Source organism: Myxine glutinosa, chromosome 10 (assembly GCF_964187855.1).
Source record: "Myxine glutinosa chromosome 10, kmMyxGlut1.1, whole genome shotgun sequence".
NCBI lineage: Eukaryota > Metazoa > Chordata > Myxini > Myxiniformes > Myxinidae > Myxine > Myxine glutinosa.
The window spans coordinates 125965182-126037270 of record NC_136270.1 but is presented as its reverse complement, the minus strand read 5'-3'; positions in this window follow the sequence as shown (position 1 = coordinate 126037270).

Genomic DNA, 72089 nt, shown 5'->3' with positions numbered 1-72089 from the left:
CTTGGCAAAAAAAAATTTTTTCGGACAAGTATGTTGATCACTCCGGTTTGTGTGTGTGTGTGTTTCTTTGTCTGTCCGCTCACTTATACTTGCCTACAAGTCGCAATTTTAAACCAATATACACGAAACTTCACCGAAAGGTAGAGTTCGTGGTCCGACAAAATCCTATATATGTTTAGGTCAAAAGGTCAACATAGGCCAAAGGTCAACCACCATTTTCAATTTATAAAATCCTCAATTTTCATCCAATGACTTGGAATTTGAATAGGATTTGCATATCAGCGAAGTGAATTCAACCACCAACCATTTTTTTTAGATCGGCAAAGGCCAAAAGGTGAACATACGCCAAACGGTCAACAACCTTTTCAAATTTCTAAAATCCTCAATTTTCATCCGATTGACTTAAAATTTGAATAGGAATTACACATCTGCGAACTGATTTCAACCACCAACTATTTTGGAGTTCAACATAGACCAAAAGGTCAACATGGTCTAAGGTCAACCACTTTTCTCAGATTTCTAAAATCCTCAATTTTCTTCTGATTGACTTGAAATCTGAATAGGATTTGCATATCAGCTTACTCAAACCAACCACCAACTATTTCTGAGGTCAACATAGGCCAAAAGGTCAACATAGGCCAAAAGGTCAACATAGGCCAAATTTATAAAATTGTCAATTTTCATCCGATTAACTTAAAATTTAAAGACTCAGGTCACTGAATACTGCATAGCAGGTCACTGAATTCAACCACCAATTATTTTTGAGGTTAAAAGGATGCTCTACTAAGTGCCATTCTACTTTGTTCTCTTTTGCCAAGTGTCGGTCTGAGTGATTTTTCATCTGTCTGTTTGTTTGTTTGTCTATCTGTTTGTTTGTCTACACAGAATAAACATGATTTTCTCTGCAACCGTTGGTCTGATTGACAGGATATTTTCACCATAGGTGCAACTCCATAATTATGACGTCATACACTACATGCCTAAAAGTATGTGGACAACCGAAAATCACACATCTCATTCCAAAATCATGGGCATAAATATGGATTTGGTATTCCCTTTGCTGCTATAAGAGCCTCCACTCTTCCAGGAAGGCTTTCCACTCGATGTTGGAACATTGCTGCGGGAATTTGCTTCCATTCAGCCACAACAGCATTAGTGAGGTCGGGCACTGATGTTGGGCGATTAGGCCTGGCTCACAGTCAGCATTCCAATTCCTCCCAAAGGTATTCGATGGGATTGAGGTCAGGGCTCTGTGCAGGCCAGTCAAGTTCTTCCACACCGATCTCAACAAACCATTGCTGTATGGACCTCGCTTTGTGCACGGGGGCATTGTCATGGTGAAACAGGAAAGGACCTTCCCCAAACTGTTGCCACAAAGTTGGAAGCACACAATCGTCTAGAATGTCATTGTATGCTGTAGCGTTAAGATTTCCCTTCACTGGAAATAAGGGGCCTAGCCAGAACCATGAATAAGAGCCCCAGACCATTATTCCTCCTCCACCAAACTTTACAGTTGGCACTATGCATTTGGGCAGGTAGCATTCTCCTGGCATCCGCCAAACCCAGATTTGTCCGTTGGACTGCCAGATGGTGAAGCGTGATTCATCACTCCAGAGAACGTGTTTCCAATGCTCCAGAATCCAATGGCGGCGAGCTTTACACCACTCCAGCCGACGCTTGGCATTTCGCATGGTGATCTTAGGCTTGTGTGCGGCTGCTCGGCCATGGAATTGGAAACCCATTTCATGAAGCTCCCGACGAACAGTTGTTATGCTGATGTTGCTACCAGAGGCAGTTTGGATCTCGGTAGTGAGTGTTGCAACTGAGGACAGACGATTTTTATGTGCTACACGCTTCAGCACTCGGCTGTCCCTTTCTATGAGCTTGTGTGGCCTACCACTTTGCGGCTGAGCTGTTGTTGCTTTTAGACGTTTCCATTTCACAATAACAGCACTAACAGTTGACCAGGGCAGAAACTTGACAAACTGACTTGTTGGAAAGGTGACATCCCATGATGATGCCACGTTGAAAGTCACTGAGCTCTTCAGTACGGCCCATTCTACTGCTAATGTTTGTCTATGGAGATTGTATGGCTGTGTGCTTGATTATATGTACCTGTCAGCAATGGGTGTGGCCGAAATTGCCGAATCTACTAATTAGAAGGGATGTCCGCATCCTTTTTGTCATATAGTGTAGGTCACATGGTATGGGCGCATTTTGGAAAAACCGAACAACTTTGCACCTCTATATCTCCGAAAGTGCTGCATAGAAAAAAATTGTGACATGGCTCATTGTAAAGAACTCTCCATGGGGAATAAAATATGCTAATGATGTCATAGGTGCCTCCATTATGACGTCATAATTTGACAAGTACAAAACTTCATCCGATCAAGATAAAATTTCTTGAGCATCATCTAGGGATAAATCGGTGGAGAAAAAAATGATGATGCCGTCATCGGTCACGTGGTTCGGCCGCCATATTTGTTTTTGCACGACAGCCTTAAAAACCACTGAAAACACGTCCTGGCGAGGGTCTGCAATCTCTGATTGCTCTTTCTAGTTCCTTTTACGTTAGTCGTGAGTTGATGATCCCTTGGTGTGATTTATAGTTCTGACTTTGTTGTTGTTATTGTTTTTTTTATATTTTGAATTGCAAATCTAAATTAATGCTTTTTCTATCCAGGATATCGACTTTCTATTTTGCTCAAGCAAATACAGTGTACAATCCATCCTTTTAGTGCATCATTCTTCTTGACGCATAAGGTGTTGGTTGCTGAAGCAGTCTCACAACAAAGAATGTGGTGCGTGGTTTGCTCTTGCTGGGATTTCCAAGTTCAATAATCATATTACAATTTATAAGCTCTGCCTGTTGAACCGGTGCAGAACAAAATTGAAATAACAAACACAAATGTTTACAATCCAATGATAGTATGACTGTCATTTCTAAAGACAAGTTGGACTTCTTTTGGATGGAAAGATAAGTTGGACTTCTCTTTTCTTCTTTTGGATGGAGGTTATTTCCTTGCGCTGTATGCTTAAACGCATATGTATGTAAGCTATACGTGTACTGCGGCCTTTACACAAGTAAATGTTTTTTATTCCTACCGTGTTTTCTTGCGTGGAAACCAAGACCACCCTTTGATAACCCTTTTGCATGATGAACGCTCAGCCAGGCCATTTGCAATTCAGGCCATCTTTGTGGGAACAATGGCTCGGATCTTGGGATTTTGTTCCATTGAGAACAATATTTAACAAGCTGTGATCGGCTGTTCAGGTAGTGCAGTTATTTAAACGTTTTCATCATTTTGCTTTCATTTTGTTCTATCCATGAAAAATCCCGAAATTCTACAGGCGAAATTCTATTGTCGCAGGCATATAGAATGAAAGCTTTAGATTTCATTGGCATGGCAGACTTATTGTCCACTTTGTTGCTTTTTCTCTTCTCGAAGTTTTAACTCGCCACCTACGTGCTTCCACACTGACATATATTTCCAATGCCGGCTTCTTGTTAAAGATGGCCTATTTCTCTTCTTTATACTGATTTCCAAGCTGAACCACAGTTGTCAATTACACGCCTGCCAGTGTCCAAAGTCTGCTTTTGTGATCCTTCAGCGGCCTCCACGGGCATCAAATTTCCAACATGATTCGTGTTCGCTGCTACAGCCAGCAGCGACTGGGTGTGAAATTGTCCTTGGCTTTGACTGCCGATTGATTGTTCAATGCTGAGCTGCTGAGTTTCCCCAGATGCCCAGATCAGTTCACTGAGGTAAAACGACCTCTCTATCTGGAGCTGGAAATACTTTATTCTGCCCACCAGCGTGTCTGATCTTTTATTGGCCCAATTGTCTGTGTCTCTTGCACGAGGAGGCACATGTTTTGGCATGGACATCATGTACTTGAAAAATATGGTGTGAAGTGAACCAATCACAGATTCATTGCAAACACATCAGATATTCCATATAATATTGTGGAAATGATTCCTCGAGGTTAAATAATCCGAAGCATAATGTCAGTTATTTCTTAAGTATTTGTTTAGTTAAGTGTACCATACTCTGTGTGGATAGATATGCGTTGCATATGTAATAGATAGACAATCCTCCTTCCCTAGTATGCCTCTCATCCAGTATTCCTTCTCTGTTACATGTTCTTTTCCCCATATCTGTCTTTCAAATCCACCAAGAAAATGGAACTGTTACCAGCACCATCCGGACTTGCTTAGACCAGATCGAAAGCGAAGCATTTCAAAACCAGGGGAAATTAGTGGATTGCGAGGTATTCACGCCCCCTCAAAAGGCGTTCAATCGGCCAGAGGGCCATATACAGATTCAGGGATCAAGAAGCCCTGATGGTTTATTCACATGCCTCATGTGATCTGGGTCTGAGGGTCTATTGCGAATATTAGGACGGAGAGCTTTTTTTTTTCCTTTTTCTTTTTTTTGTATACAAGATCGAGGCTCGTGAAAGAGCTAACATTAATCACACAAAAAGTCAAACCGACGCATAAAACACAAAAATAAGGGGAGCGGTAGACAATTTGGGGAGAGGGGGGGAAGGACACAAACACAAAATTTGAGAACAGGGACATCGGGAGAAATGTGGGAGGGGGAGGGCTTGGGGGGAGGTGGGAGAGGTATAAAAGATATGAACACTGCAAGGACTTCCAGGAAAGAAGTTGGAATTTCAAAAAAGTGTATCTGAGGTGAATTAGCGGGGGTAGAAAAGATCAAGGTTTTGGATGGGGGAAGATAAGAGATGGTGGTGAACAGCTGTTTTAAAGACCTGGAGGGTGGAGTGGGATTGAAGGGAGTTGGGAAGTTTGTTCCAGAGGCGGGAGAAAAGAGGAATGAAAGAGGGAAGGTGAGCAGAGAGCCTAGATTTTGGCAGTTTAACCATAAGAGGGTTGCTGGCAGATCGTGTGCGACCTGAAGGAATATTGGGGGGACAGAGCACAGAGAGAGCTGGGGGAGAAAGGCCGGAGAGGAGTCGGTAGAAGACAGCTCATTGTTTGTGCTGCAGTTGGCGTGGAACTTCAGGCCTTGTTGCCAGTCATCCCGGTCTTCCCTCCTCGGTTCATGTTCATCGTGTCGGCTGACCGATAAGGAACGGTGTGGGCACGGCGGAGAGCAGCACTGCCGAATTGTCTCAAACGCACCAGGGATTGTTGGCATGAGCCTCATGGCCGTCTCGTGGTGGGTACCCGATTAACTGAGCATCCCAAGAAAGACATGAGCAGGCTTTCAGCACCCTCCACAGCAGTCATGTGGGGGAATGAAAACTCTTGGTACCACGGGGCCTCCAGCTTTGTGCAACCTCTTTTGAGGGATGCAGCTACTCTCTGCAGGGATCATCGCTAAGGTCAGCAAATCTGTCTTGTGCTTCTCCCATTTGTCTCCTACTGTCGAAAGAGTGAAGTGCCCAAGTTAGTTAATGCTAAGAAAACCTGTGCACTGATTATCTGTTTCCTGGGGGCGCATGTCGGAAGTGGGTAAATGGGGCTATAATCGTACAGTGGCCATTTATTGTGTGCATTACTTCTTGTAAATTCCTGAACCTTTTGCTTGTTCCAAATACAATTTACAAACTTGCCTTGGTGTGAAGGTGGATCCTGTTTGTTCTGACGGTTTTGTCTGGTGGCTCGGTAAACTCTGTTAAATGTAAATTGTTCCAGAAAAGTTCACGTCGCATGGTTCAAGGTTCATACGGCCCTGATAAAATCGACCATGTCGACCAGCACGCCACTCGAAGACCTCAAATATGCACGGTAACTTGGCTTTAGACTCTGGCAACTAACAGTATGATACTTCTTGGAGAGAGAGAGAGAGGGAATATCTCCAAAATTAACAAGGGATACACTTTGACATTACATGTCTTTTTATTAATGAAGTACAAAGCATTTACTGTGTAAAAATAGAACTGCACTCTGTAGAGTGCGTACTTTCCCCAAGCTGACCAGTTTGACCCTTGGAGCACAGTCGAAACAACCATTAAGAAGTGGAAGGTGCATGGTACCACCAAGACCCTGCCTCGATCATGCCGTTCCTCCAAACTGAATGACCAAGCAAGGAGACTGATAGAGGCCACCAAGAGGCCGATGGCAACTTTGAAAGAGCTACAGGCCTTTATGACTGGTCACTGTGTGCATGTGACAACAATATCCCAAGCACTCCACAAGTCCGGCCTGTACGGTAGGTTGGCAAGAAGGAAGCCATTACTAAAAAAAGCCCACCTTGAGTCCCGTTTGAGGCATGCAAAAAACCACTCTAGAGATTCTGAAGCCATCTGGCAAAAGGTTTTGTGGTCTGATGAAACAAAGATGGAACTTTTTGGCCTAAATGCAAAACGTTACGTTTGGCGCAAACCCAACAGAACACATCACCCAAAGAACACCATCCCTACTGTGAAGCACGAGGAAAACCTGCTGCCCTCTGCAAGAAAGCTGAAATTTAGATGGAAGTTCACCTTTCAGTATGACAACGACCTGAAGCACGCAGCCAAAGCCACACTGGAGTGGCTAAGGAACAAAAGGATAAATGTCCTTGAGTGGTCCAGTCAGAGCCACGACCTAAATCTAATTGAAAATCTGTCGCATGACTTGACGATTGCTGTCCATCTACGCTCCCCACACAACCTGACTGAGCTTGAACAGTTTTGTACAGAATAATGAGCAAATATTGCTAAATCAAGGTGTGCAAAGTCGGTGGAGACCAATCCAAACAGACTCGCAGCTGTAATTGCAGTCAAAAGTGCTTCCACCACCGAGTATTAACTCGGGGGGGGGGGGGGGGGGGGGGGGATAGACACTTATCCAACCAAGATATTCTAGTTTTGTATTTTTAATTAATTTTCTGAAATTTGTAGAATTTGTTTTTCACTTCGAGGTTGTGGATTACGGTATGTAAATAAAGGTGGAAAAATCTGATTTAATGCATTTTAATTCCAGGCGATAAGGAAACAACAGGTGAAATTTTGGAAAGGGGGTGTAGACTTTCTGTAGGCACACTGTGTATACATAGTGTGTTTGTATATGTATATATTTACATATATATATATATATATATATACACGCACACTTTTGTTTCAGGTGTCTCTTCAGTCTTCAGTGTGTTGATTAATCATGAAAAATGTGTGACTGAACATGTGGCGAATGTGGACTGAAATTGAATATCGGACGTTGTGAGCGTCGCTAAGCATGCACGTGTGGAAGTCTACTGACGTGTGAAGATAGATAATTATTTGAGTTAGGCTGTGAGATGGTGTAAACGGCATGCTTGTATTATTATTATTATTTTTGTATACAGTATCGAGGCTCGTGTAAGAGCTAACACATTGAACATGAAAACGTGCACAGACACATAAAACATACAATAAAGGAAGCGAGAGACAAGAGGGGGGAGGGGGGCAGAGAGAGAGGTGATCATCCAAGCCAAACAACAAGTTCAATTTTGGTTTCATCAGACCACAGAATCTTGTTTCTCACAGTCTGAGAGTCCTTTAGGTGCTTTTTTGCAAACTCCAAGTGGGTTTTCATGTGTCTTTCACTGAGGAGAGGCTTCCGTCTGGCCACTCTGCTACAAAGCCCAGATCGGTGGAGTGTTGCAGTGATGGTTGTCCTTCTAGAAGTTTCTCCCATCTCCACACAGGATCTCTGGAGCTCAGCCAGAGTGACCATCGGGTTCTTGGTCACCTCTTACCAAGGCCCTTCTCCCTCGATTGCTCAGTTTGGCCGGGCGGCCAGCTCTAGGCAGAGTCCTGGTTGTTCCAAACTTCTTCCATTTAAGAGTTATGGAGGCCACTGTGCTCTTGGGAACCTTCAATGCAACAAACATTTTTTTGTAGGCTTCCCCAGATCTGTGCCTCGACACAATCCTGTCTCTGAGCTCTGCAGGCAGTTCCTTCGACCCCATGGCTTGGTTTTTGCTCTGATATTCATTATCAGCTGTGAGACCTTGTATAGACAGGTGTGTGTCTTTCCAAATCATGTCCAATCAATTGAATTTACCACAGGTGGACTCCAATCAAGGTGTAGAAACATCTCAAAGATTATCAAGAGAAATGGGAGGCACCTGAGCTAAATTTCAAGTGTCATGGCAAAGGGTATGAATACTTATGTAAATGTGATATTTCAGTTTTTTGTCCCCCGTCGCACCGCGGAGCGAAAGGGGGACTATGGTCCGTTCGTGTGTCCGTCCGCCCGTCTGTCCGCCCGTCCGTGCGGACGTGCGTGCGGGCGTGCGTGCGTGCGTAAGCGAAGGACCGCATTCGAATTTGTTGTGCGGGTGCAACCCACGTCAAAATCCAAGATGGCCGCCGCCATGTATGTCTGATGCCATGTATGTCTGAACCTTGTGAGCTGAATATCTTGAAAAATAAGTGAAGTACCAACTTCTAATCTGGTGTGTGGGAGTATCTAGGCATAAGGAAGAAAGCTATTGAAAATTGGGTCGCCACGTCAAAATCCAAGATGTCCGCCGCCATGTATGTCTGAACCTTGTGAGCGAAATATCTTGAAAAATAAGCAAAGTACCAACTTCTAATCTGGTGTGTGGGTGTATCTAGGCTTAAGGAAGAAAGCTATTGAAAATTGGGTCACCACGTCAAAATCCAAGATGGCCGCCTCCATGTATGTCTGAACCTTGTGAGCGAAATATCATATCATAACATGTTTTCTGCGTCTTCCACTTTGTTAACTCACATAACTTCCCCGACGGGGGACCCAGGCGTAACGCTTGTTCTTTTTAATAAATGTGCAAAACTTTCTCAAATCCTGTTTTCTCTTTGTCATTATGGGGTATTGAGTGTAGATTGATGAGGGAAAAAATGAACTTAAACGATTTCAGCATAAGGCTGCAACATAACAAAATGTGAAAAAAGTGAAGGGGTCTGAATACTTTCTGAATGCACTGTATATTTAATTAAGGTCTGGTAAGTGCAGTGCACTGTCAAAGTTTGATAACATGACACATTATCACAACTTCAGTGCAATTGTTTTGATTATTAAACCACTAAATGTGCACTGTTTCAGAGGAAATCCTAATGTACCAGGAAATGTTTTCTGCTCGAGATCAAGACTGCCAACGGATGGAAAAAAAAAAGATGCGGAAATGCATTCTCAATGGATGGTGCGAGTAAACTGTCGGGGGTGGAAGTGGAAAAATGTCGGTCGTGAGGAAACAAGACGAACTTTGGTGCAATAGTGCAATGTGCTGGAAGAGAGGGGAAAAGGTGATTTTGTGAAAATGCTATGGAGAGAGATTCATGTTCGGTGAGGCATGGTGTGGAATTGGTCATGTGTTACCATCAACTATCGCACATAAAGTGTCCTGTCACGCTCTATTGCCAACTGCATGGTTAGGGTCATGGCCCCCTTTGGATGTCAGGCTCATCTTTCTTCTCCATGCTAGGAGGTGAAGACCATGGTCTTGGCCTATACTTTGCTTCGCAGAAGCTATTCTTGTGACAGTTTAAATGCGGCAGACGTGCGTTACTGCCGTGGTCCTATAACTGATGCATTGCGCTCTCTTTAACCAGACGGGAGTAACCCGGTGTTTATAGATCAGGTATTTACCGACTTTGTGCTCCACTTTGCTCTCCACCCAAGACAGAAACGGTAATCGTTTGGTGACCTCCTGGATAGAAAAGGCAGTTCCGGGGAGGTTAGGTAGTGGAGAGGAAAGTGTGGGAAAGCTTTTGATGTAAGGTGGGCACAAATTAAACGGGAATTGTGTAGAATGGTGTACCTGCACCAGGGATAAACGATTAAAGACAAAAATGCAAGTGGAAGGGAAGTGCAGACCTTGCTGCTGTGCAAGCAGAGTAAAGCCAGACGAGTATTTTGATTTTCCAATAACATTTCACAGCACGTGTAGTTTTTAATTATCTACAATCCCATCAATTTCATAAATATATTCATGAGGCTGAAATCTTCATGTACAAAACATGGAATTGTGTGCAACTCGGTAGTACTATTCATTATCTGAACTACCTGTCTGATTGTGGTAGGTGAGAGCCACCATCTTGGCATTGCTCCTACAACCACTTCAATGAATCTCAGAGTACTTCCATATGCAGTTCATCGAGTACGTCCATGTGGATCTCATCGAGTACTTCCACGTGGATCTCATCGAGTACTTCCATGTGGATCTCATCGAGTACTTCCACATGGATCTCATAAAGTACTTCCACATGGATCTCATCGAGTACATCCATGTGGATCTCATCGAGTACTTCCATGTGGATCTCATCGAGTACTTCCACATGGATCTCATAAAGTACTTCCACGTGGATCTCATCGAGTACATCCATGTGGATCTCATCGAGTACTTCCATGTGGATCTCATCGAGTACTTCCATGTGGATCTCATCGAGTACTTCCACATGGATCTCATCGAGTACTTCCATATGGATCTCATAAAGTACTTCCATGTGGATCTCATCGAGTACATCCATGTGGATCTCATCGAGTACTTCCACATGGATCTCATCGAGTACTTCCACATGGATGTCATCGAGTACTTCCACATGGATGTCATCGAGTACTTCCACATGGATGTCATCAAGAACTTCCACATGGATCTCATCGATTACTTCCTCGTGGATCTCATCGAGTACTTCCTCGTGGATCTCATTGAGTACTTCACTCGTGCATCTCGTCGCATCCGTCCAATACCAATCTCGTCGAGTATTTCCACGTGTCGATTCAGCTGAAGAATATGCTCGATTGGCTGTGATGCAGGTTGTATTGTTTGACGAGTAGTTTGATGGGATGCAAGTTATTTTTTAGGATTCATCTCCAACAAGGTCAATTTTTCTCAACCAAATGTTAAAAGAGGTAAGTAAACCAAGCAAAGCAATGCAATCGCAACTTGCCTTGAAGGGCTCACAGCCAGAATGTCGTTTCAACTTTCCCACAGCAATTGGCATATATCTTTATCAGATATATATATATATTGTTACAGACGCGGTTGTGGATGTTGGTTTACCGAGCGGTTTGGTATGACCGCGCCTGCACGTTTACCCGATTATACTCGAACGTTGACTAGTCGCGCTACGCTAAATCAATTGAGGAAAAGGACACAACGGCTGGGTTAAAATGACACGACACCAAGGGTTCAGTTCTCAAGACCTCCGGAGGAGGTTATATTAGGGCGGAAGGTCAGATTACAGGAATGAGAGGGACAGCATAGAAAGATAGGCACTTAGACACACTTATCTTATTCCCTGACAGACGACAGATAAACAGGACAAAAACTGACTCACACGGGGATTGATGGCAAGGAAAGGCAGAATCGATGGCTCCAGGTGCACCTGGGCTCAGGGCAGGATCGACCCGGTCCGGTCTAGAGATGCGGGGAGGTATCGTCGCGCTGGGGGTGGCGTCCTTTGCTCTCCGTGGTTCAGGCGCATCTGACGTCACATCCGGTCAGTCGCCGCGTATATCCGGCGGGGAGTGACACGCCCTCGGCTCGTTAGCTCCGCCCCAGATGGAATCGGCCCGTTGCTTCTCATTGGGTGCGTGCGGGGGGGGGGGGTTACCGGCTCCGCCCTTGACGAGGGGCCGACAGGCAGCCCCTTCTTGGTAACCCCGTCGGCGCACATGGGTAATGGCGGCTAACCGAGCCGGAGTGAGGACGCACACTCCCCGCACGCCGCGCCGCGCCCCTCTGTTGTTGTAGTTGTTGTTGTTGTTGTTGTTTGGGGAAGAAGATGGGAGGAGGTATGGGAAGGTCCTAAACTCACTACTGGTGCCATATAATCACATTCTGGTGCAACGAAGAGTCAGAATTAATGGAAACGAGTCCTTAACTGACATAGACTAAGAATAACTAGCAAGATGTCCGAAAGTTGTCTACGTGAGATGCGGTGGACCTGGGCACGACATTTAATGGGGGAAAAAGGGGAAGGTCGGTTCTACAGAGTGTTATTTACAGGCAATGGGACTAGGGAATGGGGGATTGGGGATAGTTGGGGAGTATTGGGGAAATAGGGGAATATTTACAAGCGGATATGGAGGCCAAATGCCATATTCGCAACAATATATATATATATTGTTACGGACACGACTTATTAAGATGTCATGCTGGGCCGAGCGGAATGGCCGCCGTGTTCGCACAAGTTACCCGATTATACTCGAACGTTGGCCGAATCGCGCTACGCTAGATCAATGAAGGAAAGGACACAACGGCTGGGTTAAATGACACGACACCAGGGGTACAGTTCTCAAGACCTCCGGAGGAGGATATAATATGGGGTATGCAGAACGTTTAGATTACACGGCACAAGAGGTACAGCACAGAAAGGTGGGCACTTAGACACGGTCTTATCTTAGCCCCGACAGACCACAGACAAACGGGACAAAACTGACTCACACAGGGATTGATGGCAAGGAAGGGCAGGTAGTCGATGGCTCAAGGTGCACCTTGGCTCAGGGGCAGAATCGACTCGGTCCGGTCCAGAGATGCGGGAGGTATCTCTCAGCGCTAGGAGGTGGCGTCCTTTCTTCTTCGTAGCTGAGGCGCATCTGACGTCACCTCCGTCTTCCTGCGCATGTCCAGCGGGGAGTGACACGCCCTCGGCTCGTTAGCTCCGCCCCAGATGGAATCGGTCCGCCGCTTATTGGGTGCGGGGGGTTACCGAGCTCCGCCCTTGACGAGGAGCTGACAGTCAGCCCCTGCGTGGTAACCCCGTTGGAGCACATGGTCAATGGCGGCTAACCAAGCCGGAGTGAGGATGCGCACTCCCCGCGCCGCTGTTGTTGTTGTTGGTGTTGTTGTTTCATGAGGAAGAGAAAGGGGAGGTATTGGAAGGTCCTAAACTTACTAATGGTGCCATACAATCACATTCTGGTGCAACCAAGAGTCAGAATTAATGGAAACGAGTCCTTAACTGACATAGACTAAGAATAACTAGCAAGATGTCCTATAGTTGTCTACGTGAGATGCGGTGAACCTGGGTATGACATTTAATGGGGGAAAAAGGGGAAGGTCGGTTCTACAGAGTGTTGTTTACAGACAATGGGACTAGGGAATGGGGGATTGGGGATAGTTGGGGAGTATTGGGGAAATAGGGGAATATTTACAAGCGGATATGGATGGAGGCCAAATCCCATATCCGCAACAATATATATATATATATATATATATATATATATATATATATATATATATATATATATATATATATATATATATATATATATATATATAGATAGATAGATAGATAGATAGATATAGATATATATATATATATATTGTTACAGACGCGGTTGTGGATGTTGGTTTACCGAGCGGTTTGGTATGACCGCGTCTGCACGTTTACCCGATTTTACTCGAACGTTGGCCGAGTCGCGCTACGCTAAATCAATTGAGGAAAAGGACACAACGGCTGGGTTAAAATGACACGACACCAAGGGTTCAGTTCTCAAGACCTCCGGAGGAGGTTATAATATTGCGGAAGGTCAGATTACAGGGATGAGAGAGACAGCATAGTAAGATAGGCACTTAATTACGGTCTTATAGTAGCCCCGACAGACGACAGATAAACAGGACAAAACTGACTCACACGGGGATTGATGGCAAGGAAAGCGGGTAGTCGATGGCTCAAGGTGCACCTTGGCTCAGGGGCAAAATCGACCCGGTCCGGTTCAAAGATGCGGGGAGGTCGCTCAGCGCTCGGAGGTCGCGACTTGTCTCTTCTTCAAGCTCGGGGCGCATCTGATCTCACATCCGGTAAGTCGCTGCGCATATCCGGCGGGGAGTGACACGCCCTCGGCTCGTTAGCTCCGCCCCAGATGGAATCGGCCCGCCGCTTCTCACTGGCTGCGGGGGGTTACCGGGCTCCGCCCCTGACGAGGAGCTGACAGCCAGCCCCTTCGTGGTAACCCCGTGGAGCGCATGGGCAATGGCGGCTAACCGAGCCGGAGTGAGGACGCACACTCCCCGCGCCGCGCCGAGCCCCTCTGTTGTTGTAGTTGTTGTTGTAGTTGTTGTGGTTGTTGCATGGGGAAGATGGGAGGAGGTATGGGGAGGTCCTAAACTCACTACTGGTGCCATACGATCACATTCTGGTGCAACGAAGAGTCAGAATTAATGGAAACGAGTCCTTAACTGACATAGACTAAGAATAACTAGCAAGATGTCCGAAAGTTGTCTACGTGAGATGCGGTGGACCTGGGTACGACATTTAATGGGGGAAAAAGGGGAAGGTCGGTTCTACAGAGTGTTATTTACAGGCAATGGGACTAGGGAATGGGGGATTGGGGATAGTTGGGGAGTATTGGGGAAATAGGGGAATATTTACAAGCGGATATGGAGGCCAAATGCCATATCCGCAACATTGCACCCTTCTCTACCCTCGGGGCGTCCCGACCCGATAAATTTTTACCTATTTTAGTGTGGCACTCAGATGTAGTTCCCTCTACTATTAACTCTACCCTGAGTGCGACAGTTTTACAGATATTCACAAATGAGTAAATATGTCCCCCTGCGACGTTGCACCCTTCTCCTCACAGAAACACGCCCACAGGATAACCGAATTGCGGAAAGAATTCGCAAACTAAACATACAGCCGGTAGGGAGCATTATTTACAAGACTACGCTGATATTTACACTACGATCCAGGACCTGTTTTTGGAGGAACACATGCAGATGTTATGCATAGAGAGAGCACGCATGCCAGCATCGATACACCAACCCACGAGTGCTCTGTGGCCTTACGGCCTTTAATAATGTGCAGAGCACCCCTTCCAAGCACCAAAAGCACCACCCCATCATGTACAGTCAGCACCATCCGGTGCACCAATAAAATGTTTAATGATCATGGTGTGGTGTCGCAGCCGGCCGATGTTCTGCCGCTGGTCTTGCCTTCGTGTGGTGCACTTGGCCTTCGTACTTCTTTCAAAAATAAAGAAAGGCGCCAACCGCGTCCATTTCTTTATTGTGGCCGTCAGGGGGCCAACTATAAGTGGTTCACCTGTATGGCATAGGTGCCACGTTGACCCATAGGTCCATCCACGGGTGGTGCTTGGCCGCAAAAGAACTGCGGTCCATTGTGGGTGGCCACAAACATTGCGGTCCATATGGTGTATCGATCCAGGCAGCAAGCAGCGAAAGTGCAGGCCCACAACTGCGGAGCCAGCACCTCTCTCTCCTCTCTCTCTGCCCCAAAGCCAGATCCTCGGAGGTGGGAGACAAAAGAAAAGACAAGTGAGTAAGGTGGTAAGGGCGCAAAAGTGCACACAATGCAAGGTAATGCACACTGGGGGCACATGGGAACCAGGTGAGACAGGTACGTTCCTACCGTACGCCCCCCCCCCCCCACCAGGTAACCTACATGGCCCCTCCCTTACCCCTTACTGCATCCACAAAACACAACACTACCCATAAACATCTACTTTACCAATCAACAAACGTCCCTACTGTCTTCCCCGTTCCTCCCATAAACCAAATTCGTCTTCTCTCCCTCCTAACCAATCAAATTTGCCATTTTCAACTCTCATCAAAATTTGCCATCTCCAACTCAACATCATAATTTGCCATCACCAATTCATCATCAGTCCCTCCTAGGGAGGGAGAGATGGAATCACCCCAATGTCTCATCCACGTCGTGATGCGTCTCACAAATCTTCACAGCAATCCTTACTTCCTGCAACAGAACAAAGAAAACACAGGTGTGGAGTCATCATCATCACCACAGGTAAGTGGCTGCGTATGGTGCGACAGGTTCATCAATCCTAACTATTTCCTAAATGACTTTAACAACTTTACATTACCCGGGGTCTTTCTCCTGCCAAACCATTGGCCCTCTTACACTATGGGTTCTAAAAACCAATTCCCATTGAGCAAATGGTGGTGCTTTTCAATTTGGGGTCTCACTCCCCTGATTCATCTCCCGGTGCCCTCGCACAATTTCTGGGCCACGACGTGTAGCTCTCCCAGCCGGTCTACCCACCTGCACACCTCCACCACTGCAGTTGCCTCCGAGCTTACCTGCTCCTTACCCTAACCTAACTACCTGGGGAAGGCCCTCTGGCGCTCTCCCCACTCGGTGCCCTCTCTGGCACTGGGCTGCCCGATCCACACCCGGGATCCTCAGGCACCCACTGACACTAACGGCTCCCAGAGCCCACCTGCGGCCTCACCTGGCCGACATCCTCACAGTGGTGGAGTGCCCAACCAACTACACACACTAACAGGCTACACGCCCAGCCATTTCCACAACACTAATGCACCCATCCACAACACCATTCTGCAACCGCACCACAATTGCCAATATCCACCCACAATTTACCTATACCCTCTACCTAACACTTACACTACCTGCCCCGGGTACTCGTGAAAGGGGTCCACTCTTCCCCCATTCACACCTTCGCACCATGCACACCACTCCGTACCACTTACTCCATGTATTCCACACACCTGTACTTGCACACCTGTGCTCTCACACCTGGTGCCATCTGCACCCTTCTCTCCCCAAGCGCATTCGCGCTGATCCACAACACTCACTACTCATACACTGCTCCACACACCTGTCCAGTTGCACACCTGTGCAATCACACCTGTTCAATTCTCACACAGCATCATCTCATCTAACTACTCCCCTCTGAAACTTGCGCTTCCCAGTCGCCCCTTTAAACTATTGCGCTCCCTCGTCATTATCATCCATTCTAATCTACCTGCGTCCCCACTACAGGTATCAGTCACTAACTAAACTTAACGTCACCTAATGTCAGCTTCGCTAGATCCCTATCAATATAACCTAACCCACCCGGGCTAGTTTTCACTGCCATACACCCCATAATCTATTGCTCCTTTGCCCCCACCATGGGAAGGGTGGCAGGGATGCCACCCTTACCCACCGGGCCCATCGCTCACTACCAATTTTGCACATCAAATTTCAACAAATCAAAAATTTGCCAATCACTACCCATCATCTGCCAATCACTACTGCCAATCCTTTGCCAATCATCAAATTTTGTTTTTCTCTAATTTTGGGTCCAAAACACTAACCTCATCACCCAGTCTACTCACTAATGCCTCTCGGTGCGCCAATTCCCGTCCAAAGCCCGGCTTCGTACAGCCAAGCCATGAATGCGGGTTGTGTGGTGCCAGCGGCTGGATACGTCCCGCATTCGGTGCAGGGAAGGAGGTTTACCCGGGCCGAGGTCCCACGCACCATCTTGGCACGGAGCCATCCCATGGCTCGATCTCGGCCTGCCGGAATGCCTCCACAAAAAGTGGTCGCCATGACGACCCTTTCTATCGGGCTGCCCGCTCCGCCTAGTGGAGCACGGACGCGGCCGTTCAAAGCGAGGCCCAGCACGCACCGAGGGCCCGATTCGGCTAAAAGTCGCTCTAACCTCTAAACCGGTTACCGTCGATGCTTCACCTGGACGCTTACACCCCGCAGCCCGTTCCTTGCTCACACATCCAGCCGTTTCCATGCTCCTCGTACCTTTCCTTACACACCCAGGTACACCCATTCCACTCACAGCCTTGGTCACACACCTGACCACCGAACACTTTGGCACACATTCGTTGGTCGCACACCTCACCAACACACCTCTTCGCGCCCCCTCCTCTGTCACCTCCTCTGTGACAATCACAGGTGTGCTCTCATTCGCACACCCAACCACGTGCCTCACTACCAATTCCAGCGTGCATTCCCACTCACGCTCTACCATTCCAGGTGTGCTTCCTTTCTCACCTGTCACCACCAACTCACGCTCCGTGTCACTCGTACTACTCTCACCTCCTCTCTTGACAACGCACTCACCCTTACTCTTGACAGCGCACTCTTTCCTCATGCACCTGTCCGTTACACACCTTTCTCGCGCACACTCTCCCGTTACACCCTCTGTAACACTCACCACAGGCGTGCATTCTTCCTTGCCTTTGACAGCGCACTCTTTCCCCATGCACCTGTCCGTCACACACCTTTCTCGCGCACACTCTTGCGCACACTCTCCCGTCACACCCTCTGTAACACTTACCACACCGCGCTTCCATGTGCTCCCTCGCACACGCGCTACGACCGACTCACTCTCGCCAGCACCTTCACTCCTTGGCACGCACTTTTTCCTCACACACCCCAGAGTCGGACTTTCTCGCACACCTCCTTTTTTCGCACACCAGACCTGTCGCACACTTCACCAACGGCCTCTCACGAACACCCGGGTCCATCTCGACCCCCAAGCTTCTTAAATCACCTGGCGCATCATACGCACGACCATATTGGTCACCACTTACACCGGGTCCTCTTCCTCTTCGCTTCTCCTCCATCACCTGCGAATCCCTCATCCGGTTAATGAGCACATCATCACGATCCAAACACAGACTTCGGACCAATTCTTTTATCTCCTCTTTTATCTCTTTCTTATCCCCTCTCCGTCGCTTCTTAATTTCGCTCATCCCTTCTTCCACTTCTTCTAATTTCTGCTTCACCTCTTTTATTTCCCGGTACGTCTCCTCAAGCTCGTCCTCTAAGGCTACCTTGACCGTTTCCATGTGCGTCCTCACCTGCCGGTCCTTCGTCTCCATTACCTCTATCACCTCGTCCAACCTCGTTGTCAATCCCTCACGTACCATCTGACATTCCCTCTTCGTCGCTACCAAGTCGTTTTTTAGGTCATTTTGTGTCGCTTTTAACCCTCCTATTACCGCAGTGTTCCTTTGAACCTGCTCCGTTAGTCCTTTTTGTCCCTCCGTCAGCTGTTCCACCTCCTGCGTCAGGTCCTCTATGCCCCCTTGCAATTTTATAGTCCCCTTTCTCACTTCCTTCTCCATGTGCTCCTTACAGTGCCTCACCTCCTCACGCACTCCTCCGACCTCCTCACTCACACCTCTTCTGATCTCCTCTCCCATCACTTGCATCTCCTGCCCAGATGCCACCCTCATCTGCTCCATTTCCTCCCTGTGAGCATCCAGTTTAGTTTCTACCCCCATTCTGACCCCCTCTATCTGCTGCCCCATTTGTTTAACTTCCCTTTCCGCTTGGTCCCTCATGTCCCTCAATTTGCCTTCCATACTGTTTTCTAACCCCTCTAACCCCTTTTTCATCCCTTCCATTTGATTCTCCTGAACGGCCATTCTGTTTTCTACCCCCATTAACCCCTCCTGTATTTCCCCTAATCTATTGTCTAATCCCTCTATTCTACTCCCTAACCCATGTTTCACCCCTTCTATCCCATTGTCTAACCCCTCTAATTTCTTGTCTAATCCCTCACCGGTACCCCTCGCTTCGTCCCTCATTACCCCCATTTGGCTCTCCAATCGCTCACCCTGAGCATCCATCCGGTTCCCCATTACCCCCATTTGGCCTTCCAATCGCTCACCCTGCAGGTTGAGGGACGCCTGCATTTGTACCATAAATTGCTCCATGAGGGCCTGCATTTGGGCCATCCCTCCCACTTGTGCAGCGGGTGCGGCCGCCGTAGCAATGTGCGAGGCGCCATTTTGTGCGCCCGCAACGTCGGGCGCAACGACGCTATTTTGTGCGTCTGCTACCCTCACTGCTTCGCTCTCCTTATGTCCCTCTATTTGGTCCTGGGTCGACCCTGCCTCACTCTCCTCTACCGGACCCCAGCTGTCTTGATCCGCCATAGCGCGACTTTCAAAATTCGGGTTTTTATTTTCGTAAAACAAAATCAAATTTCGCCGTTATAATTTCGAGCGCGGGCAACGCGCTCCGGATCGAATTCTACCTCCCAACACCAATTGTTACCCTAGTGGTACAATTGGTGTTCCAAAATTTGGGCCTAATAAATTTAGTCCCAGGTCCGAATCCGACACTCCTGACACCAAATGTTACAGACGCGGTTGTGGATGTTGGTTTACCGAGCGGTTTGGTATGACCGCGTCTGCACGTTTACCCGATTTTACTCGAACGTTGGCCGAGTCGCGCTACGCTAAATCAATTGAGGAAAAGGACACAACGGCTGGGTTAAAATGACACGACACCAAGGGTTCAGTTCTCAAGACCTCCGGAGGAGGTTATAATATTGCGGAAGGTCAGATTACAGGGATGAGAGAGACAGCATAGTAAGATAGGCACTTAATTACGGTCTTGTAGTAGCCCCGACAGACGACAGATAAACAGGACAAAACTGACTCACACGGGGATTGATGGCAAGGAAAGCGGGTAGTCGATGGCTCAAGGTGCACCTTGGCTCAGGGGCAAAATCGACCCGGTCCGGTTCAAGGATGCGGGGAGGTCGCTCAGCGCTCGGAGGTCGCGACTTGTCTCTTCTTCAAGCTCGGGGCGCATCTGATCTCACATCCGGTAAGTCGCTGCGCATATCCGGCGGGGAGTGACACGCCCTCGGCTCGTTAGCTCCGCCCCAGATGGAATCGGCCCGCCGCTTCTCACTGGCTGCGGGGGGTTACCGGGCTCCGCCCCTGACGAGGAGCTGACAGCCAGCCCCTTCGTGGTAACCCCGTGGAGCGCATGGGCAATGGCGGCTAACCGAGCCGGAGTGAGGACGCACACTCCCCGCGCCGCGCCGTGCCCCTCTGTTGTTGTAGTTGTTGTTGTAGTTGTTGTTGTAGTTGTTGTGGTTGTTGTTGCATGGGGAAGATGGGAGGAGGTATGGGGAGGTCCTAAACTCACTACTGGTGCCATACGATCACATTCTGGTGCAACGAAGAGTCAGAATTAATGGAAACGAGTCCTTAACTGACATAGACTAAGAATAACTAGCAAGATGTCCGAAAGTTGTCTACGTGAGATGCGGTGGACCTGGGTACGACATTTAATGGGGGAAAAAGGGGAAGGTCGGTTCTACAGAGTGTTATTTACAGGCAATGGGACTAGGGAATGGGGGATTGGGGATAGTTGGGGAGTATTGGGGAAATAGGGGAATATTTACAAGCGGATATGGAGGCCAAATGCCATATCCGCAACAATATATATATATATATATAGATATATATATATATATATATATACACAATATTCTTTTTTTTTTATTCTTTTTTTTTTTCACTGATGCAGACAAACCCTAATCTTAATAGATTCAAGTTTTTCATCATGACAGGCCAAATGCAAGCATGGTGGGCTCAATGGCCTCCTCCTGCACAAAAGTTCCTTGTGTATCTTTGTCGTCATCATTTATGTGTTAATGCAGTTGAGATGGAAAAATCATTGATTGGAATTTGGTGTTCCTGAAACAGTTCCTATAAAATGAGAGTAATGAACAGGATTAAATAGATATATGTGGGGAAAATTACATGCCCAGACCAGGACTCGAACCCATGTCCTCTGGCAAACCGTACCAATGCTCTGCCATCTGGGTGAGCCTGACTGAGCAAGTGAGCATGCAATTTTCCCACACATGTTTGAAATGCCTGGAGGATATAATGCAGGAATAGGTGCAATTGTGGAATGTTTATTTGCTGCCATTGAATTTCCTCCACCACATAAACAAACAAGAAAGAGCAATCAGAGATTGCAAACCCTCGCCCGGACGTGTTTTTAGTGGTTTTTAAGGCTTTTGTTTTAAAACAAATATGGCGGCTGAACCGTATGGCCAATGACGTCATAATTCTTTTTCGCCACAAACTTATCCCTAGATGATGCTCAATAAATTTAATTTGATCGGCTGAAGTTTTGTACTTGTCAAATTATGACGTCATAACGGAGGCACCTATGGCATCATTAACATATGTTATTCCCCATGGAGAGTTCCTTAAAATGAGCCATGTTTCAATTTTTTTCTATGCAGCACTTTCGGAGATATAGAGGTAGAAAGCTTTTCAGCTTTACCAAGATGGCGCCTGAACCACGTGACCTATGACGTCATAATTATCATTACAATATTCCACAGGAGGAGGCGCACATGTGGTGAAAATTTCCTGTCAATCGGATCACCGGTTGCCGAGAAAATCATATATATTCTGTGGGGACAAAGACAAACAAGAAAGAGCAATCAGAGATTGGAGACCCTCGCCAGGACTTGTTTTTAATGATTTTTAATGTTGTGGCGGTCCGTCTCCTGGCTTGTGGCGGTCCGTCTCTGGCTTGTGGCGGTCCGTCTCTGGCTTGTGGCGGTCCGTCTCCTGGCTTGTGGCGGTCCGTCTCTGGCTTGTGGCAGTCCGTCTCCCGGCTTGTGGCGGTCCGTCTCCTGGCTTGTGGCGGTCCGGCTTGTGGCGGTCCGTCTCTGGCTTGTGGCGGTCCGTCTCGTGGCTTGTGGGGGTCTGTCTCTGGCTTGTGGCGGTCCGTCTATGGCTTGTGGCGGTTCGTCTCTGGCTTGTGGCGGTCCGTCTCTGGCTTGTGGCGGTCCGTCTCTGGCTTGTGGCGGTCCGTCTCTGGCTTGCGGCGGTCCGTCTCTGGCTTGTGGCGGTCTGTCTCTGGCTTGTGGCGGTCCGTCTCTGGCTTGTGGCAGTCCGTCTCCTGGCTTGTGGCGGTCCGTCTCTGGCTTGTGGCGGTCCGTCTCTGGCTTGTGGCGGTCCGTCTCCTGGCTTGTGGCGGTCCGTGTCTGGCTTGTGGCGGTCCGTCTCCCGGCTTGTGGCGGTCCCTCTCCCGGCTTGTGGCGGTCCCTCTCCCGGCTTGTGGCGGTCCCTCTCCCGGCTTGTGGCGGTCCGTCTCCCGGCTTGTGGCGGTCCGTCTCTGGCTTGTGGCGGTCCGTCTCTGGCTTGTGGCGGTCCGTCTCTGGCTTGTGGCGGTCCGTCTCTGGCTTGTGGCGGTCCGTCTCTGGCTTGTGGCGGTCCGTCTCTGGCTTGTGGCGGTCCGTCTCCTGGCTTGTGGCGGTCTGTCTCTGGCTTGTGGCGGCCCGTCTCTGGCTTGTGGCGGTCCGTCTCTGGCTTGTGGCGGTCCGTCTCCTGGCTTGTGGCGGTCTGTCTCTGGCTTGTGGCGGTTCGTCTCTGGCTTGTGGCGGTCCGTCTCCTGGCTTGTGGCGGTCCGTCTCCTGGCTTGTGGCGGTCTGTCTCCTGGCTTGTGGCGGTCCGTCTCTCCATTGTGTGCCAGAGCAGGGAGCAGGAGTGAGCGGGAAGCCAAGAGGAGTGAGCGGGAAGCCAAGAGGAGTGAGCAGGGAGCCAAGAGGAGTGAGCGGGGAGCAAAGAGGGGTGAGCGGGGAGCAAAGAGGAGTGAGCGGGGAGCAAAGAGGAGTGAGCGGGGAGCAAAGAGGAGTGAGCGGGGAGCAAAGAGGAGTGAGCGGGGAGCAAAGAGGAGTGAGCGGGGAGCAAAGAGGAGTGAGCGGGGAGCAAAGAGGAGTGAGCGGGGAGCAAAGAGGAGTGAGCGGGGAGCAAAGAGGAGTGAGCGGGGAGTAAGAGGAGTGAACGGGGAGCAAGAGGAGTGAACGGGGAGCAGGAGGTGCAATGGAGAGGGGATCAAGAAGAATGGTGAGCAGTGAGCAGAAAGAGTGCGAGGGGAGGAGGAAGTGTGAGTGGGGATGAATAGGATGGGTGAGCGGGGAGCAGGAGGATATGCTATCAACTAGATAAATACTTCTACCAGCGAGGCTTCAAAATGCAAATTCTACGATATCAAGGTGTGTAATCCTTCAGACTTTTTCCCCCAAACTTGTTTTAGTGCAAGTGGGTTGTTGTAACATAACCAATAACCATCCTCATTTGCATTCATTAGTACAATAACATGTAACATAAGCCCTGCAGATAGAGCGTTATGCTGCCTGTATGTGCATGCATGATATTTGCCTGCCAAAAGCACAGAATTGTATGTGATTTCATTTTTAAAAATACAATTTTCACCAGATTTGTTTTAATTTTGTGTGGAGCATCTCGAGAGACCTTTAAAATAATATACAAGTCGAGTAGACCGCACGAACAAGCAGTCCCCAAAGGGGACGGGGCCGATGCCAAGTAGTATATTGCATAGTATATAGGACCCCTTTAAAAGAGATTCACTGCCACGCACTGTTATTTATCTACCATATAAAACAGTCAGTTTGTGTGTTTGCACAGATGTCTGTCCCCTTTCATAAATGTAGGTTTTAAAAGCCATTCTTTTAACACCAATGTGTGTTCACCACGGTCTATTTTTGAGGATAAAACAAACTCTAAAAACATTCAAACACAAACCATTTTCCATAAAAGAATAATTATGTCTCTTCTATTGGAATTGTAGATGGTGGCTTGTTACAAACCAAGACTCAACGGTGGTGTACAGAAGCGTTAAAAAAACAAAAACAATCAAAGGGAGGCGCAAAGCACCCCTCTTTATATGAGGGACAGTTCCTCTGTATGCAGCTTTTACATGGGGACTGAAAATACGTTTCTCGGCTTCAACTGGACCAAATCAGCTGCAAATTTCAGAAGTAAATGCTTTGTACGTTGAGGTAATATGTTACAAATTTCAGCAACGTCTGTTTATGCATTCTTGAGGTTTTTTTTTAAAGAAAACCCTCAATCACGTTGGTGTCCGTCCGTCCGTCCGTCCGTCTGTCCGTCCGTCTGTCCGTCTGCCCAAAATGTGTTGGCACTCATATCTTAAGGACTATCCATTAAAACTAGCTGAAACTTGGAATATCCATCGGCCAATATATTATTACACAAATGTCACGTGCTGGCCAAATGGCCTCATGGACAAAGCATCAGACTCCCAAGCTGGGGATTGTGGGTTCGAATCCTGTCTGGGTTGCATTTTTTTCCCCTTACTTTTTCAAGTCTTTTAAATCGTCTTGAATAATGCGCAAATAAACATCTTGTACAATGAGCAAACGCATTTTGTTCGTATTTTAAAACGTAATTATTCTTAAACCTGAATATCAGCATCATTATGAGTGTTGTACCATATCAAATGGCTTATTGTATGGAAATCAAGGGAGGAGGCGCAAAGTGCCCCTTCCTTTTTTTTTGGGACGTTTCCTCTGTGTGCAACTTTAAAATTGGGACTGAAAATTTGTTGCTTGGCTTCCACTGGTATATTGTAGATATAAATATACATATAATATATGGCTTTTTTTTTCTTTTTTTTTTTTTTTACCCACAACGTCCAAATATATATATTTTTTAAAGGGGTATAAAGTGTGTATATTATACACACTTTATACATATATATAAAGTGTGTATATATGTATATTATACACACTTTATACCCCTTTAAAAAAATTTTTTTTTTAATTCTGACATGCTGCCTCAATGGCTTAACGGATAAAGCATCAGACTCCCAAACTGGGGAGTCCCATCTGCGTTGAATATTTTCCCCTTACTTTTTCAAGTCTTTTATATCGTCTTGATTAAAGTCTTGTACGGTGAAGAAATGCATTTTGTTTGTATTTAAAATGTATCTTGTGAAAAATGCCAGGGGCATCGAAAAAGCCCCTTTATATGGGATGTGCCATGTGGCAAAGTATAGAAAAGGAGGGACATTCCATAGCTTACAGAAAATGCCAAACAATACAAAATAAGGGGCATGCAAAAAATCTCGTGTGCATGCTGGACTACCCTTGTGTTCTTAGGAGGAACGAAGTAATGCTCTAGAAAAGTTCATATAAAGAGGCGCCAATAAAATACATTAACTTCTTCATGCAGGTGTATGAATCAAATTCGTGTCCCTTTATATTAACTTTTCTAGACTATTACTCGATTTAGAATAGAATATAATTTTTTGACGATCTTTAAAATCATGATTTTGTTAAAATTTAAGTATATACCTGAACACTGTGTGGAGTAACATGTTCTATGAACTCTCTAGTTGTATTCCGTTGTGGACATATTTTCTGTGAGATGTAAACTTTTCCCGCTTGCATAGACTCGAGGCCGTTGTTTGTCATTGTAGTGCGGTTGGAGTTTTAAGAACTGTTTGGTTGATTTCAAAGTCTTTTTCGCTCACAAAACAGAATGCGGTTTTCTGTTTAAACATTTCGGTTCACTGCTGATGTAGGTTTTGCCACAACAGGACAAAATTATTCATCAAATCGGCAAAAGCTTTCTCGGACATACTTGGACATAATAGTGCAGATATGGACTTGAGAAGAAGTGTGCAGGGATAATACAATTAACAAGAAAGAGCAATCGGAGATGGCAGACCTTCCCCAGGACATGTTTGTGTGGTTTTGTCCTTTGGGTCCTCTGGGTCTTTTAAGTCTTATGGGTCCTTGGGATCTTGGGTCTTTTGGGTCCTCGGTTCTTTTGGGTTGTAGAGGTATTTTGGGTCCTCGGGTCTTTTGAGTCCTATGGGTCCTTGGGATCTTGGGTCTTTTGGGTTCTCGGTTCTTATGGGTCCTCGGGTCTTTTGGGTCGTAGAGGTATTTTGGGTCCTCTTGGTCTTTTGAGGGCTCTGGGATCTTTTTAGTCTTCAGGTTCTTTGTGGTCTTCGTGGTGTTATGGGTCTTATAGTTGTAAATAGTCTAATTTAATTGATATACATACTCACGCTCTGTGCAGACAAACAGACAAACGGATGCAAATGCTCTCCTATGGCGAAGGTATTTATGACAATTACAATCCACTTCTGTGTTTATAAAACAACCTTCCCCACCCATATCCTTGCATCACTTCTTCCACCACCTTTCTCAAAGCGTTCTTCAATGTTTATTAACAACAGTTAGTCAGGTTCACTATGTCAATAAATTATATTTCGTTCAAAATCATGGTAGATTAGCAAACCTATACATTTTTGGAAAGGTTATAACATAAGGAAACTAAAAATCAATGTTTACATTTGGAGAGATGCCTGTATGGCGGCCATTTTGGATTTTCAAAATGGCCACTGTAAAATACATATTTTGTTCTATTTCTGCCTCTAATTACCCTAAAAACTTTTAAAAATATACTAAACCTATATTTTCAGGGACAAGGAATCCAATGAAAGTATCAAATTAGTGCTATGGGGAATGGTAAGACACGAATCAAAGGTTTTGAATTGCAAAATACTGTCTTTATATTCGCGATAAGTTGCATAATCAAATACATGTTATCATTTTGTACAGGCAGTTAATAACATCAAAATGTGTCACAATAATTCATATCACCAAACATACACAGGCAGTCAGCAAAATCATATATATACACATGCGCCATGCGGTCAGTATAACTTCACATCTACACAGGCAGTCAATGACAAAATATACACAGGCAGTCAATGGCATCAAACATACACGATTACAGAATATGCCATTTAGAGTTCGTCATCACTGTCCTGTGTGTCGTATCCGACAATATAGTCCGCATCGTTTTCACAGTCCGTTCCACACAAGCAAAGGTCGGTCAAATTGATTGGCAAATCGAATTGGTCGAATGGTCGAATGGTCGAATGGTCGATCGAAGCGATTGGTGGAATGGTGGAATGGTCGAATTGGTCGAATGGAATTGGTCGATTGGTCGAATTGGTCGAATCGAATTGGTCGGAATTGGCAAATGTAAACATTGATTTTCAGATTTTCCATGTAATAACGTTTCCAAAAATGTATAGGTTTGCTAATCTACCATGATTTTGAACGAAAAAGCATAGTGAACCTGACTAAGTAGTTTGCAGAGTAACTGGTGGAGTTATTACCTCTGCCAACGAAGGTGGACGGAGATTATGTTTTCACCCCTGTTTGTTTGTCTGTGAGCAGGATATGTCAAAAAGTTGTGGATGTATTTGGAAGAAACCTGGTGGACGTGTAGTGTGTGTGTGACAATGACGAAATTATTCGATTTTCGTGAAGATCCGGATCCAGATACGAGATTTAAAAAATTTTTTGCCAAGTGATTCTTCACCATTGAGAGGTGGGACCAAAATGATGTACAGTACAGCATGATATTTCAAAAAGTTTTGGACGGATTTTTACAATACCAGGTGAATGAGTTGGGTCATTGAGAAGGACAAGCTCATTCGATTTTGCTTAAGATCCGGTTGCAAATCCGGCCTATCGGTGGTATACAAAATGTAAACTGGTCAGCCTGGGCGTAGGTAAATGCTCTCTCCACTGCGTGCCGGTCCAGTTTTGTGTTGTGTTTGAAGCTCATTGAAGAATAGGATAAGAAACAACAAATTGTTAATTGAAAACACCGAGACAAACAAACATGAGCAATGAACATCGAGTATGCATCATGAACAAAGCAAATTGAGGCGATAAAACACCGAGATGTGTATGGAATATTGTACATTTCCTCATTGAGGGAGACAATGAGGAAGGATGGTGTGAGTCACAGACGGACAGAAGGATGGTATGAGTCACAGACGGACAGATGGTGTGAGTCACAGACGGATAGATGGTGTAGGTCACAACTGAACGGGCCATGATGCTGTGCAGCCACCCCGGAGGGAAGGACGAGCCTGGACGGACGCTTTTGGGAGCAAGCTCTCGGGATGCAACAAATCGGAAATGTATGCCAGGTGGGCAAGCAGATTCGATCTGCAGATCTAGACACATATTGTGTTAACGGAGAATCGTGCACAGTCCTGCAGAGCTGAAATAAGGTGGGCAGCAATAAACACACCCGTTGGCAAAGGTGAGTATAAAAGTGAGAAAATAGAAGCAATTTGACATCATCCCTTTCCGGCTGTTATTAGGAGGCAGCATGTCTCACAACTTGCTACAACTATCGGGGATGCCTCCTCATGGTGATCGTACCCCCCAACGCAAGTCTGGGGCTAAATCTTCCCCATTCTTCCCTTCTGCCCGAATTTGTCAGGGCAGCGCGGTCACGGTCAGAGTGCCAATTGGTCGGTCCCCATGGACCAGCTCTGTCTTTCTGGTTGTCTCTGTCTCTCTCTCTCTGTGTGTGTATCTGTCTGTCTGTCTGTCTCTCTCTCTCTCTCTCTCTCTCTCCCTCTAACTTTTCGTGGCCCTGACTTCGCTTTGTGAAGGCGGATGTACACCATTATGGATGTGGGGGGTCTCTGGGTCGCTCCTGCAAGATCGGTCGGCTATCGCCGTGCCACGGGCTTGTTCGGGAGAATTGTCCGGGGCTGAACAACAACAACAACAACAACAACAAATTGGGTAGCCCACCAATCTCACTTCACAACCTTTCATCGTGCTGTTTTGATATGTTGCCGCCTCCATGTGTGTTGGCTTTTAAAACTATTGATGTTCACCCAAACGTAGAAACCTACCTCGATGTCACATTTTAATATCAGTGACTAATTGGGGGGTCGTTGGTTTGAGTTCAATGGGGGGGGGGGGGGGCCTTGCTTTTCCAGTTTTCATTTCCAACTCCGCTTCCACTTTCATTGCCTTTATTTCATCCTGTTTGGGTTGGAGGAGGTACAATTCACAGGTGGCAGTGCTGTTTCAGGCCATCCAAAAGTGAACCATTCCTCACGGTAAATCATCCATCACTCGTGAAATTGCTCTCTTTAGCCAATCAACATGGAGGCTGCAGTCGATTTCAAATTGTCCACTTGGAATTCAGACCTTGTGACAATGTCCCTGTGCTATTTCCCTCTAAGGCTTCTGTGATGGTCTCGAGCTGGGAAGATTCATCTGATGAGTCATATTGGTGAAGTTTATTCGGAGATGCTCATTCACAGGTGACAATGGGACCTTCGCACCCGAAGACGAGCGAAGCTCATTGAATGTCTCCTCGTAGTGGTTTGGCTTTGGGTTTGGGCCGATTCTACAAACGATCTGGGATTTGCTTCTTCAAAAATGATTGACATTATTCACTGCCAATGACTGTGTATTATATCAGAGAAAGGACACACTCACTCAGAGTGAACACAAACTAGGTGTGAGACTGAGAGTGAATATAAAAACTGAAATGGCATAAACATCCCTCCCCTACCTCTTTTGTTCTTCCTCACTCTTGGAATTTCCTGATTCCCAGGTGTGAGCTATATTTATGCATTGAGGCATTTGCTTCCTTTCTCAGTGTCAGTCGTACCTGTGACCCTTTCCAAACTCGATGACGAATTCGTAATGCATGTCTGATCCTATATTTCTCACATTCTGTTCCTCAGCAGCGAGCACCTTATACGTATTAGCACCTCAAAAGCACCCTACTTGATATATCACTCGTATATCTTCTTGTATCATATATATATATATATATATATATATATATATATATATATATATATATATATATATATATATTGTTACAGACACGACTTTGATGTTAAGGTGGGCCGAGCGGAATGGCCGTCGTGTCCGCACAAATTACCCGATTGTACTCGAACGTTGACGAAGCCGCGCCACGCTGGCTCAATAAGGAAAAGAAGACACCCGGCTGGGTTATAAAATGACGACACCAGGGATACGGTTCTCAAGACCTCCGGAGGAGATTATATTCGTTACGGAAGGTCAGATTACAGGGACGAGAGGTACAACATAGAAAGACAAGCACTTAGACACAATCTTATATTATTCCCAACAGACGACAGATAAACGGGACAAAGCTGACTCACACGGGGATTGATGGCTAGGAAAGGCAAGGTAGCGATGGCTCCAGGTGCACCTGGGCTCGGGGCAGGATCAACACGGTTCGGTCCAGAGATGCGGGGAGGTCTCGTCGCAGCGCTCAGAGGTGACGTTCTTTCTCAGGCGGGTCTTTCTCAGGCCTCTCCAAACTCAGGCGCATCTGTTTCAGCGCTCGCAGGTCCTTCTTTCTCCAGCTGGGGGCGCATCTTACGTCACATCCGGCGCGGGGCCGCGTATATCCGGCGGGGAGTGACACGCCCTCGGCTCGTCAGCGCCGCCCCAGATGGAATCGGTCCGCCCTTCTGATTGGGTGCGGGGGGTTACCAGGCTCCGCCCTTGAGGGGGAGCTGACAGCCAGCCCCTCCGTGGTAACCCCGTGGAGCGCGTGGTCAATGGCGCTAATCGAGCCGGTGTGAGGACGCATCCTCCCCCGCGCCGCCGCCATCTCCTCTGTTGTTGTTGTAATTGTTGGGGAAGAAGATGGAAGGAGGTATGGGAAAGGTCCTAAACTCACTACTGATGCCATATAATCACATTCTGGTGCAACGAAGAGTCATAATTAATGGAAACGAGGCCTTAACTGACATAGATTAAGAATAACTAGCAAGATGTCCGAAAGTTGTCTACGTGTGGTGCGGTGGACCTGGGCACGACATTTAATGGGGGAATAAGGGGAAGGTCGGCTCTACTGAGTGTTATTTACATGCAATGGGACTAGGGAATGGGGGATTGGGGAAAGTTGGGGAGTATTGGAGAAATAGGGGAATATTTACAAGCGGATATGGAGGCCAAATTCCATATTCGCAACAATATATATATATATATATATATATATATATATATATATATATATATATATATATATATATATATATATATATATATATATTTACAAGGTGTTTCAAAAAGATTGATACAACTTTGACTTCCTGCCATTTCTTTGTTTTTTGACCGACACCATTTTCCTTTTTAGGGTTTGGTGGTGTTATCGTGGTATTTGTTCTATGGGATTTCTAGCTCCGTAGCTCAACTATGCCATTGACAGGGGAGCAGAAGACAAAAGTGGTGGCTCTGTGGTATGAGACTAAATCAACAACCACAACATTTTCTGGGTGCAGAACCACCTGAGGAGATCACTGAGAGGTACCTGAAAGGCTCTAAGGTCACATGCTTCTGCGCCTTCAATGCCAGATGGGAATGCTAGGGTCTTACTGGTTTAGGAATGACAACAGCAGGACTGTGACGATCAACGGTGAGCTCTACCGGGCCGTGCTCCAGAAGTTCCATCATGATATAGCCAAAAAGGTCACCCCAAACCAGCTCAGCATGACCTGGTTTATGCAGGTTGGTGCACCCCCACATACAGCTGGTGACACCATCACTTTCCTGCAGCAGCTCTTCAGAAACCACCTCGCTGCCCTGGATACCGCTCTGTCTACGTCAACCGCCCTGCCACACTGGATGATCTGAAGCACGAGGTGTCAGACTCCCTCCAGGCAGTGCCACATGAGACCTACAGGAAAGTTGGACAGAACTTTGGAGTCAGTATCAATGCCTGTCTGAACCTCGGAGGGGCACACATCGAGAACGTCAATTACAAGGATTTTGCGTAAATGCCAATTTCAGACCTTGGCCTCTCACTAACTCAAGCAGTGACTTTACTGCAATAACAATCAGTGGTAGGAAATACCTTGTCATGATCTTTCAATAAATGTTTGCTTTACATTCCTGAGGTTTGTTTCTTTGTGAATAAACGTTTAAAATTGTATCATTCTTTTTGAAACAGTGTGTGTGTGTGTGTGTGTGTGTGTGTGTGTGTGTGTGTGTGTGTGTGTGTGTGTGTGTGTGTGTGTGTGTGTGTGTGTGTGTGTGTGTGTGTGTGTGTGTGTGTGTGTGTGTGTGTGTGTGTGTGTGTGTGTGTGTGTGTGTGTGTGTGTGTGTGTGTGTGTGTGTGTGTGTGTGTGTGTGTGTGTGTATATCTGAGTTTGTGTCTATGGGTCATAAGCACCGCCCATTCTGCAGGCCACACCTTCCCTCCTCTCTCCCAGCATTACAAGCACCACCCTTTAGTCCGTGGGCTGAGTAGGGTTTACATGCACCCCCCCCCCCCCCCCCCCCCCACAACTTAACTTCCCGGGTATGTCCATGTACCCCCCACCATAGGGGTTAGGAAAAACCATGTTAACAGAAAAAAAACTCATTCCCAAGGTACCTCCCACGCATATTTTGATGTTACCCCCCCTGTGTGAGTGATTTCCGAAAATTAGGGGTAGGCGAAATTTAAATGGCCATACCTTTTTACCTCGTCATCCTATGGTTGCATATGACCCCTCAAAATGTTTGTCCTGGGACACTCTTTACAATGATGTGTTATATGCAAATGAGGTCACTAATGAGGTCACCAGAGGTCAAACTATGAGGGAATGAGTTTTTTTTCTGTTAACATGGTTTTTCCTAACCCCTAGGGTGGGGGGTACATGGACATACCCGGGAAGTTAAGTTGTGGGGGGGGGGGGGGGGTGCATGTAAACCCTACTCAGCCCACGGACTACTTGCTTTACAGTTGGTATCAGGTTCTTGTGGTCAAATGCTCTCTTTGGTTTTCGCCAAACATGTCTTCTGGTACTGTCGCCAAATAGCTCTACCTTTGACACATCTGTCCAGAGCACATTGTTCCAGAAGTGCTGGTCTTTCCCTCGGTGTTCATTGGCAAACTTTAGTCTTGCCCTGATGTTCTTTCTGGACAGCAAAGGTTTCCTCCTGGCACACCTCCCATGTAGATCAAATTTGTTCAGCCTCTTTCTAATGGTGGACTCGTGCACTTTGACATCAACAGTGGCAAGAGCTACCTGTAGGTGTCATGATGACATTCTGGGGTTCTTAGAGACTTCTTTCAGCATCTTGCGGTCTGCTCTCGGGCTGAACTTGCTGGGGCGGCCTGGCCTGAACAAGATGGCAGTTGTTTGGAATCTTCTCCACTTGCAGATGATCTTCCGGACAGTCGAATAATTGATTTCAAATTGTTTGGAGATCTTTTTAAATCCATTCCCAGACTCGTAGCCACCTATAACCTTCTTTCTGAAGGCCTCAGAGAGCTCTTTTGATCTAGGCATGGTGACGCCGCACACCTCAACAACAAAGAGCAAACCAAACTAAATGTCTGAGGTTTAAATAAGACAGGTTCCTCCAAGATCTTCTCTAATCTAATCATTTGCACCTGAGCTGGTGCACCTGATTCTAATTTTAGGTATTTGAAGTAGTGATAAATGTAGGGGTGTACTTACTTTTTCACGTGACTGTAGTTGCTTTCTGTCTGCTGGACACAGTGACATGTCGCTTATAACTCAATTTTATATAAACCCAAACCGGTATTGCCTCAACTCATCGTTTTAAATAAACCCTCATACCTCCTCAGTTTTCCCAACCTCTCTGCCCCATCGCCGGGTATCCCGGCTAGTTTTAAATAAACCCAAGCCGGCACCGCATTGACTCACCATCTCGTTAATAAATAAAATTTGTCAGATGTCTGTCTGTCTGTCTGTCTGTGTGTGTGTTCTCATTGTTCGCAAAGACCGCTGGGCCGCCAACCACCAAATTTGACAGACAGACCAAGTCCGACACAGGATTTGTAATTAAATGCTGTTCCTGCTCCATGTGTGTTTGGTTCCGTGGTTTGTGAAATATCACGTGCCCTTGCGACTCAAATGGGATTGAGTGACATCTCGTGAGAGCCACACAGCTATGTCCTGACAAATAAAGCAGTTATCTTACATGGTGCCAGAAGTTAATAGAACCCACTGCTTTCCAACAAACAACCATCCATAAATACGGCATGGCATTTCCAAACTTCGAATAGCCAACTGTCGATTGGGATGCAATGGATTTCTTTGGAGAATTCACTCGGTTTTTGAGCCAATGTTCAGTTTGTGTTCGCAGACCTGAAGCAAAAGGCCGGATGTCTAGGCACTTGGTTCGGTGCTCATCCGAAGTTTGCAAGACGTTAAAATGGGAGAAGAGTGAGAAAGATGATCCCGACAGGTTGAAAGGGATGTGTGTCCGAGAAAGAACAAGAGGATTGCCCGGCACCGGCTCGGGCAGTGGAAACAAGGAAGTGAGGAGACGTTTGATAACTTTATCAAGTGTTTGAGGATCATTCTCATAGACTGCGAGTATGCCGATCCCGAGGATCATTGCTGGCATTCATGAACTCAATGCGCAGGAAAGGTTACTGGATCTGGATCAAGGTGAAGGACTAACAACCAAAGGCCCTTGAGATTGGACAACAGTTTGAGTTGTTTCACAAGCAAATTTTCATCATGCGGGATGAAGATAACTACCAGCCTGGTGTGTGAGACATTACAGCCCAGAGGAAATCACATCCCAAGCCTCGTGCCTCGTCATCGTAGCCACGGGAATTCAAAGCGTGGTGTAGGTGTGGCAAGGATGAGTGCCATTTGTGGAACGAAGGGAGATGCCTTGCAATGGGCTCCATCTGTTGCTATTACAAACGACCGAAACACTGGAAGCTGGTGTGCCGTAGGCGACAGCAACTCGGGCGAAACACACCCAATCAATGCTGGAGGCAACAAGGAACACGGCCCCCAAACGGGAAAACAATTCAGAAACAATTCAATTCAAGAAACAGAATTTGACGGGAAAACAATTCAGTGGTTCTTCGGATACAGGCACATGAAAAAGTAAGTACACCCTATGTAAAGTTTTGACTTTTTCAACATATTTCAACATACAGCTATTTGATCTTCATTTCAACAATATTGATAGATAAAGGTGATATAATATAACAAATATCATGAAACATTTACATTTTCTAGTCCATTGTATAATTTAAATAAACATAAATGCAAATTTCGCATGTGGAAAAAGTAAGTACACCCTTGGCTCTAATAGGTGGTATTGCCCCCTTTGGCAGAAACAACCTCAAGTAGGCGTTTCTTATAACTGTCTACCAGTCTCTGACATTGACTGGGAGAAATTTTTCCCACTCCTCCATGCAGAATTCTTTCAGCTGTGTGATGTTTGAGGGGTTTCTTGCATGCACAGCTCGTTTCAAATCCCCCCACAATATCTCGATGGGATTTAGATCCGGACTTTGACTTGGCCATTCCAGAACCCTCCATTTCATTCTTTTCAGCCATACCTTGGTGGATTTACTGATATGTTTAGGGTCATTGTCATGTTGCAAGGTCCACCTTCGGTTGAGCTTCAACTTTCCGACAGATGGCCTCACATTATCCTCAAGCACCCTCTGGTACAATGAAGAATTCATTGTGGATTCTATAATGGTGAGCTGCCCAGGCCCTGATGCAGCGATGCTGCCCCAAACCATAATATTTCCACCATCATGCTTTACAGTTGGTATCAGGTTCTTGTGGTCAAATGCTGTCTTTGGTTTTTGCCAAACATGTCTTCTGGTACTGTGGCCAAATAGCTCTACCTTTGACTCATCTGTCCAGGGCACATTGTTCCAGAAGTGCTGGTCTTTGCCTCGGTGTTCATTGGCAAACTTTAGTCTTGCCCTGATGTTCTTTCTGGACAGCAAAGGTTTTCTCCTGGCACACCTCCCATGTAGATCAAATTTGTGCAGCCTCTTTCTAATGGTAGACTCGTGCACTTTGACATCAACAGTGGCAAGAGCTAGCTGTAGGTCCCGTGATGACATTCTGGGGTTCTTAGAGACTTCTTTCAGCATCTTGCAGTCTGCTCTCGGGCTGAACTTGCTGGGGCGGCCTGGCCTGAACAAGATGGCAGTTGTTTGGAATCTTCTCCTCTTGTAGATGATCTTCCGGACAGTCGAATGATTGATTTCAAATTGTTTGGAGATCTTTTAAAATCCCTTCCCAGACTCGTAGGCATCTATAACCTTCTTTCTGAAGTCCTCAGAGAGCTCTTTTGATCTAGGCATGGTGACGCCACTCACTTCAACAACAAAGAGCAAACCAAACTAAATGTCTGAGGTTTAAATAAGTTAGGTTCCTCCAAGATCCTCTCCAATGATGTTCTAATCATTTGCACCTGAGCTGGTGCACCTGATTCTCATTTTAGGTATTTGAAGTAGTGATAAATGTAGGGGTGTACTTACTTTTTCCACATGCGAAATTTGCATTTATGTTTATTTAAATTATACAATGGACTACAAAATGTAAATGTTTCATGATATTTGTTATGTTATATCACCTTTATCTATCAATATTGTTGAAATGAAGATCAAATAGCTGTATGTTGAAATATGTTGAAAAAGTCAAAACTTTACATGGGGTGTACTTACTTTTTCACGTGACTGTATATAGTCGTCGCCAAAAATATTGGCACTTTTGCACTTTTTTCAAATAACTCACAATTTTCTCCAAAAATATGTTGAAATTGACGAAAGTATTTGGTCTCCACAATTCTTTATTTCACTGTTAATATTACAGAACTTTGGTTGTGATTCAGAACTTAATATATCCTTTTAAATCAGAAAATAAAAAGAAATGGCATTGGCAAAATTATTGACACCCTCGACTTAATATTTGGTAGCACAACCTTTGGACAAAATAACTGCAGTCAAGCTCTTCCTATAGCCATGAATGAACTTCCTACACCTCTCTACTGACAGTCTGTCCCACTATTCTTGTGCAAACTGCTCCAGTTCTCCCAGATTTGAAGGGTGCCTTCTCCCAACTGCTGTTTTCAGATCTCCCCACAGGTGTTCAATGGGATTTAGATCTGGACTCATTGCTGGCCACTTCAGAACAGTCCAGTGTTTTGTCTTGAACCATTCCTGGGTGCTTTCCTGCTGCAAGACCCTGACCTTGGACGGATACCCAACTTTCTGACATTGGGTTGAACATTGTGCTCCAAAATTCCTTGGTAACCTCCTGATTTCATGCCACCATGCACATATTCAACCCCAAAACATCACTGAACCTCCTCCATGTTTGACTGGAGGGAAGGTGTTCTTTTCTTTGAAGGCTTCATTTTGTTTTCTGTAAACATCGAGATGATGTGCTTTTCCAAAAAGCTCTAATTTGGTCTCATCTGTCCCCAGAAGGATTTTGGCTTGTTCCTGTGTGTTTTGGCAAACTCTAATCGGGATTTCTTATGCCTCTCTCTTAGCAGCGGGGTCCTCCTGGGTCTCCTACCATATAACCCCCTTTCATTGAGTTGGCGACAGATGGTGCGAGTTGGCGACAGATGATGCGAGTTGGCGACAGATGGTGTGAGTTGGCGACAGATGGTGTGAGTTGGCAACGGATGATGCGAGTTGGCGACAGATGGTGCGAGTTGGTGACATGGTGTGAGTTGGCGACGGGTGGTGCGAGTTGGCGACGGGTGGTGCGAGTTGGCGACGGGTGGTGCGAGTTGGCGACGGGTGGTGCGAGTTGGCGACGGGTGGTGCGAGTTGGCGACGGGTGGTGCGAGTTGGCGACGGGTGGTGCGAGTTGGCGACGGGTGGTGCGAGTTGGCGACGGGTGGTGCGAGTTGGCGACGGGTGGTGCGAGTTGGCGACGGGTGGTGCGAGTTGGCGACGGGTGGTGCGAGTTGGCGACGGGTGGTGCGAGTTGGCGACGGGTGGTGCGAGTTGGCGACGGGTGATGCGAGTTGGCGACAGATGGTGCGAGTTGGCGACATATGGTGCGAGTTGGCGACGGATGGTGTGAGTTGAAACCGTCATATATTGTGTTTGAAAGTGAGCTTTAATCTGTTTGGCAGTTGATCGCGGTGATTTCTTCACCATTCTAACAATAGTTCACTGCAATCTTCGATCAAGTTTTCTCTTGCGGCCACGTCCAGGGAGGTTGGCTACAGTGCCATGGGCCTTAAACTTCCCGATAACATTGCGTATGGTGAACACAGCAACATCAAGGTCTCTGGAGATAGACCTGCAGCCTTGAGATTGTCCATGCTTGGCTACAATCTTGTGTCTGACCTCCTCAGTCAATTCTCTGGTTTTCTTTCTTTTCTCCACGCTGATTGCGGAACACACGGTGACACAAAACAGCAGAATGATGCCTTTTCTCTATTCAAACTGGTTAAATGAGTTATTTTTATATTGCAGGCACCTCTCCTGATTTATATTGCAGGCACCACTCACCACAGCCCACAGGTGAGTTCAAGTCCAAAGTAAAGGAGAATCACCTGCTTGAAATCTAATTATTTCTAACAACTTCTAAAAGGTGCCAATAATATTGTCCGGGCCATTTTAGGATTTCTGTGTGGAATAAGCCAAGATTTAGTATTTTTTCAGATTTTCTTTTGTTTTGTTCCACTGCAAACTAAAGAAATACAAATGTGGATACCAAAATATTTTTTTAATTTTCGCAATTTTCTGGAAGAAATGGTGCATTATTCGAAAAATAGTGCAAGGGTGCCAATATTTTTGGCCACGACTGTACAAGGTTGACAACATCGGCACTCTGGCAGGTGGCAAATGGTCCCAGACAGTCAATGTCGGTGACATTGCGAACATTACCTTCCATATTGATACAGGTGCAAGGTGCAATGTACTCGCTCTCAAGGACTTTCAAAGACTACTGATTAACACTGAAATTCACATATCTAAGTGAACCCTGAGAACCTACTCTAACCTTATCATTCAGCCGGCTGCTTCCACAGATCTTTCCCTGGAATTCAAGGGGATGTCTGTAATAGCTTCACGCGAGCTGGTCAACCGGAATCAGGAGAACGTAATATCTGCAGAGACTGCTGAGAACCTTGGCCTCATTGCTCAGCTGAGGTTCTTGGCAATGGCCTATTCTTCTTGTGGAGGTATGCGAGCTCAAGGATATGACAACCCACACAACTATTGATGCTCTGAAGTCTATCTTCAGTAGACATGGTAATCTGTCAGTAGTGATAATGTGTCCTTGTTAGTGTCCAGAGTTCAGATTGTTCTGCTTTGATTATGGTATTAACCAAACAACTTCCAGCCCTCGATTTGCTTGTGCTCATGGTGAAGCTGAATGAGCAGTGCAGACTTTTTAAAAATTGTGGAAGAAAGTGGAGAAAGCATCTGTCTTTATTCGACTACCGCACCACTCCCCTAGAAGGACTACACTTGTCCCCTGCACAGTTGTTGATGGGCAGAGGACCACATAACAAGCTGCCTGCAAAGTGCAGTTTACTTTACTTGTAACAAAATCCTATAGATTTCATGATGTTAAACGACATTTTGACATGAAGAAGACCAAGCAGAAGTTCTATCATGATAAGGTGAGAGCGGCCACCTTTAGTTCAGGGTCAGCAGGTGCACATGGAACCACTGCCAGGCGCTAATAAATGGGTTCCAGATGAGATTGTACAAAAACACGAGTCGCCGAGTTCCTACGTGTCCAGAGCAGGCAACCGTTTGTTCCGCAGGAATCGCCAACATCTCCGATCTCCAAGCGAGCTGGCCAATCACATTAGCTATGTGTGCGAGCCAGAGATTGGGAGCTCAGACTACGATGAGCACAAGGATGCTCTTCCCCTTGTCTTGCCATCGATGATGATCTCCATGATGTTTCTCTTTTGCCTGCCCCCCACCTCCCTTTTTGCGTTTGATGAACAGTTCCATGAGCCTGTTGCTTGTACTACTCGCTCAGGCCGTGTTGTAAAACGTCCGGACAAACTTGATCTTTGATTTGATTTTCATTCTGGAGAGGAGATGTAATAGCATGCTGTTCCTGCTACATGTGTGTGGTTGGTTCCGTGTTTTGTGAAATACCACGTACCCTTGTGACTCGAACGGGATGTGAGATCTCGCGAGAGCACGCCATGCAGCCATGGCCTGATAATAAAGCAGTTTCTCCTAACGGTATTTTAATCCACCACCTTTAAAGACCCATTCTTACATGCTTGAGAGATTACACCCCTTAAAACCTCAAATTTCTTTCATTCCTCTTTTCTCCCTGCCTCTGGCACAAACTCCCTCACTCCCTTCAATCCCACTCCTCCCTCCAGGTCTTTAAAACAGCTGTTCATCACCATCTCTTATCTTCCCCCATTCAAAACCTTGATCTTTTCTACCCCCGCTAATTCACCCCAGATCCACTTTTCTGAAATACCGACTTCTTTCCTGGAAGTCCTAGTTGTGTATATGTGTTTTTTTTACCTCTCTCGCCCCCCACCCCCTTCCCATGCCTCCTTCCCCCCAAGCCCTCTCCCTCCCACAGATCTCCCGATGTCCCTGCTCTCAAATGTTGTGTTTGTGTGCTTCCCCCTCTCTCCCCATCTTGTCTCGCACTCCCTTTATTATGTCTTATATGTCGGGTTTGTTTTTTTAGGCATCGAAGTTAGCTCTTATACGAGCCTCGATCTTGTATACAAAATATATATATATATATATATATATATATATACCCTCAAGACCCCAAAGATACTTTCTACATTTAAGACCCACCAGCATTGCCTCAAGTTACTATTTTAACTAAGCCCCAACCGGCATCGCCTCGACCCACCATTTAAAATAAATCCTCTCCCCCCCCCCCCCCTTTCCTCGCCCCTCCCTCACCCCACATTGCCAGCTCACTTGCTGCCCCACCGCTGCGGTTCTCCTGCCCCTTTTCAGTTCCCCCCCGCCCCGCTCCAGCAGTTCTTCTGCCTCGGGCCCACCTTCACTTCCCAGCGCACCTCATCCCCCCCCCCCCCCCGCTCCCAGAGCGGCGCCTCCCCTCCCCCTTCTCTGTCTCCCTCTCCCCACCACTCCCCCAAGCAATGCAATGTGCCACTGCTAGCACTGGCAGTAGCGAGGGGGGGAAGGGAAGGGAAGGGGGGGGGGAGGGAGGGCGAACGGAGCGACGGCCCCGAACGGCAGTTTTGGGGGTAGAAAATTTGTTTTGGTGCATCTGTCATCTAACATATTTACACAGCACTAGTCCTACACTTATGAGGACCATTTTCCTGTGGCGCAAGTGAAGGGAGAGGTTGAACTTTGCAAATGGCCCCGCCCTCCATTTACTGACCAATAGTTGTGGCTAACGATGTCCCAGAGAGAGGAACAGGCAAAAACATGCGTGGCATTCCAGGAAAGTAAACTCGAAGGTATGCCGGAGGCCCATGAGGAGTATACTTTGCTTTGGGACCATTCCGAGCAACGGTGCTGCTGTAAGTTCCACGTCACTGGGTCCCTGAGCGAGCGGTGAACCTGATCTGGTATGGTCGCGTACACCGCAGACCTCCGCCATTTGGAAGTACTTGGTACCCTCCATGGGGGGCGCCAGAACCCGAAAAAGTAGGTCCCCGGTTCGACGATCGCATTTATGACCGTGCTCGGTGTGAGTTCCAACTACGTAGCGCGACTCACACAGTTCCCTCGGCGTGAGTGCCAACTACGTAGCGCGACTCACAGTTCCCTCAGCGTCCCTCGGTGTGAGTTCCAACTATGTAGCGCGACTCACACAGTGCCCTCACCATGCCTCGGTGTGAGTTCCAACTACGTAGCGCGACTCACACAGTGCCCTCAGCGTGCCTCGGTGTGAGTTCCAACTACGTAGCGTGACTCACACAGTGCCCTCACCGTGCCTCGGTGTGAGTTCCAACTTCGTAGCGCGACTCACACAGTGCCCTCAGCGTGCCTCGGTGTGAGTTCCAACTACGTAGCGCGACTCACACAGTGCCCTCACCGTGCCTCGGTGTGAGTTCCAACTACGTAGCGCGACTCACACAGTGCCCTCAGCGTGCCTCGGTGCGAGTTCCAACTACGTAGCGCGACTCACACAGTGCCCTCAGCATGCCTCGGTGCGAGTTCCAACTACGTAGCGCGACTCACATAGTGCCCTCAGCGTGCCTCGGTGTGAGTTCCAACTACGTAGCACGACTCGCACAGTGCCCTCAGCGTGCCTCGGTGTGAGTTCCAACTACGTAGCGCGACTCACACAGTGCCCTCAGCGTGCCTCGGTGCGAGTTCCAACTACGTAGCGCGACTCACACAGTGCCCTCAGCGTGCCTCGGTGCGAGTTCCAACTACGTAGCACGACTCACAGTGCCCTCAGCGTGCCTCGGTGTGAGTTCCAACTACGTAGCGCGACTCACACAGTGCCCTCAACGTGCCTCGGTGCGAGTTCCAACTACGTAGCGCGACTCACACAGTGCACTCAGCATGCCTCGGTGTGAGTTCCAACTACGTAGCGTGACTCAGTGCCCTCAGCGTGCCTCGGTGCGAGTTCCAACTACGTAGCGCGACACAGTGCCCTCAGCGTGCCTCGGTGCGAGTTCCAACTACGTAGCGCGACTCGCAGTGCCCTCAGCGTGCCTCGGTGCGAGTTCCAACTACGTAGCGCGACTCACAGTGCCCTCAGCGTGACTCAGTGCGAGTTCCAACTACGTAGCGCGACTCACAGTGCCCTCAGCGTGCCTCGGTGCGAGTTCCAACTACGTAGCGCGGTTCACACAGTGCCCTCAGCGTGCCTCGGTGTGAGTTCCAACTACGTAGCGCGACTCACAGTGCCCTCAGCATGCCTCGGTGTGAGTTCCAACTACGTAGCGCAGCTCACACAGTGCCCTCAGCGTGCCTCGGTGTGAATCTACCTGTACACCAGAGACATATGTAGGACCTCCATAATTTGGGGGTACTACAGACCCTCCACGGGGGTGCTGAGGGCCGCCAAAGTAGGTTCCACGATCACATCTACAACTGCACGCTTAGTAAGCCAATGACCATTTAGAAAGGCAGAGAACTACAGCTACATTCAAAGTACGTCGCCCCCATGCCAAATAAATAAATAATATCCTCCAGCACACGAAGTTGCTTCAGCGCCGGTGATGCAGCAATGCAGCACATGGACACGGAATTGGGAGGGAGCAGTGTGCAATAATTCATTGATTAATCCCCCCGCCCCTTCCCACGCCTCTTCCCCCCAAGCCCTCTCCCTTCCACACATCTCCCTGCTCTCAAATGTTGTGTTTGTGTGCTTCCCCTTCTCTCCCCATCTTGTTTTCCGCTCCCTCTCCTTTTATATATTTTGTTTGTCTGGTTGATTTGTTTGTGAAGTAAATGTTAGCTCTTTCATGAGCCTCGATTCAGTATACAAAAGTCAATGATATTCGTAAAATAAGTAATTTCTTAATGAATTGGCTTATGGCATACCGAAACCACCACTGCTTCATCCGAATCTGTAACTTTTTGCAAATTAAGTAATTAATCGAAAAAATTAAATAATCGATTAATTGATTTATCAATAAATCAAAAAATACCCTTTATAGCCAAATCGCTTGGTCATTGTCATGTCCAAATATCAGCTTCCTCACTCAAAAGGTGCCTGAGATATTGCCCAGATGAGAATAAAATAAACAAGAAAGAGAAATCAGAGATTGCAAACCCTCGCCAGGATGTATTTTCTGTGGTTTTTAAAGCTTTTGTGTTAAAACAAATATGGCGGCCGAACCACGTGACAGATGACGTTGTGGCGGACACAAGCAAGAGGACACGAATTCAACGCACCAGCAGGTGGCGCGAACGTCCAGGCGGGGAACTGGAAGGCATGCCCCGCCTATCGACCGATCGGCCACGCCCGGGGACTAGGCGTGGCCCCGGCACATATATGCGGGCTCCAAGCTCGAGCCGCCCAGTGCTACAGTTTGAGCTTTCTTAATAAAGACTCTTTTGGTTATCAAACGCGTTGTGGCCTACCTCTTTGGCAAGCAAGTTGTGTGCGTAGCACCACACTTCACTGGTGACCCCGATTGGTTCAGCCTTTGCTGACCACCGAATGCGCCATGGCCAACAACGCTGTCGCGGTAAAACTCCCAGAGTTTTGGGAAGCACAGGCCGATGTGTGGTTCGTGCAGGCCAAAGCGCAATTCCAGCTTCTAGGCATAACGGCGGACGAGACCCGTTACTACCACGTGGTCGCCTCCCTCGGGCCCGGCACTGCCGCCCGAGTCGTGTCCATCCTGCGGCACCCGCCGGCCGACCACAAGTACGGGGCGATCAAACGTCTCCTCATCGCCACGTTCGGCCTCACTGAGATCGAACGGGCCGACCGCCTCCTGGACCTTCCCGAACTCGGCGACACATGACCATCAGTGCGGATGGATTATATGCTGTCGCTGCTGGGTGACCAAGCCCCGGATTTCTTATTCCGGGCGCTTTTCCTACGCCAGCTACCCACACAGGTACGCCTCGCACTGGCCGGTTCCAAAATAAAGGAACCCCGCGCCCTGGCCGTAGAGGCCGACAAGTTCTTCGCGGTTTGCGACACGCGGTCGGGTTACGGTGCGGCCGTCGTGGATCCCGAGGCTGATGCTGCTGCGTCCCTCGTGGCCGCTGCCGCACCCCGCCCACCACCACTGCCGCCGAGAAAACCGCGGCCGCCGAAGCCCCCGCCGCCGCAAGCCTGGTGCTCTTACCACGCCAGGTTCGGCCACAAGGCTAGGAAGTGTTGCCCGCCGTGCTCGTTTGACAAGTCGGGAAACGACCGGGCCGACGCTCGGTAGCGGCCCTGAGCGTCGGCCATTCTGGCAGCCTCTTATTCATCATGGACACCTTGTCCGGGCGCCGTTTCCTCTGCGATAAAGGAGCGCAGGTAAGCGTCATCCCAGCCTACACGTACGACAAGCGAACCGCGGGCTGGGGCCCCGCATTGCTTGCCGCCAACAGTACACCCATCCGCACGTTCAGGAAGCACTGCCTCTCCCTGCGGTTCGGCGGGCAGCGCTTTCAATGGTCGTTCGTGACCGCCAGCGTGCCGATGGTATTGCTCGGTGCGGACTTCCTATGTGCGAATGGGTTGTTGGTCGACGTAAAGCACAGACGGCTCGTCCAGGCCGAAACCTTTAGCTCGCTCGCTTGTTCGCTGAGCAGCTCGTTGAGCGGCTCACTGAGCGGCTCGCCGAGCGGCTTGCCAAGCGGCTTGCTGGAGGGTTCCATCCCGGCGAGTTTAGTTTGCACGCTTCCGGCAGCGGACGACTTTACCCGCCTCCTCGCCAGTTTCCCGGCCCTCACGCGGCCCACCTTTTCAGCGGTGGCCGTTCAACACGGGGTGGAGCATCACATCCCCACGGTCGGGCCGCCGGTCTGTGCCCGGGCACACCGACTCGAGCCCACGAAGCTCGCGGTGGCGAAAGTGGAGTTCACCACGCTGGAGCGGCTGGGGATCGTGCGGTGCTCCAACAGCGCTTGGGCTTCCCCACTGCACATCGTGCCGAAGCCCGGCGGGGGATGGCGGCCGTGCGGGGACTACCGCCGGCTCAACGATGCCACCACCCCCGACCGCTACCCGGTCCCACACATTCAGGACTTTTCTGCCCGGTTGGCCAACACGACCGTGTTTTCGAAGGTGGACCTCATCCGGGGCTACCATCAGGTCCCCGTCCAACCGGTCCACGTCCCGAAGACGGCCGTCATCACTGCTTTCGGCCTCTTCGAATTTGAGGATGCCCTTCGGGTTGAAGAATGCGGCTCAGGCGTTCCAGCGGTTTATGGATAGCGTCTTGCGCGACTTACCTTTCCTGTTCGTCTACCTGGACGACATCCGAGTCGCGAGCGCGTCCCGGGAGGACCACCTGCTCCACCTCCGCACGCTGTTCGAACGCCTGGGCCAGCATGGCCTAATCATCAACCCTGCCAAGTGCCGTTTCGGTGTCACCACCATCGACTTCTTGGGGCACCGCATCACCGAGCACGGGGCCGTCCCGTTACCGGCCAAGGTGGAGGCGGTCAGGGATTTCCCGCGGCCCCGCACGATCAAGGGGCTCCAGGAGTTCCTGGGCATGGTAAAGTTTTACCACCGCTTCGTGCCCCACGTCGCCCAGCTCCTCCGCCCCTTGCACGAGGCCCTCCGGTGCAAGCCGGGCAAAGGTGACATCGCATGGTCGGAGCCGATGGCCACGGCGTTCGCAGGCGCAAAGCTGGCTCTGGCCGACGCCACCATGCTGGCGCACCCGGCGCCCGATGCACCGATCGCCCTCACCACCGACGCGTCGGATTACGCGGTGGGCACGGTGCACGAGCAATGGGTGCGTGGTGCTTGGCAACCGCTGGCGTTTTTCAGCCGGCAGCTTCGCCCGCACGAACGCCGGTACAGCACCTTCGACCGCGAGTTGCTCGGACTCCACCTGGCGGTCCGACACTTCCGCCATCTGCTGGAGGGCCGCCCGTTCACGGCCTTCGTTGACCACAAGCCCCTTGTGTTCGCGATGGCCAAGGTCGCCGAGCCTTGGTCAGCACGGCAGCAGCGCCACCTCTCTGCCGTGTCCGAGTACACGACGGACATCCGTCACGTGGCGGGTAAGGACAACCCGGTGGCGGATTGCCTTTCCCGGTCCGTCGTGCACGCGGTCCACCTCGGGGTCGACTATGCCCGGATGGCGGAGGCCCAGACCGCCGACCCCGGCGTCCAGGCCTTGCGGACCGCCGTCACGGGCCTCCGCGTCACCGAGGTGCCGTTCGACGTCACGGGCACGGCCCTCCTATGCGATGTCTCCCTCGGCCGGCCTCGCCCCATCGTGCCCGCTGGCTGGCAGCGCCCGGTGTTCGACGCCATCCACGGCCTGTCCCACCCTGGCACGAGGGCATCCCAGAAACTCGTCGGGGCAAAGTTCATCTGGCATGGCCTCCGGAAGGACGTCCGCGACTGGGCCAGGACGTGCCTCGCGTCCGGCTTGCACCGGAGGGCCTCGTGCCAGCGCGCAAAGGTCCACCGCCACACCCAGGCACCGTTGGCCCCGTTCACGGTGCCCGAGCGGCAGTTCGACCACGTGCACGTCGACTTGGTGGGACCTCTGCCCCCCTCGCGAGGGTTCACCCACCTCCTCACCATGGTCGACCGCACCACACGGTGGCCGGAGGCCGTCCCATTGGCGGAGACGTCTGCGGCTGAGGTGGGGCAAGCCTTTATCGCCACTTGGGTTGCCCGGTTCGGTGCCCCCTCAGACATCTCGTCCGACCGCGGCCCCCAGTTCACCTCAGAGCTCTGGGCCGCGGTGGCGCAAGGGCTCGGGGTGAAACTACACCGCACCACGGCCTACCACCCCCAGGCCAATGGCCTGTGTGAGCGCTTTCATCGCTCCATGAAGGCCGCGCTCCGGGCCAGCCTCTGCGACGGCGGCTGGGTCGACAGACTCCCCTGGGTCCTGCTGGGCCTCAGGACGGCGCCCAAGGACGACCTGCACGCGTCCTCGGCGGAGCTGGTCTTCGGGCAACCACTGCGGGTACCGGGTGAATTTATCCCCGACTCCACGGCTCCTTGGTCCGCGGCACAACAGCGCTCCGCCCCTCAGGAGACCGCCCGGAGGTTCGCCCCGGTGCCAACGGCACACCACGGTTGCCCGCCTTCCCACATCGCCCCGGAGGTTCGCACGGCAAAGTACGTGTTCATCCGGCACGACGCCCACCGGGCACCGCTACGGCCCCCGTACGCCGGTAGCTTCCGCGTGTTGGAGATCGGGGACAAATTTTTCACGGTCGACATCGGCGGTGCCTCGGATCGCATTTCCGTGGACCGCCTCAAGCCATTTTTTTTCTAAACTAATTTATTCCTAGATTATGCTCAATAAATTTCATCTTGATCGATGAAGTTTTGTATTTGTCGAATTATGACGTCATGATGGAGGCACCTATGACATCATTATTACCCTCGCCAGAGGAGAGGGTATTGCATTTGAGTCTGTCTGTTTGTCTGCACAGAATAAATATGATTTTCTCTACAACCGTTGGTCCGATTCACAGGAAATTTTCACCATAGGTGCAACTCCACCTGTATAATTTTTTAATGATAATTATGACGTCATAGGTCACGTGGTTCGGCCGCCATCTTGGAAAAACCGAAAAACTTTGCATCTCTATATCTCCAAAAGCGCTGAATATAAAAAATTGGGACATGGCTCATTGTAAATAACTCTCCATGGGGAATAAAATATGTTAATGATGATGTCATAGGTGCCTCCATTATGACGTAATAATTCGACAAGTATAAAACTTCATCCGATCAAGATTACATTTCTTGAGCATAATCTCGGAATAAATTTGTTTAGAAAAAAAAAAATGATGACGTCATCGGTCACGTGGTTCGGCCGCCATATTTGTTTTAACACAAAAGCCTGAAAAAAAATCACTGACAATACATCCTGGCGAGGGTTTGCAATCTCTGATTGCTCTTTTTCTTGTTAACATATTTTATTTTTATTCCCCATGGAGAGTTCTTTACAATGAGCCATGTCTCATTTTTTTCTATTCAGCGCTTTCGGAGATATAGAGGTGCAAAGGTTTTCGGTTTTTCCAAAATGCCGGCCGAACCACGTGACCTATGACGTCAAAATGATCATTTTAAAAAGTCTAGAGGTGGAGTTGCACCTGTGGTGAAAATGTCCTGTCGATTGGATCGACAGTTGCAGAGAAATTCATATTTATTCTGTGCGGACAAACAGACAGACAAACGGACTCAAATGCAATACCCTCTCCTCTGGCGAGGGTAATAAGTATTTAATAAATCGATAATAATCAAGTAATTAATCAAAAATAAAAAATACATTTTTTGCCAAAGCACGTGCTCGCTCTTGTGCCAAAATTTCAGCTTCCGAGCTGAAAAATGATGGCTGGGATATTGCCCGGACAAACAAACAAGAAAACGAGTGAAGACGAGTGAACCACCTCGAGTGGCCTTTATGGCTTAAAGGATATCTCATAAAAACTTGCATGTAAAACCACAAGGCACATGTAAAACCAGTGAGCATCTAAAATCACATCGCATGTAAATCAACATAGTGCATGTAAAACGACACTGCATGTAAAACGACACGGCACATGTAAAACCACATCACATGTAAAACCACAAGGCACCTGTAAAACTACCCGACATGTAAAACCAGAGCACATCGAAAATCACATCGCATGTAAAACCAGATAGCACATCTAAAATCACATCGCATGTAAAACCAGATAGCACATCTAAAATCACATTGTATGTAAAACCAGATAGTGCATGTAAAACCACCTGGCACATGTAAAACCAGATTGCACATCTAAAATCACATCGCATGTAAAACCAGATAGCACATCTGAAATCACATCGCATGTAAAACCAGATAGCACATCTAAAATCACATCGCATGTAAAACCAGATAGCACATCTAAAATCACATTGCATGTAAAACCACCTGGCACATGTAAAATCACAGAGCACATCTAAAATCACATCGCATGTAAATCCAGATAGTGCATGTAAAACCACCTGGCACATGTAAAACCACAGAGAACATCTAAAATCACATCGCATGTAAATCCAGATAGCACATCTAAAATCACATCGCATGTAAAACCAGACAGCACATCTAAAATCACATCGCATGTAAAACCAGATAGCACATCTGAAATCACATCGCATGTAAAACCAGATAGCACATCTGAAATCACATCGCATGTAAAACCAGATAGCACATCTAAAATCACATCGCATGTAAAACCAGATAGTGCATGTAAAACCACCTGGCACATGTAAAACCACAGAGAACATCTAAAATCACATCGCATGTAAAACCAAATAGCACATCTAAAATCACATCGCATGTAAAACCAGATATCACATCTAAAATCACATCGCATGTAAAACCAGATAGCACATCTAAAATCACATCGCATGTAAAACGAGATAGCACATCTAAAATCACATCGCATGTAACACCAGATAGCACATCTAAAATCACATCGCATGTAAAACCACCTGCCACATGTAAAACCACAGAGAACATCTAAAATCACATCGCATGTAAAACCAGATAGCACATCTAAAATCACATCGCATGTAAAACCAGATAGCACATCTAAAATCACATCGCATGTAAAACCAGATAGCACATCTAAAATCACATCGCATGTAACACCAGATAGCACATCTAAAATCACATCGCATGTAAATCCAGATATTGCATGTAAAACCACCTGGCACATGTAAAACTACAGAGAACATCTAAAATCACATCGCATGTAAATCCAGATAGCACATCTAAAATCACATCGCATGTAAAACCAGACAGCACATCTAAAATCACATCGCATGTAAAACCAGATAGCACATCTGAAATCACATCGCATGTAAAACCAGATAGCACATCTGAAATCACATCGCATGTAAAACCAGATAGCACATCTAAAATCACATCGCATGTAAAACCAGATAGCACATCTGAAATCACATCGCATGTAAAACCAGATAGCACATCTAAAATCACATCGCATGTAAAACCAGATAGTGCATGTAAAACCACCTGGCACATGTAAAACCACAGAGAACATCTAAAATCACATCGCATGTAAAACCAGATAGCACATCTAAAATCACATCGCATGTAAAACCAGATAGCACATCTAAAATCACATCGCATGTAAAACCAGATAGCACATCTAAAATCACATCGCATGTAAAACGAGATAGCACATCTAAAATCACATCGCATGTAACACCAGATAGCACATCTAAAATCACATCGCATGTAAAACCACCTGCCACATGTAAAACCACAGAGAACATCTAAAATCACATCGCATGTAAAACCAGATAGCACATCTAAAATCACATCGCATGTAAAACCAGATAGCACATCTAAAATCACATCGCATGTAAAACCAGATAGCACATCTAAAATCACATCGCATGTAACACCAGATAGCACATCTAAAATCACATCGCATGTAAATCCAGATAGTGCATGTAAAACCACCTGGCACATGTAAAACTACAGAGAACATCTAAAATCACATCGCATGTAAATCCAGATAGCACATCTAAAATCACATCGCATGTAAAACCAGACAGCACATCTAAAATCACATCGCATGTAAAACCAGATAGCACATCTAAAATCACATCGCATGTAAAACCAGATAGCACATCTAAAATCACATCGCATGTAAAACCAGATAGCACATCTAAAATCACATCGCATGTAAAACCAGATAGCACATCTGAAATCACATAGCATGTAAAACCAGACAGCACATCTAAAATCACATCGCATGTAAAACCAGATAGCACATCTGAAATCACATCGCATGTAAAACCAGATAGCACATCTAAAATCACATCGCATGTAAAACCAGATAGCACATCTGAAATCACATAGCATGTAAAACCAGATAGCACATCTGAAATCACATCGCATGTAAAACCAGATAGCACATCTAAAATCACATCGCATGTAAAACCAGACAGCACATCTAAAATCACATCGCATGTAAAACCAGATAGCACATCTGAAATCACATAGCATGTAAAACCAGATAGCACATCTAAAATCACATCGCATGTAAAACCACCTGGCACATGTAAAATCACAGAGCACATCTAAAATCACATCGCATGTAAAACCAGATAGCACATCTAAAATCACATCGCATGTAAAACCAGATAGCACATCTGAAATCACATCGCATGTAAAACCAGATAGCACATCTAAAATCACATCGCATGTAAAACCAGATAGCACATCTGAAATCACATAGCATGTAAAACCAGATAGCACATCTGAAATCACATAGCATGTAAAACCAGATAGCACATCTGAAATCACATCGCATGTAAAACCAGATAGCACATCTAAAATCACATCGCATGTAAAACCAGACAGCACATCTAAAATCACATCGCATGTAAAACCAGATAGCACATCTAAAATCACATCGCATGTAAAACCAGATAGCACATCTGAAATCACATCGCATGTAAAACCAGATAGTGCATGTAAAACCACCTGGCACATGTAAAACCACAGAGAACATGTAAAATCACATCGCATGTAAAACCAGACAGCACATCTAAAATCACATCGCATGTAAAACCAGATAGCACATCTGAAATCACATAGCATGTAAAACCAGATAGCACATCTGAAATCACATAGCATGTAAAACCAGATAGCACATCTGAAATCACATAGCATGTAAAACCAGATAGCACATCTGAAATCACATCGCATGTAAAACCAGATAGCACATCTAAAATCACATCGCATGTAAAACCAGAGAGCACATCTAAAATCACATCGCATGTAAAACCACCTGGCACATGTAAAACCAGAGAGCATATCTAAAATCACATCGCATGTAAATCCAGATAGTGCATGTAAAACCACCTGGCACATGTAAAACCACAGAGAATATCTAAAATCACATCGCATGTAAATCCAGATAGTGCATGTAAAACCACCTGGCACATGTAAAACCACAGAGAATATCTAAAATCACATCGCATGTAAATCCAGATAGTGCATGTAAAACAATGCATGTAAACCACACCGCATGTAAAACCACACGACAACTCGCCCTTCTCCCCAACCCCACACACCCTCCCTCACTCTTTGTGTCATGCACACGTTCCCTCCATATTTGTTTTGTCTCTTTGCTTTCCTGGCCTTTGTCACGATGGATCTTGTAGCCGTAACTACTTTGGCAGCACCAAGTCCCATTTGAAGATAAATGATAACTGGTGCAGTTAACACTCAATTTCTTCCTTATCCGAAGCCGAGTGTAAGATCGCACAGCTCAAGGCGGCCTTGTGTCGCTTTGTGTCGCTTGTCTCGAACAACTGTTGTCGCTTTTTTGTTACACGAGACAAATACAAAGAGCAAACGATGTATTTTCAAACTGATGGAGCATTTCACGCATCGGATATCCAAGTTTCGGCGGCTTATGTGCCTTCGAGAATGGATATTTACACGTCATATTTACATGACAGCAACGTCATATTTACATGATAGAAACGTCATATTTACATGACAGCAACGTCATATTTACATGACAGCAACGTCATATTTACATGACAGCAACGTCATATTTACATAATAGAAACGTCATATTTACACCGCTCTAAACGCGTCATATTTACACCACACAAAATACGTCATATTTACCCCGCACTAAACACGTCGTATTTACACCGCACTAAACACGTCATATATACCCCGCACTAAACACGTCATATTTACACCGCTCTAAACACGTCTTATTTACACCGCACTAAACACGTCATATATACCCCGCACTAAACACGTCATATTTACCCCGCACTAAACACATCATAATTACCCCGAACTAAACACGTCATATTTACCCTGCACTAAACACGTCATATTTACACCGCTCTAAACACGTCATATTTACCCCGAACTAAACACGTCATATTTACACCGCTCTAAACACGTCATAATTACCCCGCACTAAACACATCATATTTACCCCGAAATAAACACGTCTTATTTACACCGCACTAAACACGTCATATATACCCCGCACTAAACACGTCATATATACCCCGCACTAAACATTTCATATATACCCCGCACTAAACACGTCATATTTACCCCGCACTAAACACGTCATATTTACCCCGCACTAAACACGTCATATTTACACCGCACAAAACACGTCATATTTACACCGCACTAAACACGTCGTATTTACACCGCACTAAACACGTCGTATTTACCCCGCACTAAACACGTCATATTTACCCCGCACGAAACACGTCATATTTACCCCGCACTAAACACGTCATATTTACACCGCACTAAACACGTCATATTTACACCGCACTAAACACGTCATATTTACCCAAAACTAAACACGTCATATTTACACCGCATTAAACACGTAATATTTACACTGCACTAAACACGTCATATGTACACCGCACTTATCACGTAATATTTACACCGCACTAAACATGTAATATTTACACCGCATTAAAAACGTAATATTTATACTGCACTAAACACGTCATTAAAGCGCGGCGTTACGCGCGCTGCTTGTGAGCAAGGAGGAAGCGGACAAGCGGTAACATATAAACGTCTTTATTGTAAGAGCACACTGTAACACTGAACTGCTCCGGGCTGGTCGCCCGGTGTATATCATGAGGCCACGCCTACCCCTCGGGCGTGGCCACCGCCCACTTGGTGCGTGGAATGATGTCACCACGCCAGTGGGCTTTTGTGTCCGCCACACGCGCCCCCCCAGAATTCCCGCGCACCTGGAAGGCCAGTTTGCGGGGCAGACGAATGACCCGGCCGAAGCGCCCCCTGGCGATCGGCGGCGTCCGGGGTGCAGGGATGCCAGGTGGGATGCCCCTGGCTGCCCCTGGGATGGGTGCAGGACCGGGTGGCGGCGGGGCTGGGCGGTGCCGGGGGTCCGCCCGCAGGAGGGCGGCCCCGACGTGGGGGTCGGGCCACTGGCGGTGGATGGTCCACATCGAGGTGGGCCGGCTTGAGGCGGTCTACCGAAACGCGGTCAGGAGTACCGCCGATGTCCAGGGTGAAGTGCTTCGCCCCGGTCTCCAGCACGCGGAAAGGCCCGTCGTACGGGGGCCGCAGTGGTGTCCGATGGGCATCGTGGCGGACGAAGACGTACTCCGCCGTGCGAAGCTCCGGGGCGACGTGCGTCGGTGGGTGCCCGTGGCATGCCGTTGGCACCGGGGCGAACCTCTGGGCGGTCTCTTGCAGAGCAGACCATGGTGCCGTGGAGTCGGGGAGGAACTCGCCCGGCACCCGCAGCGGTTGCCCGAAGACCAACTCCGCCGCGGATGCGCGCAGGTCCTCCTTGGGCGCCGTCCGGAGGCCCAGCAGGACCATGGGGAGCCTGTCGACCCAGCCGCCGTCGCGGAGGGTGGCCCGGAGCGCGGCCTTCAACGAGCGGTGAAATCGCTCACACAGGCTGTTAGCCTGGGGGTGGTAGGCCGTGGTTCGGTGCAGCCGGACCCCGAGCCCCTGCGCAACCGCCCCCCAGAGCTCCGAGGTGAACTGGGGGCCGCGGTCGGATGAGATGTCTGAGGGGGCGCCGAACCGGGCGACCCAGGTGGCGATGAAAGCCTGCGCGACATCGGCCGCCGTTGTCGACGCCAAGGGCACGGCCTCCGGCCACCGGGTGGTGCGGTCCACCATGGTGAGGACGTAGGTGAAACCCCGCGAGGGGGGCAGAGGTCCCACCAGGTCCACGTGGACGTGGTCAAACCGGCGTTCCGGCACCGTGAACGGGGCCAACGGGGCCTGGGTGTGCCGGTGCACCTTGGCGCGCTGGCACGCGAGGCACGTCCTGGCCCAGCCGCGGACGGCCTTCCGGAGGCCATGCCAGACGAACTTGTCGGCGATCAGCCTTTGGGAGGCCCTCGCGCCCGGGTGGGACAGGCCGTGGATGGCGTCAAACACCTGGCGCTGCCAGCCCGCGGGCACGATGGGGCGAGGACGCCCGAGGGAGACGTCGCACAAGAGGGCCGCGCCCGTGCCGTCGAACGGCACCTCGGTGACGCGGAGGCCCGTGACGGCGGTCCGCAAGGCCTGGACGTCGGGGTCAGCGGCCTGGTCTGCTGCCATCCGGGCATAGTCGATGCCGAGGTGGACTGCGTGGGCGACGGCCCGGGAAAGGCAATCCGCCACCGGGTTGTCCTTCCCCGCGACGTGCTGGATGTCCGTCGTGTACTCGGACACGGCCGAGAGGTGACGCTGCTGCCGGGCCGACCACGGCTCGGTGACCTTGCCCATCGCGAAGATCAGCGGCTTGTGGTCGACGAAGGCAGTGAACGCCCGGCCCTCGAGCAGATGGCGGAAGTGCCTGACCGCCAAGTGAAGTCCGAGCAACTCGCGGTCGAAGGTACTGTAACGGCGTTCGGGCGGGCGAAGCTGCCGGCTAAAGAACGCCAGCGGTTGCCAAGCTCCACGCACCCATTACTCGTGCACCGCGCCCACCGCGTAGTCCGAGGCGTCGGTGGTGAGGGCGATCGGTGCATCGGGCGCCGGGTGCGCGAGCATGGTGGCGTTAGCCAAGGCGAGCTTCGCGCCCGTGAACGCCGTGTCCATCTGCTCGGTCCAGGTAACGTCGCCTTTGCCCGGCTTACCTCGGGGAGCTTCGTTCAGGGGGCGCAGGAGCTGGGCGATACGGGGCAGGAACCGATGGTAAAAGTTCACCATGCCCAGGAACTCCTGCAGCCCTCTGATCGTGCGGGGGCGCGGAAACCCCTTCACCGCCTCCACCTTGGCCGGCAGGGGGACGGCTCCGTGCCTGGTGACACGGTGCCCCAGAAAATCGATTGTGGCGGCGCCGAACCGGCACTTTGCGGGGTTCACAATCAGGCCATGCTGGCCCAGGCGTTCGAAGAGCGTGCGGAGGTGGCGTAGGTGCTCTTCGTGGGACGCGCTGGCGACGAGGATATCGTCCAGGTAGACGTAGACAAAATCCAAGTCGCGCAGGACGCTGTCCATCAGTCGCTGGAACGCCTGAGCCGCATTCTTCAGACCGAAGGGCATGCGCAGGAACTCGAAGAGTCCGAATGGCGTGATGACCGCCGTCTTCGGGACGTCCTCCGACCTGACGGGGACCTGATGGTAGCCGCGTATGAGGTCCACCTTCGAGAAGAAGGACCTGCCCGCCAAACGGGCGGAAAAGTCCTGAATGTGGGGGACGGGGTAGCGGTCGGGAGTCGTGGCGTCATTGAGACGGCGATAGTCCCCGCACGGTCGCCATCCCCCGCCGGGCTTCGGCACGATGTGCAGCGGCGACGCCCAAGCGCTCTCTGAGCGCCGAACGATGCCGAGTCGCTCCAGGGTAGCGAACCCCGCTTTTGCCACCGCCAGCTTCGTCGGCTCGAGGCGGCGTGCCCGGGCGTAGACCGGTGGCCCGACGGTGGGGATGTGATGGGCCACCCCGTGCTTGACGGCCCCCGCCGAGAAGGTGGGCCGCGTGAGGGCCGGGAAGCCGGCGAGGAGGCAGGTGAATGCGTCCGCTGCCGGAAGCGTTCAGACCAACGTGGCCGGAACCGAATCGTTCGGCAAGCCGCTTGGCAAGCCGCTCGTTGAGCTGGGCAACGCACAAGCGAGCGAGCTGAACGTCTCGGCCTGGACAAGCCGTCTGCGCTTGACGTCGACCAGGAGCCCATTAGCGCACAGGAAGTCCGCGCCAAGCAGTGCCATGGGCACGTCGGCGGTGACGAACATCCATCGGAAAACCTGCCCTCCAAACCGCAGAGAGAGGCAGCGTTTTCCGTACGTACGGATGGGCGTCCCGTTCGCGGCAAGCAGCGCAGGGCCCCCACCCGCGGCGTGCTTGTCTGACGTGCCGGCGGGAATGACACTCACCTGCGCTCCCGTGTCGCACAGGTAACGGCGCCCGGAGAAGGTGTCCGTTATGAACAGCAGGCTGCTCGAACGGCCGGCGCTCATCGCTACTATTGAGCGCCGGCCCGGGCGTTTCCCGACCCGTTGAAGGAGCACGGCGGATGACACCGCCGAGCTTCGTGGCCGAACTTGGCGTGGAACCAGCACCAGGTGGTGGAGCTGGAGGAGCGCGGCTGGCTCCGCCAGGCCGGTGGAGTTGGCGGGTTTCCCCGCGGTGGCGGTTTTCGCCGCGGCGGTGGGCGGGGCGTGGCGGCGCTCACGAGGTGCGTATCAGCATGCTGCTGAACATCAGCGTGCTGTAGAAGCTGATGCTGTGGAACATGCTGCTGAACATCAGCGTCGAGGGCCGTGACGGCCACGCCGACGCTCGCCCGCGTGTCCGAAGCGGCGAAGTACCTGTCCGCCTCGGCTGCCAATGCTCGGGGTTCCGTTCGCTCGGTCCCGGCCAACGCGAGGCGAACCTGCGCTGGAAGTTGGCGCCGGAAAAGCGCCCGGAATAGCGAACCGGGGGCTTCGTCGCCCAACAGTGACAGCATATGGTCCATTCGGACCGACGGGCGCGTCTCACCGAGCTCGGGGAGATCCAGGAGGCGGTCGGCCCATGCGTCGTCCGTGAGGCCGAACGTGGCTAGGAGTAGCCGCTTGAGTGCCTCGTACTTGTGGCCGTCCGGTGGGTGGCGAAGGACGGACACAACTCGAGCGGCCGTGCCGGGCCCGAGGGAGGCGACGACATGGCAGTAGCGCAGGTCGTCGTTGGTGAGGCGCCGAAGCTGAAATTGGGCTTCGGCTTGAACGAACCAGACTTCGGCCTGGGCCTCCCAAAATTCGGGAAGTTTAATCGCCATTGCCTTGTCGTTGGCCATTGCAATGGCGTCGTGTTCGGAAGGATCGCTACGGCAGATCCAACGTCGAGGGTCACCAGTAAAGCGCGGCGTTACGCGCGCTGCTTGTGAGCAAGGAGGAAGCGGACAAGCGGTAACATATAAACGTCTTTATTGTAAGAGCACACTGTAACACTGAACTGCTCCGGGCTGGTCGCCCGGTGTATATCATGAGGCCACGCCTACCCCTCGGGCGTGGCCACCGCCCACTTGGTGCGTGGAATGATGTCACCATGCCAGTGGGCTTTTGTGTCCGCCACATCATCATATTTACACCGCACTAAACACGTAATATTTACACCGCACTAAACACGTCATATTTACACCGCACTAAACATGTAATATTTACACCGCATTAAAAACGTAATATTTATACTGCACTAAACACCTCATCATATTTATACCACACTAAACACGTAATATTTACACCGCAGTGAACACGTAATATTTACACCGCACTAAACACGTAATATTTACACCGCACTAAACACGTAATATTTACACCGCTCTAAACACATCATATTTACACCGCACTAAACACGTAATATTTACACCGCACTAAACACGTCATATTTACACCGCACTAAACATGTAATATTTACACCGCATTAAAAACGTAATATTTATACTGCACTAAACACGTCATCATATTTACACCGCACTAAACACGTAATATTTACACCGCAGTGAACACGTAATATTTACACCGCATTAAAAACGTAATATTTATACTGCACTAAATACGTCATCATATTTACACCGCACTAAACACGTAATATTTACACCGCACTAAACACGTCATATTTACACCGCACTAAACGAGTTGTGCATCACTTCGCTCTCTTGTAAAGATGTTTCGCTCAATTTTAAATCCCGCATTAGTTATTTCTTTGTTATTTCCTATTTCGCATTAGTTATTTCATTAGTTATTTCATTAGTTATTTCATTAGTTATTTTATTAGTTATTTCATTAGTTATTTCATTAGTTATTTTATTAGTTATTTCATTAGTTATTTCAATGATAAATCCTATTTTGCTGCAAAGTCCATTCGCAGCATTTACGGCGAGTTGTTCATTGCACTGCAAGTGGAACCTACGAATGAACAATGTTGTGTGTCTGTGTGTCTGTGTGTTATTTGATAGGATAAACGTGTTAAGCACGTGAAATATAACAACAGCTTTACCAACCGTGAGAAAATCGTTTGTTACTGGATCGTGGCATTCTTGTTCCATTCAATCATGGACCTGATTAAATGGCTAAGAGACCTGATAAGACCTTTTCACAGCGAACGGTTCATATACATTAGCCCACTGCATGGTCTTATAACATTCAAGTGTTCCTCCATTTAAACATGAATCTACCGCATTCTACTGGAATCTTTGTGCGCTTTGAACACTCACCTTTTGCCTGGATGAGAATCAGGACTTCCAAAGGTGACCATGAGGGCCTTGCCCACTTAACAAGTGTCACGTGACCTCGGTTTGTGCGCTTTGAACACTCACCTTTTGCTTGGATGAGAATCAGGACTTCCCGAAGGTGCCCATGAGGGCCTTGCCCACTTAACAAGTGTCACGTGACTTCGGTTTGTGGCTTTGAACACTCACCTTTTGCCTGGATGGGGATGAGGACTTCCAAAGGTGCCCACGAGGGCCTGCGCACTAAACAAGTGTCACGTGACCTCGGTTTGTGCGCTTTTAACACTCACCTTTTGCCTGGATGGGAATGAGGACTTCCAAAGGTGCCCAGGAGGGCCTTGTCACTTAACAAGTGTCACGTGACTTCGGTTTGTGCGCTTTGAACACTCACCATTTGCCTGGATGGGAATGAGGACTTCCAAAGGTGCCCACTAAACAAGTGTCACGTGACCTCGGTTTGTGCGCTTTGAACACTCACCATTTGCCTGGATGGGAATGAGGACTTCCAAAGGTGCCCACGAGGGCCTGCCCACTTAACAAGTGTCACGTGACCTCGGTTTGTGTGCTTTGAACACTCACCATTTGCCTGGATGGGAATGAGGACTTCCAAAGGTGCCCACGAGGGCCTGCCCACTAAACAAGTGTCACGTGACCTTGGTTTGTGCGCTTTGAACACACCATTTGCCTGGATGGGAATGAGGACTTCCAAAGGTGCCCACGAGGGCCTGCGCACTAAACAAGTGTCACGTGACCTCGGTTCGTGCGCTTTGAACACACCATTTGCCTGGATGGCAATGAGGACTTCCAAAGGTGCCCACGAGGGCCTTGCCCACTTAACAAGTGTCACGTGACTTCGGTTTGTGCGCTTTGAACACTCACCATTTGCCTGGATGGGAATGAGGACTTCCAAAGGTGCCCACGAGGGCCTGCCCACTAAGCAAGTGTCACGTGACCTCGGTTTGCGCGCTTTGAACACGCACCTTTTGCCTGGATGAGAATCAGGACCTCCAAAGGTGCCCATGAGGGCCTGCCCACTAAACAAGTGTCACGTGACCTCGGTTTGTGCGCTTTGAACACTCACCATTTGCCTGGATGGGAATGAGGACTTCCAAAGGTGCCCACGAGGGCCTGCCCACTAAACAAGTGTCACGTGACCTTGGTTTGTGCGCTTTGAACACACCATTTGCCTGGATGGGAATGAGGACTTCCAAAGGTGCCCATGAGGGCCTTGCCCACTTAACAAGTGTCCTACTTGTCACAAGGTAATTTCTAAGTGTCACGTGACCTCGGTTTGTGCGCTTTGAACACTCACCTTTTGCCTGCATGGGAATGAGTACTTCCAAAGGTGCCCATGAGGGCCTTGCCCACTTAACAAGTGTCACGTGACCTCGGTTTGTGATTTAATCTGCAGATTTAGATGGCGGAAGGAATAAATGAACGAGGGCGAGGTCTGTGTTGGTCCAACGAGCAGCTATTGCTGTAGATTGGCAATGACGGATGCTCAGCTGTGTCTCGATGAAAAGATTTAGCTATTTTATTGTAACGAAAGAAATACCTGATCAGATAGTGTTCACGAACTGTTTGATCATATGTTAAGTCATCTTTGAGGGCAATGTGTCCCACATTGAGGCCATGCCAACATGCCATGCTCTCCACAAGGAATTGTCTGATGTAACCAGAGAGAGTTTATTTTGATAGGGCACATCCGATGCCACTTGCTTTCAAGGAGAGGGTTATTGATGGTGCCATCTCCACGTGTTCCGTGATTACGGACGTCGGACAACCAGCCAGGTGATCTGTGAACATGGATGTGGAGGAAGAATACAGACAAAACGGCCATCACCTGACTGCCTCACTTCGCCACGTCCCGGTTGCTGATTTGCTTGAAAGTCAATGCAGTAAATTTTGTTATTGGGTAAATATTAATCTGATTAGCCTAATGATAGCAGGTGATGTCACTATTTAAGATTAAAACTTTAACATTGCAGTTTATAACAAGAATGTTACAATCTGTATTGATCTTTACCAACGTGAGCACTGTGCCGTGACATGGATGGATTGGTGCATTGGCCACATTTGATTTTTCTACTCCATCTTTATCTACAGACTGATGCGTCTCCATCTATCTGGGGTTCTGTCGGCAATCTTGGAATGGCAGGACAATTCTCCGGAGATGAGAAAAGGCTTTCAGGCTGGAATCCAAAAAAAATCACCAACAACCGCTTTGCTCATCCAGCGTCCTCATCATTAGGCCATCTTCGGACTTCCAATAACAATAGCCCAGCGGCTAAGTCGAAAAATATGGCAGTGTATGTCACTTTGTGGAGAAACTATGAAACTTTGCACACAGGTGAACATTTTTCGATTAGGACCCAACTCAGCATAGGCCAAAGGTCAACAACTTTGTCAAATTTCTAAAATCCTCAATTTTCATCTGATTGACTTCAAATTTGAAGAGCATTTACATATCAGGTCACTGAATACAACTACCTATTATTTTTGAGGTCAACATTGGCCAAAAGGTAAACATAGGCCAAAGGTCAACAACTTTGTCAAATTTCTAAAATCCTCAATTTTCATCTGATTGACTTGAAATTTGAAGAGCATTTACATATCAGGTCACTGAATACAACTACCTATTATTTTTGAAGTCAACATTGGCCAAAAGGTAAACATAGGCCAAATTTCTAAAATCCTCAATTTTCATCTGATTGACTTGAAATTTGAAGTGCATTTACATATCAGGTCACTGAATACAACCACCAATTATTTTTGAGGTCAACATTGGCCAAAAGGTCAACATAGGCCAAATTTCTAAAATCCTCAATTTTCATCTGATTGACTTGAAATTTGAAGAGCATTTACATATCAGGTCACTGAATACAACTACCTATATTTTTGAGGTCAACATTGGCCAAATTTCTAAAATCCTCAATTTTCATCTGATTGACTTCAAATTTGAAGAGCATTTACATATCAGGTCACTGAATACAACTACCTATTATTTTTGAGGTCAACATTGGCCAAAAGGTAAACATAGGCCAAAGGTCAACAACTTTGTCAAATTTCTAAAATCCTCAATTTTCATCTGATTGACTTGAAATTTGAAGAGCATTTACATATCAGGTCACTGAATACAACTACCTATTATTTTTGAGGTCAACATAGGCCAAAAGGTCAACATAGGCCAAAGGTCAACAATTTTGTCAAATTTCTAAAATCCTCAATTTTCATCTGATTGACTTGAAATTTGAAGTGCATTTACATATCAGGTCACTGAATACAACTACCTATTATTTTTGAGGTCAACATTGGCCAAAAGGTCAACATAGGCCAAATTTCTAAAATCCTCTTTTCATCTGATTGACTTAAAATTTGAAGAGCATTTACATATCAGGTCACTGAATACAACTACCTATTATTTTTGAGGTCAACATTGGCCAAAAGGTAAACATAGGCCAAATTTCTAAAATCCTCAATTTTCATCTGATTGACTTGAAATTTGAAGTGCATTTACATATCAGGTCACTGAATACAACCACCAATTATTTTTGAGGTCAACATTGGCCAAAAGGTCAACATAGGCCAAATTTCTAAAATCCTCAATTTTCATCTGATTGACTTGAAATTTGAAGAGCATTTACATATCAGGTCACTGAATACAACCACCAATTATTTTTGAGGTCAACATTGGCCAAAAGGTCAACATAGGCCAAATTTCTAAAATCCTCAATTTTCATCCGATTGACTTGAAAAGGAACGATCTTGAATGACCTGGACATGGTTTATGGTTTTCCACCTGTAAAAGAAAACATGCGTTAATACAATAATGATAACGAACTTTGATGTCTGCAAAGAACTTTCTTGCATAAAAAAGGAAATCTTCTGTCTTAACCTAAACTAATGCAAACAGATGGCAGCACTGAAATAATATGGGGTGCTAAGTAAATTCATATGGGGTGCTAACTGATCACCTGTTCACCCAAATCGTCATGGGGGGGGGGGGGGGGGGGGGTTTAGCCACTGCAATCGTATTTCTATCGGCCACCAGGGGGCGTTTCAGAGTTGGGTCCTAATCGAAAAATGTTCCTACTGGGGTCCTCCACCTGTCTGCAAAGTTTCATAATTTCTCCACAAAGTGAAATATTTTTCGACTTAGCCGCTGGGCTACGAGGACATTGGGAGACGACGAACAAGGGGGAAAAAAATGGACAAATCGAGATAGGTACAGGTATATAAGATTTGTACCTGGTACACCAGCATTGGGATGCATCTATTCGCTCTTCTTGGTACTTTATTATAATTTTGTGCACGTGACACTAAAATCCAATCTTTTGAATCCCATTCCTTTGACAGGATTGCCTCACGTGTAGGTGGTGTCAGCGTTGTTCATAAAATGTTATCAAGGTTGATTTACTACCAACACCGTCATTCTCACCACGGATCGCGGCATGCCTCCGACTGCATATTCCCCTTCACACCAATTTCTTGTTTTGCAAGTGTCGCACAACATGACAGTGACACCTTGTCCTCAAAGAAATGGACCACCTCAAATTTTCTCAACCCGAGATCTCTATTTCTTCTCGGAGACGACTCAATCTACCACGACAATGACTGGATCTCACCTGTGCTATCTAATCCACTCACCTGGGTTTCTCAGACCATGTGCTGCTAAACTATCTTGTCGGTCATCTTCACAGCGGCTGAGACACCATCAAGTTGTTACCCTGCGCTCGCGAAGCGAAAAGCGGGGTTAAGCATTCAGGTACGTACGTGTGCTGTGTGTCTGCATTTTAAAAATCCATTTTCTCGGCAACCGTTGGCATGAAATTTTCACCGCAGGACGGCCTCCTCCTGTTGAATATTTTAATGAATATTATGACGTCATAGGTCACGTGGTACAGACGCCATCTTGGAAAAAACTTTGCACCTCTATATCTCTGAAACCACTCCATGAAAAAATTCAAACATGGCTCATTGTCAAGTACTCCCCATAAGATAGGTTAATGATGATGTCATCGGTACCTTCGTTATGACGTCATAATTCGACAAGTACAACACTTATCCATCCAATCATTATTTTAAAAATTTCAGCAACTGTTGGTCTGATGGACTCGAAATTTTCACCATAGGAGCGCCTCCTCCTTTAGGATATATTAAAGATAACCATGACGTCATAGGTCACGTGGTACATGCGCCATCTTGGAAAAATCGAAAAACGTTGCACCGCTATATCTCCAAAACCACTGCATGGAAAAAATTGAAACGTGGCTCATTGTAAATAACTCCATATGGGGAATGGGTGCTGTTAACGATGACGTCATTGGTGCCAAAATTATGACGTCATAATTTGACACGGACAACGCTTAGTCTGATCAGTTTGAAATGTATTGAGCGTGATCTATGCAACAATTATATTAGAGAATATAAATTTATGATGTCATTGCTCACGTGGTCTGGCAGCCATATTGGATCAAAGAAAAAAAATGTTCAAAAACAAAAGAGTTGGCTCGCAACAAGTTGACTGCACAGGGTAAGTATTCTAGGAATACCATCTAGTTTGCAAATAGCATTTGGAATACTCATTTAGCCAATATTTCTTTTTTGAATAAAGAGTCAAGGGTCATGGAAGAGCTGGAATACAGAATGCTTCAGGAAGTAACATAAGAAACGGAACAGCAGAGAGAGGGGGAAATGCCAACAGCAGGGCCGATGGAGAAGATAGAAAGAGACGGACAAACAAGAGATGGGGGTAATGATCAGGGGTAGGGGAGAATGCAACGGGTAGACAAGATGGATACAGAAGCAAAAAATAAAATAAAAAATGGGGGGGGGGGGAAGGGGGTGATGTTGATTTAACGAGGATAGAAAAGATGATGGTTTTCAATGGGGGATGATCTGATATGAAGGTGAACAGCTGTCTTGAATACCTGGAGGGAAGAATGAGATGGAGGAGGATGTGGAAGTTGATTGCACAGGTGAGAAAAAAAGAGGAACGAATGAGTGAGGTGAACAGAAAGCCGGATTTAGGTAGTTCAACCAGAAGGGGGATGATGTTGGACCGTGTGAGCCCTGCAGACACCTGGGGGTGGAGATCAAACTGTGAATATGAGTCAAGAGTACAGAAGGTCAACATTTCTTTCTTGGTATTTCTTTGCATATATGTTTTATTATTACAGGACAATAGCACCTTTTATGTTCAGTCCCCCCATTTTAGGTAAGCATAAGTATTTAAACAAATGACTGACAGGTGTTTCTTGTTGCACTGATCATTGACACATAAAAGAGCTGTGAATACCGCGTCTTGGTTTTAGCATTTGCTCTTTCTTTGGGAGTTTGCCTTTGGAGTCAGTAAATATAAACCAACATGAAGATCAGAGAACTGTCTATGAAAGAAAAGCAAGCAATTTGGAAGTTGAAAGAACAGAATAATTAAATTAGAAGCACAGCACCAAAATTGGGCATATCAAATACAACATTTTGGATTACCTTGATAAAGAAAGAAACCACAAGTGTACTTAGCAATAGACAATGGCTGGGTCAGTCAGGAAAACAACTGCAGTTGATGACAGGACAATCATCAGAGCTGTGAAGAAAAAATGTAAAATAACTGTCAGTGACATCACCAACATTCTCCAGAGTACAAAGGTGAAAGTATCACAATCTACCATTTGCAGAAGACTTCTACAACAGAATTACAAAGGCTACACCGCAAGATGCAAACCTCTCATCAGCAACAAAAATAGAAAGGCCACATTAGAATTTGCCAATAAGTAAAGAGGTGAGCCAGTAAGTTCTGGGACAAAGTTTTATGGAGATGAGACCAAGATAAACCTTTACCAAAGCGATGGAAAAGTGAAAATTTGGAGAAAGGAAGGAACTGCGTTTGATCCAAAGCATACTACCTCATCTGTGAGGCATGGTGGAGGTAGTGTCATGGCTTGGGCTTGCACGGCTGCCTCTGGAACTGGCTCACTCATCTTTATTGATGATGTAACTAATGATGGCAGCAGCAGAATGAATTCAGAAGGGTACAGAAACATTTTGTCTGCCTATGTACAAATGTACAAGAAAATGTCTCCAATCCCATTTGGCGGTGCTTGACCATTCAGCAAGACAATGACCCAAAACACACTGCCACTGCAACCGAGGAGTTCATCAGAGAAAAAAAGTGGAAGGTTTTAGACTGGCCAAGTTAAATATCCTGATTTGAATCCAATGGAGCATGAATTTCACTTGCTGAAGAGGAGACTAAAGTCAGAAACCCCCAAAACAAACAACAACTGAAAATGGCTGCAGTAAAGGTTTGGCAAAACATCTTGAAGGAAGATACCAAGAGTTTGGTGACGTCGTTGTCACAAACCCGATGTAGTTATTGCATGCAATGGATATGCAACCAAATACTAACTATTATACTCCTTTAATTTACGTTAAATTAATCTGTTCCAATACTTAGGCTCACCTAAAATGAGGGGACTGACTGTAAATGCTATATTTAAAACATGTATACATGGAAATACCAAGAAATAAAATCTGACCTTCTTCACTCTTGCCTCATATTCATCTTTTGGTCACAAATCCAAATTTCTTGAGCATATCGCAATCATCCTAAAATACGCCATTTCGTGTCTGTCTGTCCGTCTGTCTGATGAATTTTTGACGCCAATACATTCCGGCATTACTTATCCAATCTCAACCAAACTTGACAGGATGACAAAGGGTTACATAATGAAGGTTGTAGCACATTCATTTGCCCCCCTCCCCAAGGGGGTTTTCTCCCCCGAGCGGGTTTGCCCCGCCATTGCCGTCAATGGCATTGCGGGTTGAGGTGTATATCAATGTTAAATTCGCTTTATTGTGGCATTTGTCCCAATAAGAAGATTTATCGTGGCGTTTTTCCAAAGACTCTTTGAATAACAAAATTAATGATAATCGCATATTGTTAATGTTATTACAAAACAATATTAATCTTACTATAATTCACCAAATGTCTGTCTGTCTGTCTGTCTGTTCGAAGGTACCATAAAAACTGCTGAACCGATCGCAAATATATTTTCGGTGGGTAATCCTGGGATCCCCAGGAGTAAAATAGGCTATTTAGTTTTCCCAATTTCAGCTTTAGTCTCCAGCATTCTCAGGTTTGGACTCCCGCATGACATTCGCGTTTGCATGACGTTCATTGTGACGTCTTCTGACGTCGAGCAACGGTACCCGCCCTATGGGCAGGGCTTCAATTGGGAGGCCCAAATGAAAAGGCTAAATATCGGAAATTGAAGGCTTTTTTTCTTTTAAACGATTTATATAAACATCCGTTAAATCTCGATCTCGATCGCTGTCTCCATCGATCTTGCCAAGGCCGTAACAGCTATCGGCTCAAAATCCTTTTAACTGTTGATTTGGTAGTTACACGTATCGGCAATTTGGTACACGTATCGGGAGTACATACGACATGGCGATTGTGAACACGATTATCGATCACGATTCACGATTCACGATCGATCACGATGGAATAATATTTACCGATATGAACAGTGATGTGGCTTTTATTGAAATTCTAAAGATACTGTTTAGATTTTGATGATTTGCGTGTGATTTGATTCAACGGATGTTTATATGAATCGTTTAAAATAAAAAAAGCCTTCAATTTCTGATATTTTGCCATCGCCATATGCAGATTCGCCACGAACCCACGATCGATGTTTCTATACCCGAACGTACCCGTTCGTTTGCGAACGGGTACGTTTTTCATGGAAGTCCTTCACGAACTTGCTGTCCATGTCTGTCGTGCGACTGAAGGTGCTACAGGAATGTGGAATTTATTGGTTTCATGCTGTAGCATTCACCGTATCTGTTTGCTTCTGGCCTCCCACCCGTGTGTAGCACGGGTATCTCTCTAGTATTAATAATGTACCACATCCCCAAGGCGTTTTTCCTGCAGTGATAACGTGCATAAATAGATTATAGTTATAATGACGTTTCCGTGTGAGCAGCAGCTTCTACAGGAAGTAAAAATATTATAAACCACAAACATGTATGATTTGTTTTTAAACAGTCGCTAATGTTCTTTATAACACTAAATGAAGAAATTTGGAGGAGTCCGTGAAGTAAGGTTTACTTACAGAACTGAGCCAAGATCTACTGTACTCTATATAACCCACAAATGTTGGGTTAATAACATGGCCCTTTCTGCCGCTACCGTGGCATTTTTTGTAGCGAAATTTTGAAACTCGCTCCTGCTGTTTAACACAAAACTTAAAGGGAGAAGACCGCGATGTGCTCATTTACCAAGCAGCTAGCTATCGCTTGCCAAGCCAGCTGTTCCTTAACAGTTTTGAATGGAGTGCTTGCTCAAATGCTTAAACAACTTGGCAATCTCTCCACAAGAAACTTGGTAAATGAACACACACCCAATGTTCTTGAGACCCGACCATAGATCGACTGTAATCTTTATACCCCAAAGAGGAATGACCCTTTTTTCCGCTCCCGTAGTGAGCGAGTGTACTTGTAATAACAAATTTGACTTCATTGTTCCAATACTTAAGGAGGGCACTGTGTATCCAGAGAGACGGCCCTGATCTCATGTTTGATATTAAGGGCCTCCATACATTGTTGGGACAGTAGAAGCACCATGTCCAAGGTTCGGTGGCCTGGTCTGGATCCAAACTGATGATCAGAGATGAGGTTGTTGTAGAAAAGGAATGAATTTTTGTCACCTGCAATTATGGATTCCATGATTTCGCAGACGATTTCAAGTAAGGTAATAGGCCTGCAGTTAAGGGGATCCGTTTTTGCACCTTCTTGAGGTGAGGTTGGCAGATTTCCAAGCAGATGGAAGATGATATATGGAAGATGATGGACGATAGAGCACGACAGGTTACAAGGGGCCGAGAGAGGATGTGTCAGAGCAGCGAGCAGGCTGTTAGGACACGTGAGCTAATCATGGATTTCCTCCATATTTGCATGTATTTTGAGTGACACACTCTCACTTACTTTGTTCTTACAGACAGGTGTCTCAAAGGACGCCTCTGAGTACCTATCTGGTTAATACAAATGAATTCTGGTGATTTTATAAGAGAGCAAATGCTCAGAGTTCTGATATTATGAACACAGTGGTGGTTTTCACTGGGAAGAGCAGGACACATTTGCCAAGCTTTCATAAACTCTCATAGGGAATTGAAGCCAGTTGGAGTGAATGGAGAAGTAATGGACACATTGTCGGTTTAACTGAGGCACACGTGCACTCAAAAAGGTGGTGAAACATCAAACATGGTTTTATAAAAGTGAAATCTCATTAAAAACAGTCACATAATCACCAGTGCTTGTGCCTTCGCGGTTTTTACCATGTTGGGGCCTCCACACATTCGAATGTCATGTTTCCCAATTATGCCTTCAGTCGTTCTTGTCTGAACGGAAAACACTCATTATCCTTTTGCAGATGACTGAGGCCTTGGGCCAGGTAGTGGAATATCGCCCCCCCCCCCTCCCCCCCTACCACCAATTATGGAATTTTGCAAACCATGATGATTTTTTAATGAACGTGGGTCCTACGCCTGAAGTATGTTTGTTTGCCGTGATCCAGAGGGTTGTACTGTGTGTCACAGGCTAATTTGTACTCGTACCCTAAACAACACAATTAGTGTAAAATTAGCTATTTCTAAAAATGTACCACGTGACTTAACATGTATCTTTGTACAGTGTAAGGTATCAAAATGTATCTTAACATAAAAACATATAATTCGTATATTTGTTACATTTAGATTTAAATATGGACCATAAATTCACTCAAAATATGACAAAATTAGCTTAAATCATCTTGACGTGTAACACAGAGTCTTTGATAGTGCACTCAGATCAATTACATGCAACATCTTCTACATTAGCAACAAACATCAAAGTAACCATCATAACAAGTATTTGGGTTTCTCTATGGAATGCCTTACTAGGATCATACGTACATACATGTGATGAATCTGTTTACTGCTGAAATCTATTTAAATAGCGATGTAGATCTATATTTTGATCAATGCAGATCTATATAAATAGCTATGTAGATCTATATTTTGATCAATGCAGATCTATATAAATAGCTATGTAGATCTATATTATGATCAATGCAGATCTATATAAATAGCTATGTAGATCTATATTTTGATCAATGCAGATCTATATAAATAGCTATGTAGATCTATATTTTGATCAATGCAGATCTATATAAATAGCTATGTAGATCTATATTTTGATCAATGCAGATCTATATAAATAGCTATGTAGATCTATATTTTGATCAATGCAGATCTATATAAATAGCTATGTAGATCTATATTATGATCCATGTAGATCTATATAAATAGCTATGTAGATCTATATTTTGATCAATGCAGATCTATATAAATAGCGATGTAGATCTATATTTTGATCAATGCAGATCTATATAAATAGCTATGTAGATCTATATTATGATCGATGTAGATCTATATAAATAGCTATGTAGATCTATATTTTGATCAATGCAGATCTATATAAATAGCTATGTAGATCTATATAAATAGCTATGTAGATCTATATTATGATCGATGTAGATCTATATAAATAGCTATGTACATCTATATTTTGATCAATGCAGATCTATATAAATAGCTATGTAGATCTATATTTTGATCAATGCAGATCTATATAAATAGCTATGTAGATCTATATAAATAGCTATGTAGATCTATATTATGATCGATGTAGATCTATATAAATAGTTATGCTAATCTATATTTTGATCAATGCAGATCTATATAAATAGCTATGTACATCTATATTTTGATCAATGCAGATCTATATAAATAGCTATGTAGATCTATATTTTGATCGATGTAGATCTATATAAATAGCTATGTAGATCTATATTTTGATCAATGCAGATCTATATAAATAGCTATGTAGATCTATATTTTGATCAATGCAGATCTATATAAATAGCTATGCTGATCTATATTTTGATCAATGCAGATCTATATAAATAGCTATGTAGATCTATATTTTGATCAATGCAGATCTATATAAATAGCTATGTAGATCTATATTTTGATCGATGTGGATCTATATTTTGGTCGATGTAGATCTATATTATGGTCGATGTAGATCTATATAAATAGTAATGTAGATATTTTGTATGATTGATGTAGAGCTATATAAACAGCTATGCAGATCTATATTATGATCGTTGTAGATCTATATAAATAGCAATGTAGATATTTCATATGATCGATGTCGATCTATATAAATAGCAATGTAGATATTTTGTATGATCAATGCAGATCTATATAAATAGCTATGCAGATCTATATTATGATCGATGTAGATCTATATAAATAGCTATGTAGATCTATATTTTGATCGAACTAGATCTCTATAAATAGCTATGTAGATCTATA